Source organism: Papio anubis, chromosome 1 (genome assembly GCF_008728515.1).
Source record: "Papio anubis isolate 15944 chromosome 1, Panubis1.0, whole genome shotgun sequence".
Lineage (NCBI taxonomy): Eukaryota > Metazoa > Chordata > Mammalia > Primates > Cercopithecidae > Papio > Papio anubis.
Window position 1 is genome coordinate 66,837,778 of NC_044976.1, and position 72,089 is coordinate 66,909,866.

Genomic DNA, 72,089 nt, shown 5'->3' on the forward strand with positions numbered 1-72,089 from the left:
AGGCTTTAGCTTCTCCTTTATTCCATGATAGTATTCCCTCGTGTCCAGGCAGACACACTGGCCCAGGTACATTCTGAGAAAGTACGTATATAGGTTGCCTCCTGGGTCCAGAGGTTAAAACTCACATGGGAGGAGGAGCTGAGCTAGGCCCTACTTAGGGGAGGAGGAGGGGCATGGAGTGCTGCTTTACCTTCTGTGGTATGTGACGTGTCCTTCTTTAAAGTCAAATTTGTGCAGGAGGGCTTGCCCATCAAACAGGTGGTAAAATGGCTCAGATCCAACTTCAAAGAGTCCTGGCCCACATCGAAGGAGACTGCCGGTGAGCCACAGGGGGATCCTGCCTGTGATGAGGGGAGAAAGAACGTTGCTTCTTATCCCTGCCTTGGGCTGGGCTTGTCCTTGGTAAGGCAGAGTGTATCAGCAGCCTGATTGGGCAGCTTCTTCCTCATAGAGCTGGCAGTGATTTTCATTCCCAGCCCTCGCGCTGGACAGCACTGAGAAAATGTCTGCTGACTTGACTCTCCTTCACTAGGAGACCACACTGTGGGAAATGTGGTGACGCCCCGGAGTGTGGATAAAGGGTTGGAAGGAGTGAGGGAGAAGCATCTTGAGAGGACAGGGACTCTCCACCTAGATCTCCCCAAACACCAATCCATTTGCCTTTTGCCATCTCATTTTGAAGAAGATTTTCAAGTTTCTTGATATATTTTAGTAGAGTGAGGAGTAGAAGGATGGATTAAGAACGGGAATAAATATATTTTAAAAAGATGTGTCTATAGAAAAAAACTTTTTAAATGAATAAACAGGAATCCTGGCTCTTTAAAATCTAGAGCTATATCCCTCTGTGAGTGTGAGCTACTGCCTGGATGAAAGTCAATCTGCTGTAGCAGGAAGTCCACAGGGTTGGATGTCAGGGACCTGACTTCTGGTTTAGGATCAGCTCACATGTCATCTCTGGACCTCAGTGTCCTCATCTGCAAAATGTGGGGTACCCAAGAGAGTCCTTAAGGCCTCTCAGCTTTCACAGTTAGGTTTGTCCCTAAAAACCCAGGTAGATTTATCCTTTGAGAAAGGGAGTGCTTGACAGTGTTTCCTTGATTCTTACCAGTGAATTTTTTCAAGCAAATGGATTATTTCCTATAGCTAATAATGATACTGATAGTAATAATTACTGTCTATTGATCACTTTGTGTTGGATATCGCATGAATCATTCTATTTACATTACTCCACTTAATTTTCACAAAATCCTCGTGAGGTAAATTTTGGGCTTTTGTAGATAAGGGAATTGAGGCTCAGAATGTTGAAGTAACTTAGAGGATTCACAGACAGTGAAATGATAGAGTTAGGTTTGCATCTACATCTGCCTCCCAGCAGAACCAACATTCCTCTAATAAAATGGGCATGAAACCCACCACCCTTTCACATTCCCAGGTGCTTGTCCCTGGACCTTCATTTATTCAGACACCTATGGAACAGATATTTATAGGACATTTACTATGTGCCAGGCACTGAACTAGGCACTGACAGTTTGAAGATGACAAAGGTGTAATCCTGATCCTTACGGAATTCCAATTAGGTAGCGTTTTTCTACCTTAGAGAAATAAAGTAAAGGCAAATGAAAGAAAATGGGTTCTTGCTATAAAAAGCTCAAACCACCTGATCTCTCTCCCTGTGACCCGCAGGGGGAGTCTGCATTGAGAGATGCCAAGGAATAGGAAGCCAGAGAAGAGAGACTTTGACATAAAAGAGGATGGTTTAAAGATGGGCGAGACCAACCTGTTACATGAGCCGTGAGCGGCGAGGACAGTTCCTCCACAGTTTCAAACAGTTTCTTGTAACCACCAGCAGGATGCTCGACCCTGAAATAGTGGAAGAATAAGGAAGAAGCCCATGTTGACGCTCCAAGTCTGCAGAGATAGAGGCAGAGCTGCAGGAGACAAGGCACTCTAGGACTGGCTCAAAGCCTGTTCTCTCCTACCAGTCTAGTTTCAGCCCGTCGGTTGAGGGGACGGAGGGGCGGGAGCCGGGGAAGGGGACGGGGAAGGGAACGGGGGAGGGAGGAGCACATGAGGCTGGGGATGGGGAAGACTACTCAGGTATGGAAGGGGGTCCCAGATCACTGCTCTGATGTCAAGAGAAATGACCTCTGTGGTCACAGTGAACTTAATCCTGTCCTCTGCAGTTTTTCTTTACTTCGGAATACAAATCAATCAATCCTACTGCCATCACTTCACTTCCTAAAATTTGTTACTAAACAGGGTCCTTCCCACAGTATTCTCCCACCCTATCAACATGCTCAGCTCACTGCATCATTGATTTTCTTGCCTCAAGGAGAGACTCATTTATCTCCTTCCTAGGGGTTGGGAGATGACAGCTTTTTGGGTCGGGTACCTCATCTTTCATTATCCACTCATATTATACCATAATTTCCCCCCATGATCTCATTTTTCTACCAATCCCCAAGACCTACAGTACTTTTTCATCATAGTCAGACCAGGAGATTCAGGTTCTTTATTTTTGTTTATTTTCTACCTCCTCCGTTCAGTTTCATTTTATAACTTAAAAAAGTGGAATCTCTGACCAGACTCAATTATAATAATTACCTTTTACTCAGCAATTACTATGTCCTGCATACCATAAAAAGAACTTTGCATGGTATTAGCTCTTTTAAATCTCACAGTAACATAATGGAGTAAAAGCTGTTGTGACATCTTTCTATATACGGGAAAAGCTAGACTTAAAAAGTTAGGTAATTTGTCCAAAGTCACATGCTAGGAAATGACTGGGCAAGAAGTGGAGCCCGAGTCTGTCTGAAATCCCCATACTCAAGACTGCTTCCAAACCCTGGGCTAAGTCACACAAATCCCCCATAATTTGGACCTGAATTCTAGAGAGTTGCTTTAATACATAAGCAGGAAAAAATGTCCCCACCAAATTTTAAGGGTCTTTCCTAAACAGGTCGTGAATCAATGCCTTCTCTTCAGGAGCTCTTGAAATAGCGCATTTATCATGAATCCACTAAGGTGTTTTTAAAAAGTCTCCCAGAAATACTTACTGGATAGACATTTTCTTCCAGTTCAGGATCCAGAGTTCTGGCACCAACTGCAGAATGAAGAAGCAAGTTCCCAGCCAGGGGCCTTTTTATGCCTTCTAAATCCCCTAAAAGGAGCTATGGCTTTGGGAGCCCTTTCCCACCCCTTCAGCTGAGGGAGGGGGAACAGAAGTTGCTTTCAGCTCTCAGATCCTCCTGATGCTTGAGCTTTATTTGGGCTTGCTGTTCCCATAACAGTTATTTGGCTGTTTTCCAGAGACCTCAATCCTTCCCAAGGAGAATGAGAACAGATTAGAAAGAAAGGACCCAGGTGGGAGTGGCCAGCATCAGGCCTGAGCTGATCCCAGTCACCCCACTGGACCTTGGCACCATTCTCTGGGGCCCACCTCCCTGTAATGCCTCTGTGCCTTCATTCTCACCCTCATTCATTCACTCACCTATGTTTAAAAATATCTATAAACATACTATCTATGAACCAGACAGAGATGGGTATTGTCCCTGTCCCTGTCTTCACAGATCTTATAACTCTGTAAGAGTTACAGGAAACAAACTATTCAACAACTTTTGATTAGTGCTGAGATTGGAGAAGTATAGAATGTTATGGAAGCACATTGTGCACCTCTAACCCTCTCTGGCCACCTTATTGATAGCATTCAGTACCAATATTCTTCCAACCAGGTTGAGGACTTCTGATTTGCTGAGAATGAAATTCTGCATATCTTTGCTTGTCACTAATGCCTGTCTGTTCTCTGCCTGACCTTATTGTCCATTGGTATATATTTGGCACTCAGAGAGTATACAGCACTAATTCATTCATATCTCCACATTCTTTCATTAAGTCTCAGTTGTTTGCCAGCACAGACATGGTGCTGCCCAAAGAAGTCCTTGGAAAACAGGCAAGATATATACTACGCCAGCTGACAATCTTATTATTTTTTTGAGAAACTCATTAACAATTTTAAATTCAGTTAGTAGTTATGGCTACTTACCGTAGGGGTCTTCTTCAACAAAACTGTATAACAATTAATCCAAGTGCTTCCCAAGATATACAACAATACTTCATTTCCTTACAGTGAGGGCATAGGCATGTGATGGGCTCCACCCATTAGGGACAGTGGTAGAAGTCCTAGTGGTAGCACCTGGGGATCAGCTTCCATAATATCTCTGCCCACCCAGGGCAATTGTAGTGTCTCCATTCCACTGTGGAGCCTGGAAAATTGTTACTGGCTGGGTAGCCTCCAAGCTCCATCCTTTAGCCATCCCAGAGATTCTGTTACCTCCCTAATATTTAAAATATTTGCATTCTGCTTTATTAGAGTTAGTTCCATTATTTGCAGCTAAGAACCCTATGCCTATAAAATGATGGTAGTATAAAATACTACCATCATTTTTTTGGGGGGTATAATCACTTTTGTTGAATCTTGGAGAGCTAGAAGGGGAGATTAATATCTATCTTTCCACGTTAAAAGACCTATTTCCAAAATACTTCAAATAAGAAACTTCTCCTCAAAGTATAAGGATAATCCAAATCTTCTTAAACAGCAATAAAAAAATAAATTTTTATTTATAATTAAAGCAAATACTTCTGTATCATAAACACAATATTAAACTTCAATAAATATATCGCTAATTTGGAGTGTGCATTTATTTGCACAATACCATATATACATTTTTTTGCTATGAGAATGCTTTATTAGGCAAAACCACATACTATGAAAGTGCTTTAAAAGGCAACAGGAGGAGATGTGAAGACACAAAGAACAAGGGCATAGTGACACATGGATATTAGAACACACCATGGTAACAATCCACACTGCTTCCACCCTTTACCCAGAAAAGGAAGGATCTAGGCCACCTCCTCCTCATCACTGTAGGATGCTGTGGTACCACCCAGGAAGAATATTGATACTAGCATTAGGAAGCTCCAGGAAAAAAATGAAGTATCTAAGCTGAGACACGATAAATATATAAAAGTTAGCCAGTCAAAGGGCAGGTAGAAGAGTTCAGGCACAGCTTGCAGAATTTACAAAAGTCTAGAGGCTAACGTAAGGTGAGAAAATAGCTAGAGATGAAACTGGACTAGAGATAATCATAGGCCAGATTGTGTAGAACATCATAAACCACGTACAGAAATCCAGACCCTTGTCATGAGAAGAGGGGAATCACTGAAATATTTTATTCAGAGGAGTGACGTGATCTGATTTGCATTTTAGTAAGACCACTTAGACTGCATTGTGGATAATATGCTGGAATGGGAGATTTGGGCAAGACACTTTAAAGGGAGGCACAGATCAAACAAGTGGAGATAGCTGTTATAAGCAGGTGCACTGAGGGATGGATAGGAATAGTCAAACTCAAGAGATACTTCAGAGGAGGCCTAATCTAACTCTGGCACTGGTAAATGTGTTGGGGAAATAAAAGGCATAAAAAAGGATTACCAGTAGGTTTCCAGTTTCTGGTACAATTCATTGAGATAATACACACTGTGTGTGTGTGTGTGTGTGTGTGTGTTTGTGTGTGTGTGTGTGGGGGTGTGTGTGATGTTTCAGGGATACAGAGAAAATGAATTATCATTGTGATTTGAACTTATTTATTGAAGGAGAAAATCCTCGGGGCCTGTAATCATTTGAGAGCCTAATAGGGAGGCTGAATGAGTTAGCATCTGAAGGATAAGCTCAATGTTGACACAGAAAAAAGATGGAGTTGGCGTTCCTAGGGAAAGATGCAGAGTGAAAGAAGGCAGAGGAATGAGCATGTTAGAAAGACTCTCCTGCAGCATTTTTGTTGTATTTTATTTTCTCAGCAGAGTCTCTTCTCTTCGAGAAGAGCTACAGGCCATGTTGTCATACCTGTACATTGTCAGTTCATTGGAGAGAAATTCCACTAATATCCAGATCCAGCAGCTTTTTAAAATTTTCACCTCTCCCCTCCCATTACAAGAGGCTGAAAGTGAAGGCTCTGTCGGAAAGAAAGCATCTATTAGTTGAGCGATAGAGCATTAACAAACTGCATTTAACATCACTTCCTGGGAGATGAGAATCCTGTCTTACTGGTGTCCATGACTGCACCAAGTGCCTTTCTTAGATATCTCTGTGCTGCCTTTGGTATTCTGGGGCTGTAAACACATTGTTTAACGACAGCAAACAGTTTTAGCACTTTTTGCATTGTTTTGCATCTGTGGTATCCTTTATGCTTCAACGTATAGATCCTAGAAGTCAGCTTCTTGAAGCATATTTCTTTCAAAAGTGCAAATCATGGCAATTCATTCTAGGAAGGCTCACAAACTCATAGGCCTTATGAATCATCAAATTAGTATGCTTGGAGAAATTCAGGATGAAAACTAATTTCTGTTTATTAAATTCCATTGAACCCTGAGTTCCTCAGGTATTAGGCAGGGAAAATATGCAAAAGCATTCTTTAGCCAGAAGTATTCCATACAAATATTAAGTAATGCTTATTAATGTCAATTCTCAGGAAGTTTGGGAGTGTCTAATCTTCTGGCTTATACTTCCTACCTCAGAAGTAACCCATTATTTTTTCCTATTCTGCCATTGGTGTGAAGTTAAAGATCAGATGTCCACATCCTTTCAAAGCATGATTTTGACCTCTTTGCTCCTATAGCCTCAAATGTAGACCTCTTTTCTAGGTCTTACTTTATCTTTCAGTGGTTTCAGTGTGATTCACTGGATCCCCAATGTATTGTTACTTTTCCTTTCATCCTCTCCTTTTATTCCTTCCCCACCTTAATTTTTTGCCTTTTGGTAAAATCAGATCTTTATGTCCAATTTCTGTGTCTGCCTAAGAAACTGTTTTTGATATACTTTGGTACATTTTGATATACTTTGGTACATTTACCAAAATAATATTCCATGAATTAAAATAGCAAAACACCTTTCTACAGAGGTTTCTAAATAGAAATGGATTCCACATTTCTTTGAAGAAACTGGTTTTGAGGGTATTATAAAAGCTGCTTTTTCATCCTGATATTAGGCAGATCAGCTGGGGCCTGCAGGTCATGGTGAGGAGTTTGGATTGAGTTCTGAGAGCTATGGGAAGATATTCAGGGATTTAAACAGGGGAATGACTGAGGGATCTGATTTATGTTTTGGAAAAAAATCCCTCCCACTGATATTTGCAGAATGGATTATAAGTGTCGAGAGAGGAAGTAGGGAACTGGCAGTTCATTTCAGGTGAGATGATGATGGTGCTTGGATTAGAGTAGAGCAATGTATATGGAAAAAAGATGGAAAGATTTGAGATACGTTTTGTAGGTAGAAATTACAGGACACATGGGATTGGTTGATATATCTGGGATATAAGAAAATGAGTTAAAGGTCATCATGTATCTATTGCTAATATTGTAGCATAAAAGCCAGACAGCAAACCTCAGTGTCACACAAGAGTAGGTTTCTGGGGTGGTTGGCGAGGTATATCTGCAATGTGTCTTGATTTACTTTCATAACTGGAGTTTACCTTGCTGTCTAGATACTAGCTGAGATAAGTGAGGTTATTTGGCTCTGCTATACCTCTCCTCTCCAGCAGGCCAGCCTGGGCTTATTCTCCTAGCAATGACAGATGAAAGAGCAAGTGAAAACAGGAGAAGCCGTTTAAGGCCTAGGCTCAGAACTAATCTACTGTCACTTCCACCACTTTCTACCAGCCAAAACAAGTCATGCGGCCAGCTTAGACTTTGAGGTGGGTGAAAATAGCTTCTACCTTGGTAGTCTTTAGTGAGAAGAACTACAGTGTCACACTGCAGAGGTCATGAAAATAGGGAAGGATGTAGAATTGAAAGCATTTGTTTCAGCTTAGCACATGGGAGACCCAAATTCGATTTCTAGGTTTTAGAATGAGCAATTGAATGACTGTCACACTACTCTCCAGGACTAGGGGAGAAATGGCAGAGCGGAAATGGGTATATTACGAATTCTCAGTCAAACACGAGATGCGAGAAGCCTGTAAGACATTCATCTTTTCCAAGACACTTACTTGTCCCTCTTGCTCCTTCCCTGATAGCAGCCCTCATCCTCCCTTCCTTGAAGGAATTTTCTCAGTAGAGGTAGGATTTGACCCAAAGTAGTCTGAGCCTATATTTTGTAAGTATTTCTTCCATCCACATATAGAAATTCTAGCAAATATAATTTTCTTGGTTTCATTACCTGCTCAATGATACTTTAGTACTCCTTATAGACAGATGATCCTGGAGGCTTCCCAGCTGTCTTGCTGGGAAGTTAGCTGGGAAGGGCTGAAATCTCTCTTCAACCCTTTCCCAACCATACTGCCAGAGGCATTCTTTTAAAGGAAAATCTGACCATCTTCCTTCCTTGAGGTTTTTAAGAGCTCTACAGAACTTACTTGATAAAGCACAGCTATAAGATCCTGCCCATCTTGTCCCCTGCTGGCTTCTTAGTGCCATCATCTGCCATTTTCCCCTTTCCTTTGTGCTCCAGAAGGACCAAGCTGGCCACTGTCTCTCATGGAGTGCATATTGTTTCAGGCCTCCCTTCACTCTGTCTAGCCCTTTGCTTGGGCCTCACTTCCTTCTCTTGTCTATCTGTCAAATTCCCAGTGTCTGTCACAACCCTGATAGAGTACAACCTTGGTGGGATGCCTCAGACAGGATGGTATCCTTTGTTCTTTTTCTGAAACTCATATATGCCTATTTTTGTATAGATCACATTATATTATTTCACTTGTTAGCATGTCTGTCTTGCTGTTCTTGCTTATTGTAGAGAAATAGAATTGTCATCCCTAGCACATTGATAGTTGGCTAAACTGTTCAATATCTGCCATGCTGGAAACTGGAGACAGCCACCTGTTCCCCCAGGGGAAAATGGACAGACTAACAAAGCTTTGCACTCACTTCTGCTTTACACCTATAAGTCACACGCAAGGCAACCTTCCTTGCTCCTCTTGTCTCCCCACCACTGCCAGAACTTAGTCTCTCCTGGCATGATTCAAAAATGTCATGGGGAAGAGGGACCTAGGGATAGCCCCGGCCACGTATCTTTCTATCTCCCCTCCTCTAGTGGATATCAGAGTGTCCTTTTGCTGGTGGGTTTCATCCCTCATTTAGAGAATCCTTCTTGCCTTCCACATGCCTGTGTGTATAATAAACATCAAAATTACTTGTGGTCTCTGGCTTGGGTGTGATATGTATTGACATTTGATATCTTGAAAATGTAGAGCATTACGCTCAGGGCATCAGTACTTAAAGAGCTTAAAACTTGTCGATGGTTGACTAAGTTAGTAGAGGCCACTAGAAGAGCTGCCTGAGTGAACTGAGCAGGCAAGAGTAAAAATTTTGTTTATAAGTGAGTGCTTAAGGATTTGTTTTTTTTTTTTTTTTTTTTTAGAGAATTTGAAATATTTTACTTAAAATCTTGATTGTACTCTGATTTTAGTTAATCAGCTCTTGATTCACACCCACCAAAAAAAAAAGCACAAAAGAGGATTCTGGGTCAGCCCTGTTGGATTAATGGTGGCTCAGCTATTGAAGGCCTGTGGTACCTCAGCTATTGAAGTTCTCAGGTCATGACAGTCTGTGCAAATGCAAAGAAGAATGGGCAGCTGAAATCTTCTAGAAAAAGAGACCCTTCTCCCTGACTCTTTGGACCAGAGAACTGGTTTATTTGATCAAAGAACCTCAAGTGTAGATTAAAACCACTTAACCTCTGACTGTAGGTATCAGACAAAGAGCTATTCTAATAGCATTAGGAATTCTGGTTATGCTGAGCCAGTTTATGGAATTTTTTGGAATTATTAGATTGCTTGGGTGGGGGGGCCTTCTCAGACAATAAAGAATAGGCTTCCTAATAGGAGATAGTTATTAATAAATTGACTGAATATCCACACTTATATTTATTTTTCTTTTTACCAGCATGTATTTATTATCTGTTTTTATGTTTGACTCCCTACCTAGAGAGTTTCTTGAGAGTAGTGTCCCTGTTAATTTGTCACTGTATTGTAGAACCCATTAGTTAAAAAGTAAATCCTAGTCATCCCATTCTTTCTAGATTCTCAGTTTCATCTCCTCGACTCAGAAAGTGTGTTGCCTGGCTTTATCTACGCTCACTTCTTGCATATCACAGCCTGGAAACTTTTTATAACACTAAGATGTTGCAATTGGATGGCTTTCACCTTGTTTAGTGATTATTGTTCTTTATTCGCTGATGTCTTGTATCTTAAACACTGTTGTTTTATTTTTAAATTATTTTAGGCAGAGGCCAACTATGGTCCCTAGGGCTCAATCTTAGTTGGAAGCTGAAGTTCATAAATTGATAAGTACTTGTTTTGAAATAATTTCAGAGAACTGTCTGACCTTCATATAGAACAGTGGGTTGGGTTGGGAAGCATTTATGTTGTGAATCTTTAGATATGAGAAAATGAGATGATAAAGTTTCATGACTAAAACCATTAGGTATGATATGGTGGTAGTAGAAGTTCAATAATATAGGAGGCAAGAAACCTAAGAAAGACTACTGTTAGACTCATAAACTATAAAAGTTTCCTGTCATATACTGTGTATATGGCAGTGAATTAGAAGACAAAGTCCTTTTTTAAAATCAAACTTCATCCTAGTGAGGCAACAGACAATATAACCAAAAAATACACAACATCTGACTTATGTTACATTATAGCCTTATGCTGCCCCTGTTATAGCACTTGTTACATTATTTTGTAACTGGCAATGTATTCATCTCTTTCTCCAACCAGTTTGTATACTTCTCTAGAGTCAGGACCAGGGTATCCTATCTAGTCTTTTATCCCCATTGTCTAGCACAGTACAGAGCATATAGTAGGTATCAGTGAATGAATAGGTAAATGGACAGTACAAATTTTTTTGTATCAAAATTGATGGTCAAGGAAGTTATTTTGGATAAATGGTCTTTTGGTTGCTTTTAGCTAATTGCCCTGACATCTCAGAGTTGAATGGCCAATGCATTCATTCTCAACCCCCACTGAGGGTGGTGTGTTGTAATATGTTAAGTCTCCGTATATGTTTTCTAAAGTTCTAATAATAATCTTCTAGTGACGACTTTGTTTTTCTAGTTCTTTTGCCTTCACATTTAAACAAGTGAACAGTTATTCACTTGTTTGAATCCACTAAATTCAAAGAAGACAGAAGCTAATTATGTGTCTACTTGTGTATTATTCAGTACTTACTTCACAATATGGTCAAGACAGCTACGTGGCAAAAAATGCTAAGGCAAAAAAGGACAGCAACTAATTGTGTACCATGTCCATGGCAGCAGGATCCTTGAACCTGTCCCTAGGATCTCAAATAATGTTTTGAAATGAATGAATAAATAGATGAATGGACAGTACCTCAGGTATCCTTCTCAAGGCTAATTCACCGTCAGTAAAATGAGTCTGAAAGGCTAGCTGGAAAAAGGAAGGGTAAGCCATTTTCCATAGAAATATCTACATCTGATAAAGACAATTCCCATTTCCCAACAGGTGTCCTCTAAAACTGCCTGTTCAGCAAAGTGGGTATTTTATAACCAAATGGATGGACTTGGGCTACTATATAGAGAATGGGCAAGCAGGCTATTTTTAAAACAATATCTGTGGAATAAAATGTTTTAGCTCAGGCCAAGCTATTCAAGTCATGTTCAATACCTTAAATTTCAATCAAGTTTATAAAAGAGAGTTCGATTTGAAAACCTCTGCCAGAATTAGTTGTATCTTGAAGGTCCTTGTATGCAAACAATAAAATAGGACAAGAACACACAGGAGAAGAGAAGGAGAAAAGTCACATATAAGAGAAAATGTGGTAAGGTTATGCATAAGTTATTAGGCTGTAATCTTATTTTATAATTAAACATTTGGTCAAACATTTGATAAGACATCAAATGTAATTATGAAAAGGTAAAATAGCAGACAATAATCCATTAAAGATGCCTAAATCAGACTTGTTAAATTAGTTATTTCCAGAATCTGCTTATCTTGCATATGAAGACTTCAAAAAGCTTGATGGTGGGCAGATTAGTAGATTCTAATAGTTTACCATGCAAGCTGTGATGATTAGTTTGCAGCTGCTGATATGTGCATTAAAGCTGTGAAGTATTTCATGAAACTGCTACAATGTCATTCTCTGACATCAATCTGTAAACGCAGAAATTCACACTCAATCAGATCTGCTAGCAATTTTTTTTTCTACTGTAAATCCTTCATAATCTTTCTTTAGCTAAGTTAATCATATCTGCACAGGCTGTGTGCAGTTAAGGTAATTACCCAAAGAATCTTGGCCTTAAAAAACACTTTGATAGCTAGTGTTCATACTTCTAAATGAACACTTTATTTCTTGTCTGAATAATCTAGTATTAAGTTCACATTTCATTTCTCTTTGTGAGGACAAGTTTTTGAATACCAAAATTATTATTTTTTGCATTTATTAATTAGAGATGTTTTGTTTAACTAGGAATTTTTTTTAACAACTGGATTTAGAAAGGTTCCAATTGCACTTAAATTACATTTCAACTGTTACATTAAAAAAATCTACCTTAGATTATTATGGCTGCAAAATTCATAATTAGCAGATTATAACAGATTTGAAAGAATCAGTAAAGTTAAAATTTGAAATGGGGTAGAAGAAGAAGCAGGGTGGCTCCTTTCTTCCTTCCCTGCCTCCCTCCCTCCCTTCCTTCCTTCTTTTCCTTCCTCCCTTCCTCCCTCCCTTCCTTCCTCCCTTCCTCCCTTCCTGTCTTCCTCTCTTCCTGTCTTCCTCTCTTCCTTTCTTTCTTCTGACAGAATTTTGCCCTTTTGCCCATGCTGGAGCACAGTGGTGATCATAACTCATGGCAGCTTCAAACTACTGGAATCCAGCAATCCCTCTGACTCACCCTCCCCAGTAACTAGGATTAAAGGCACATGCCATCATGTCTAGCTAATTTGTTTATTTTTATTTTGGTAGAGATGGGGATCTCTCCATGTTGTCCAGGCGGATCTGGAATTTCTGGCTTCAGATGATCCTCCCACTTCAGCATCCCAAAGTCCTGGGATTACAGTCATGAACCAACATGCCCAGCCTATTTTCTGAAGGGCATTAAGGGAATTTCTGCACTTTGAAATCAGTGAGCACTATTTCAACAATCGTTGGAGCATGGGACCATTTCAGGTCTGGAACAAGAAGTAAAGGAATGACAAGGAATTCCTTCTTCTTTCCACTTCCATATCCAAACTTGGATTAAAGAAAAATACTAGCTGGGCTTGTAGAAACACATTATTTATTGGTCTTTATCATATTAATCAATCAGTATAGTAAAACTGCAATCAATTCAATAAACGTTTCAGTCATATCCATGACTTGTTATATTTTGTTTGACTAAACTGACTCTAAGAATCCAAGATTCTTGTCTTTAAAGGAGTTTAGAGATAATCTCATCCAAACCTCCCATTTTACATATTGGGAAATTAAATTTCAAAAAGAATAGTAATCTAACCTATTAGTAAAAACCTGAGGGGTATCATTACTTTTACTTTCAATTCAGTCAAAATTGAAATGGCATTGTTATAGCATATAGCAACTAGATTTTAGGCATGTTAGAGCATATTTGTTTTTCTATTTATCAGTCTTATTCTTTTCTGCCACCAGAGAATGTTTATTTCCAACAGCCGATGTGTAGCCCATATGGATACTAGATAGCAATTATCCACATCACATTTAATTATTAGGAATGAGAACCCTAGGTCTTGCTTTCTGTTTGGGCTATACCCAACATGTTGAAACAGAATGCCCAGGCTGAGTTTCCAGGCAAAGTTTATTTCTCACCACAGAAACCAATTTTCATGAACCCAGCTTTTAGGACTCAGTTAAGTCCATCAGAATTAGACTGTATTTAAAGTCAGTCTAGTTAATAGGTATGGCAGGATTTACCAAATCTACATGATTATAAGACTCACCAGGGGCACTTGTTAGAGATACAGGTTCTCTCCTGAAGATTGTGACTCCTTAGGTGTGTTTTAATAGGTTATGCAAGGTTGAAAAACACTAGAATAGGATATGTGAGCTAACTGAAACAAGGCAGACAGAGTAGAGTGTATAGATGGATGTTTCAAAGAAGGAAAAGTTTAAAAGGCAAGCTCTAAACAGAAGCAGATCAGACATAAAGGTAGAGGATCTTAGACTTATTGGACAGCGAGGACTTCAAAGTTGAGGTTGTTGAGTGACGTTAGTGGCTCTGAGGACAGGCTCACTGCTCTCGACTTTCCTATTTGGTGCTTCCTCTAGAATTGTCTAATCAGTTGAGTTTAATATGTCAAACCCAAAGTCCCTGTGGATCTTAATATGCCCAGTGCCCGACACAATTGTCACTTGATACATATTGCTGAAATTAAAATAAAACAGATTCCATAAAGATGGTGAGGAAATCTTATGCAGAGGAATTCTTCCCATTACAAATGATTGAAAAGGTTTTCTTGTTGTTGTTGTTATTTTGTTTTTGCTTTCTGGCTGAGATGGTAAATGTACAAATATCTCTTTAACAATGATAGGAAAACTTCACTTCCTCAAGTACTTTAGCCTCTGAATCTTGTGGAAAAGATATGCCTTTTGGTGTGACAGGAGCTCTGTAAAGGTGTTCATGTTCTCAGATGATCCAGAGATTGCTATGAAATTATCATTACCATCACATAGTTTATCCTCTGAGGCCTTTTGTTTCCTGGTGCAAAGGTCTTAGTAAATTGTTTTACCTTCCTGTGCCTCAGTTTCTTCACTGTAATATAGCAAGAATAATTGTACCTACCTCAAAGAATTCTTGTAAAAAATAAATTATGAATATAAAGTGCTAAAAATAGTGTCTGGCAACAAGTTCTCAGTACATCGTTAGCTATTATTATTATTATTGTTGGTTAAGCATGAGAGTATCTAAGATACTAAGGGGAAGAAAGAAAAAATCATTGGACAATGGGGAAGATTGACAACAATGGTGACCCAAATTTATGTTTTCCCTGTTTCCATGCTTTCTGCAATGTGTCTGGGCAACTCCTCTTATCAAGAGATAAATCTATTTTTCCAACTCTTAAATCTGAGCTGGCCATGTGACTTCCTTAGGCCAGTAAAATGCAGTGGAAGGGACGGTGCACCAGTTCCGGGCCTAATCTTCTGCAGGCCTTGAACAATTCCACTCTGTCTTTTGAGACTTTACCTCTATCTTGAGAATAAGCCCGGGGTAACCTGCTAGAGAATAACAGACCACATGAGGCAGAAATGAGACATTTCAGCTGAGACCATTCTACAGCAGCCAAGACCAGAAAACTTGCCCTTCAGACTCCAGATGAAATTGATCACCTACAGAATTGTGAACTAAATAAGTGCTCATTATTTTTAAGTCTCTAAATTTTGGGGTGGCTGTTTAATGCAAAAATACTTACCTGATACAAGCTATAATTAAAAATAAGGGACAGGCATTAAGTAATAAATATTTGCTTATTTGCTGTGAGTCACCTCTTATTAGCAGTTAACTAATCCTATAGAACATATTATTATATAATAAAATTTGAAGTAGACCTTAAAGGTCTCTTGGTGGAAAATACTCCGTTTACAGGTAAAGAAACTGAGACCCAAAGAGGTTAAGTGATTTGTAAAAGATCATATAGATCATTGTAAACCTTGATTTACAGGGTGGTAGCAGAGTAATAAAAAAGGCAAACCATAGCAAATGAATGTCAATTTTGGAAACACAGTAAAGAAAAAGGCTCAGAAACTCCTCTCATGAGACAGAAGAGAATGACATGTGGAGAGCTTAAGAGAGCAGCTCTGCCTAAGTGGGGATTTTCCCATCTTTAACAGTGTTCATGTGCTTCTCAACTCTCTTCACCAAAATATGCTCCATGTTTAAGACCATAGCCAGAGGCTACTGGCCGGAGGGACCACATTTCTTTGAAGTTTCTTAAAAATTCATATAGCCTACCACATAAAATACTATGTTTATATGAGTACACACTTTTTCTTCTCTAAAATGTTATGATAAATTGATTCTGCAGAAAGATGGGTCCTATCTGTCCTGTGTGTTCACTTACTCCCTGGCATATGACCTTGAATGTTAATGGAAAAGCACATTAGATCAAGATGGTGGGGCAAAACAGTCACATGCTATGCACTGAGGACTCAGTAGTTAGGTCTCAGGTTTTCTCTGTGGTTCCTCATTGTGAGTCCTCCCTCGCTCATTCAATTCACAAACGTTTATTGAGTGTCTTCTATGTGCCGGACACTGTTTAGGCACTAGAGATACAGCAGGGAAAAAACCAAAAACTCTTGCTCGCAAAGAATGTTATTAGTTTCCAATTGCTGCTGTAACAAATTGCCACACATTTAAGTGGCTCAAAACAACACAAATTTATTATGTTATAGTTCTGGGGTTCAGAAGTCTAAAATAGTTTCAGACTTCCCTTTCTTTAGACCATCGAGACCTTTTCTTGGACCTCCCTTCCTTCCCTTGTCCATCTGGCAAATTCCCAGCATCTGTCACAACAAACTCCTTCTGAAGCCCCTGGGGGATAAGATGTTCCCTTGCTGGTTCCAGTTTCTAGAGGCTGCTTATAGTCCTTGGCTTGTGGCACCCTCCTCCCTCTGTTAAATCAGCAGCACAGCATCTTCTGTCCTCTCTGATTTCTGCTTCCATCTCTAGACCTTCTCTCTTTGACTGATCCTCCTGCCCTCTTCTTATAAGGACCCTTGTGATTATATTGAGTACATCCAGATAATCCAGGATAATTTCCTCATCTCAGAATTCTCACTTTAATCACTTCTGCGAAGTTTTATTTTATCACATAAGGTAACAGAATCACAGGTTTTGGACATTAGGATGTGGACTGATTTGGGGGCCCATTATTCTGCCTACCAAAGGAGGTTATATTTTAGTAAAGCTCATTTTTCTTTTCTTTTTTTTTTTTTTTTTTGTTGAGATGGAGTCTCTCTGTCACCCAGGCTGGAGTGCAGAGGCGTGTTCTCGGCTCACCGCAACCTCCCCCTCCCAGATTCAAGTGTTTCTTCTGCCTCAGCCTCCCCAGTAGCTGAGACTACAGGCACATGCCACCCCACTGGGCTAATTTTTGTATTTTTAGTAGAGATGAGGTTTTGTCATGGTGGCCAGGTTGGTCTTGAACTCCTGACCTCAGGTGATCCACCTGCCTTGGCCTCCCGAAGTGCTGGGAATACAGGTGTGAGCCGCCGCACCTGGCCATAAAGCTCATCTGTACAGAATAAAGTTGAAGTTCTTGAATATGACTCAAATGAATTTCTGTGATGTTTTTTCTTCCTAGCCCTATCTCTAGTAATTCTCTACTACAAATACATAGTTCAGCATCCTGACCTTCTTCTATTATCCTCCCCAACTCAGAACACCTCTATTTCTCACCCTTGTGATTTCCAGCTGTCTGCAAGGCCATACACCCACATTCCTCTTCCCTACATCTCTACACCCTTTGTCTGGCAAAATATTCAGCTAGGGCATCACCTTGTCTAAGAAATGGGGCCTCTCCCATTTACTCTCAAAAGACTCTGTGCCTGCCTCTACCACCAACTTCATCACACTATATAGATCCGTTTAGGTGTTGCCTGTCTTGCTCCATTAGTTAAAAAGCTATTCGAGGGCAGGGAAGGTGTCATTCATTTTTCTAGCCCCATCACTTAGCAAAGTACCTGCACAGAGTTAAGGGTTTAAGAAATGTTAATTGAACATGTGAGTATCACTGAAACTGTTTATCAGTTAATTAGGAGAGGAAGAAGCAGGGGAAGAGAAGGGGAAATAGTTTTAATCTTGAGTTGGTAAGAAAGTTTAGTAAAGAGTGGATCTCTGCTGGTGTGGAGAAGGAACAGCAGACAAGGGAAAGATGAGATGAGATATACATGACTTTCAGGCAGTAAGGATAATGAGCCTGAGGCGCTGAAGCCTCAGGGCTGCATTTCTCAGCAGGGTTGCTTTTGATGTGTGCCTGCTTTGATCCCTGCTGTGTAACTATGGCCCAGGATGTTCTGGAATGAAGAAAATCTTATTGTGTCCTGTTCTCAGGACCCATGGTGTGTGAGAGAAGAAACACTAGGGGAAAGGAGTGGTTTTCTGGTGGCAAAATAAAATCATTTCCCAAAGGTAAATAGCCTTTCCAACGTGGTGGAGCACTGAAGCAGAAGAGAACATGCAGAGAGAGGACATAATGTAAGGTAGAGAGAGACAGAATGCAACATAAAAGCTGAGATAAGATCAAACAGATAAATGCAGAAGGGCTGCAACCCACGGGAGAGGGAAGCAAACTTGTTCATGGGAGCAACAGGACACTGGGCCATAGGTGGAGAGAATTTTTCTGCCTCATGGACAAAATATGAGAACACAGGAAGTGACACTTCAAATGCCCCTACACCAAGGAACAGGGCAACACAGGTGGCTAGATCATGGCTGGCAGAGAAACACAGAAACACACTGCTACCCCTTCTTGTATGGGAGGCCAAGGGGGAACTTCCTTGTATTGTGTAGTTTAGTTTTAGAAGCATAAATTCTGTCACTAATTACGTTCGAGTTAAATCAACCTTATTAAATGTAACTGGGATATGAATTCAGTTATTCTCAAAAACTCCTTTTAGAAATAGTTTCCATTTTAGAAATGTTAAATGTGTACACTAGTCAGGTCCTGTTGACCATCGCAGACTAACCTAGTGTAAGTGTATTGCTATGTTAATCTGCCCAGGTTGTCAGAAAGAGAGAGGAGAATGTCATGAACTCTCAAAGGAAGGCAACATGTGGAACATGCTTTGGAGAATTATTGTTTGAAAGAAAATCAAACACTCCGATGCCACACATATTAAGCAGTTTAAAGAACAAACAACTGGGGTGGTCCTTGAGCAACTACTTGATGGGACTTGATTTGAAAAAGAAGCACTTTTTAGAATATGCTATATTTTATGGTTAATTACCTTAACCCTATATCCCCATATTCAAAGGGGTATATAAGTGGAAGTCAAAATCACTATAGTTCTCCTACAAAGGTATAAATTATATGTTTTAACTCATGGCAAGAACCAAGGCAAGACCCTTGTCTATTTTAATCAACATTAGTATAGTACCTGCCCATCATGAACACTCAAGAACAGTTGATAGGCTGGGTGTGATGGCTCATGTTTGTAATCCCATTGCTTTGAGAGGCTGAAGCGGTAGGATCACTTGAGGCCAGGAGTGGACAATATAGCAAGACCCCATCTCTATGAAAAATAAAACAATAATTAATCGGGTGTGGTGGTGTGCACCTGTGGTCCCAGTGACTACGGAGGCTGAGGCAGGAGGGTCACTTAAGCCTAGGTATTGGAGGCTCTAATGAGCTATAATTGTACCACTGCATTGCAGCCTAGGCAACAGTGTGAGACCCTGTCTCTCTTAAAAAAGAAAAAAAAATTGATAGAATGAACATAAGGGATGAGAAGCTGAGGCACTGAGTCTGTAAAATTTGTGCTTAAGAATGGGGATAATAACTAGGATAAAAGTCATGATTTCCCAAAGATATGTGAGCCACTGAGGCTTGATTTCCTGTAGTTTAATCCTAGGAGAAAGTTAATAATATTCATACTTGCATTTTTATTGCATGTCCATTGTATGCTAAATATTGAGCTGGATAACTTAGCTATATTGTTTCTAATCCTCAGAATAAGCCCCCATAGTGTTATCCTGGTTTTACAAATGGAGAAGTAGGTTATGAAAAGTTAAACAACTTTTCCGAAGTTACATAGGTAGTAACACTTACCACATAGGTAGTAAGTGGCAGCATGGTGACTCAAACCTAGATCTGACTGCTACATAATTACCTTTTATGCATACTACAGTATCACAAACAGCATCTCTATTTTTAAAAGCTTTATTCCTTGTCACAAAATTAGTACATATTCATTATTATAAATTTGGAAAATATAGAAATATTTAGGAAAAACAAATCAACCATGATACCGCCACTGTTTTGCAAAAATATGGTAATACAATTGATTCTCATTATTTGTAGAAGTTATGTTCTATAAAGTCACTGCAAATACTGAATTAGTGAATACTGAACTTTTGTTCCTAGCAGATACGTAAGATTAGGCTACTGTAAGCCCAACATTTTTATCAACCAGTCAATACATTACCTTATTTTATGTTTATTTCTATTATAAAGACACATTATTTTATATATATTGCTGCTTCATTAACATGAAACTCACAGCCAACAGCACTATAGCTCAGACCTGAATGAAGTTTATCTAACATACATGTTTTATCTGTAAGTAAGGCACATTGGCCTTGTCCTCAGGAATGCTAGACAGTACCTTAGAACCAGACTACGTGGCCATTTCAGACAGTGAAATCGGCAACAAAAAGCAGAAAAATGTGGCACTAAATACACCTCAAAAAGGACGCTTGTTTACAGTATAAGAGCCGAAACAAGATGGTAGAATATCACCTTGTTTGACTTTGATGAGAAATGTGTATGTTGGGTGACTCAAATATTGCACGACTCTGGGTAAGTCTTTGAATAGCCATGAAAGTGCTGCAAGTACTGATTTGGGGGTTACAAATACATTTTAGCAAGTAGGTGCATTTGTAAATATAGAATTATGAATAATGAGGATTGACTGTTTCCTTCTGAGGAGTCAAAAATCTGATTGATTTTATCAAAATCAAGAAACTATAGAAGAGGACTTTTCAGAAACATTTTCAAAGCTTTCTTATGTACAGACTTTGGTGCCACAGGCCTGACACAAACCCATCCTTCCATTTATTTCATTTAACATCATTTGAGTAACTTCTAAGTATATGTTAATGTAGGAACCAAGGGAAAATGTCTTTACCTCGTGAAGGTTCACTGAAAAATCACATGACAAAAGCCAGCTTGGAGAAAAGGCACATAAATCTATTAGCATGCACACGGGGAGAGTCATGGAGTGATGAAATTCAGAAGCTCATATACTATCTGGAGGATACAGAAAAAAATAGGGGTTCAGAGCATGGCCCAAAGTACATGATGGTGGTTAAATCAGGTTATACTGGCAAGACATGTTACGGGAGAGAGAAGAGAAGAGGAGACCTGGCTAGCAATGGTAGTCTTGTTATATAAATGAAACCTCACTGGTAGTAACCCTCAAAGAGAATAGATGGTAAATATTTCTTTCAGACCTTTAAAGCGTTCTGACTCTCAGTTAATCTTTCCTAGATCTGGACAAGGGAAGGCCTGCCTGCATCAGTGCAAATTCTCTACAGATGTAAATCTCCTCCGCAAAAGACAGCTTAGTAGAGCTACTTCTGTTTACGGGATTTCTAAACAGCTATCTCAAAATATGTCAAGGAAATATATTTTGGAGTGAAATAGTTTGATTTACTTCACTAGGTACTGTGATAGGTATTGGAGTTAACAAGAATGAACAAGAAGGTTCCTATTCTCCAGAAACTCATGGTTTGACGGAAGAAGCCAGGCATATAAACAAAATAGTTTAGCAAAATGTGGTAAGTTCAGTAATGGACATAGATTACAGGGTCTTTTGGGAGCACACCCAGGAAGAGATCCACTTAGTAGGGTGGGTGGTGCCTCAGCTGAGTACTAAGAAATTAGTCTGATTTAGTCAGGTGAAGGGTGGCAGAGGTTGGTGACTATTCCTGTGGATACTATGCAATAACATAGTAGATGTTAAAGTCTAATAAATTTGATTCAGAAGTCTTTGTAAACTACAGGTAAGATGATTAATTACCAATTATTCTAGCCTATATCTTCCAGATAGCACAGATTTTATTGTATCTCTTCTCACCTAACTTGGAATTGTTGCATCATCATAGTATGAGGAATACATGTAACATGCCTTAAGTGTTTTGTTAGATAGGTAAAGAATCTTGTCTTCTTGTAGCATATACCAAGGTCACCGTACTTATGTTAGTTTTCCACATAGATCGTAGGCTCACTTCAAGGCAGAGTGCTTTGTTAAAAAGTCTGCAAATAGAAGCCATTGTCTACTACATGACAAAGAGCTAGCAGTTGAATATGTCTAGCTCAACCTCTGCTTCCTGAGAGAATTATAGGTAGTTTATTCTAATCAATTTTGAGGAAAATTGTATACAGTTTCCTTTAATAGTATATTTTATGATTTCAAAGGAAGTCTATACAAAATCTAATCGCTCTATTAAACTTTCTTTTTTTTTCTATCTTGTTATACTTAGAAGCAAAGATTAGATGGGGAGAGATAATTATCTTTTGTTTTGTTTTGTTTTTGTTTTTGTTTTTTAAGGCAGTGTCTCACTCTGTTGCCCAGGCTGGAGTGCAGTGGTGCAATCATGGCTCACTGCAACCTCAACATCCCTGGGCTCAGTGATCCTCCCATTTCAGCCTCCTGAGTAGGTGGGACTTCAGGCCTACACCACTGGGCTAATTTTTGTATGTTTTGTAGAGATGGGGTTTCACCATGTTGCACAGGCTGGTCTTGAACTCCTGGGTTCAAGCAATCTGCTTGTCTTGGCCTCCCAAAGTGCTGGTACTACAGGCATTAGCCACCATGCCTGGCCTTATCGTCCATTTTTAATGTAAGAGTAGTCTCATATATTTTCATTTTCTAGGTGTTTATTTTTGTGTGTTTTTATTTTCAAAAAGTAATACTGTACATGACTGAAATTAAAATAATACTAAGGATATACACATTAAGAAATAAGACCCTTTTATAGCTCCAAAATTCAGCAACCACTATTTATCAATTTCTTATAACTATCTAACAGTTATATTCTATGCAGATATTAACATATACATCTATAGCTAAATTTTAAAGGAAGTCAGAATGAAAACAGGTGGATGAGTTTTCTAGGAAGACAGTTCCTTCATACTCTGTTTTCTCTAAAAAGGTAATGATATGTTCAGAACTTTAAAATTTTCTGGGCACAAAAGCAATAAATGGTCTAGAGATATTTCTGTTTTAATTTCAAGGAAAAGGGCACTATTATCAATTGAAGGCATACTGTGTGCACATTCTGTACTAGGCACTTTATACATGTCATTTAATTTCAACTCTCAAACATGTAGTGAAGAAAATATTATCCCCATATTATAAATAAAAAGCCAGCATCTCAGAACATTTAAGTAACATTTTAAAGGTTTCACACACCTGGTAGATAATAGAGCCCCAAGAATGCAGTTCTGTGTGATCCCAAAAATCCATGCTCATTCCATCTATATTCCAGATGCTGTACATTATGTTTGATATTTTGATTATAAATCTAGACAGTTGATATTAGCTTAGTGGTTAAAACATTTCTATCAGATATCTGTACCTGTAAATTTACCCTTTTAAAATTTGTGAATAACATCACTGTGTAATTGATATTATAAAGCTGTATTTAGTGGAGCCAAATCCCTTTAAAGAAGAGATTTTCACGAACTAAAAAGAGCTGCATCAGAGGAGGCCTGCAGATGGCACTGCTGCCTGAGAGTCACTTAAAAAAAAAGCATAAAGAATTACTTTAGAAATTATCCAATGCTGATTCCAAAAGTTAAATTTCAATCAATATTTGAGTAAGTTATAATTTGTGTAATTCCTTCCAGTTTATGGTTGATGTTGAAATTTAATTTTCAATTTAATGAACAAGTAGAGTAATGCTTAGTAGTATTTCTATCCAGTAAAAGGTAGAATATAAGCCTTTGTGGAAGGGACACATGAAGATCCATTAAGTTGGAGAAAAGAAAGAGATTCAGATTCTTTGCTTGGGCATAAGATGCTGCCTGACAAATCAGATTACTGAGGAAACAGAAGACAGATGGAGGCTGCTAAGATCTACAGATGAATGCAGGAATTTCCGAGTTATAAATTAGAAAGCTAATGAAAACACATGAATACAAAAGTCTGAGACATCAATTGTAATAAACAAAAATGGAAGGTCTTTTATCAGTGTCTTTTTAGTGTTATCGTGATTTTTTTTTTTTTTTTTTTGAGATGGAGTTTCACTCTTGTTGCCCAGGCTAGAGTGTAATAGTGCAATGTTGGCTCACGGCAACCTCCGCCTCCTGGGTTCAAGTGATTCTCCTGCCTCAGCCTCCTGAGTAGCTGGGATTACAGGCATGGGTCACCACACCCGGCTAATTTTGAATTTTTGGTAGAAACAGGGTTTCTCCGTGTTGGTCAGGCTGGTCTTGAACTCCCTACCTCAGGTGATCTGCCCACCTTGGCCTCCCAAAGTGTTGGGATTACAGGTGAGAGCCACCGCACCCGGCCTCATGAATTTTTAAGAAAAGTTATTGCAAATCCTTAACCCTAGCTAATCACATAAGCTTTAGAAGACAAAGAGATACTTTTTCTTGAGTAGTTAAGATATATAAAGTTCTGGAAATAGAATACTCCAAGATTTTCATACGGTCATATCTGGATGATAAGATTATGGGTGATTTAAACTTTCATTTTCAAATCATCTATAATATATATTTTTAAAATAAGATATAATCAATAAATATTAAATTTTAAGATAATCAAAACCATTGTTCTCATTCCTTCTGTCTCTGTCTGTCTTTTACATATTAACACAAACCGTTTTTTTTTTTTTTTCTTTAGTTTTAAGGCTATGGATCCCTTGTAGTGAATGTGGGGTATTCTGCACAGATCCGTTCAGGGTTGAGTCATTTATTCCTCCAGCTGTCGGGAATATTGGCTACATTCCTCTTTAGGAACTGTGCTTGGCTAAAGGGAACTACGTTACAAAGCTTACATCTCTTCCCCAGGATCAGCCCATATCCATTGCCTGGTTTATATGAAGGTAAAAGACCCAGCTCATTTATTAATTTGGGACAATTCCGAAAAGTCATCACAGCTCCCGGATCCTGCCATGGGATCAGCTGAGGCCTTTATTGCAATTGCACTGTGGTTAAATTTTTTCTTTTGCCCCATCCCACCTCCATCACTTTCTTACAAATGTCATTCCCAAGTAAACCTCATAAACACAAACATTTGTCTCAGTATTGTGGGGAACATGACCTAAGACAAAACCAGGAGTAGTCCTAAGAAGCTCACAGCCAAGTTAGCAAATCTACAATAACATATCACTCAGTTGTTTTCTGGTTTGCAGTTTTTGACAAGAAATCTACCTTCATTCTTACTTTTTGTTCCTCTGTGTATGTTTTGTCTCTGGCTACTTTTAAGATTTTTTTTTTTTAATCACTGGTTTTCAGCAACTTGATTATATGTTGCTTGGTGTGGTTTTATGGTTTTTTTTTTTTTTTTTTTTTTTTTTTGAGGTTACTTTAGCTTCTGTGAGTTTTTCATCACATCTAGAAAAAAATTAGTCATTATTTTTGGCCAATAATTTTGTGTTCTCCCTCTTTCTTCTCTCCTTCTCAGCCTCCAATTGCACGTTAATGTTTCGTATTTTTACACAGCTCACTGAACCTCCTTTCATTTTTTTTCAGTTTTGTTTTCTCTGTATATATTATTTTAGTTTCTATTGCTATTTTTGAATTCACTAACATCTCTTCTGCTGTATCTAATTTTCTCTTAATCTCATTCCATGTATTTTTTTCAATTTGGATATTGCATTTTTTCATTTCTTGAATTTTTTATTTGGATCTTTTTTATGTCTTCCATTTCTATTACTTTATTTCTGATTTCCTTTTTATCCTATATTTATAATAACTCCTTGGAAGTTTGCCTGTTAATTCCATTACCTCTACCGTTTCTGGGTATGTTTTGATTGATTCATTTTTCTCTTGACTCTCATCTTTTTTGTTTCTTTGCATGTCTGGTAATTTTTGATTGGATGATCAACATTGTGATTTTTACATTGCTGAATGCTGGATTTTGCTCTGTTTCTTGAGTGGGAAACCTTGTTTTGGCACACAGTGCTACTTGAAGACTAATTTGAACATTTTAAGGCTTGCTTTTAAATATTAGAGTAAATCCATAGCAAATTACTTTTATTCTAAAACTAATTTGGCCCTGCTACTAAAGCACAACCATGTTGACGATGCCACCCAATGTCCCCTGTATTACAAGCTTTCTCCATTTTGGCTGATGGGAATGTGAACTATTCTTAGCCCTGTGAGACCCAGGAACTATTTACTGCTTTCCAATCATTCTTTCCTTGGCTTTGTTACATTACCACTCAACTCATTTCCTTTACCCCATGCTAATTAATACTCAACAAAAACCTCTAAGGAGGACTACTCTACAGATCTCTGGAGCTTTTTCTCTGCAGCTCCCTGAGTCATTCTGAACTCAGTCATCTTTGGTTTCTCAATTGCAGTGAGACCACTGGGCTTTAGTTTGGTTCCTCTGCTGGCAGCTGCCTTCAGGCAATAATTTGGGGAAATCACAAAGCTCATCACCTGTTTTCCCTCTCTTGGGGATCATAGCCCTGCATTACCTGTAGTCCAATGTTTGAAAAGCGTTGTTTCATATATTTTATCTCATTTCCTAGTTGCTTATGGTAGAAAGGACAATTTGGAAGTCCACTAATATACATGAAGCTAGGCTTTGATAGAAAAATTGTGAGTTTTTATAATGAGCAAAAGTCAACAATACTTTCACTTGTCTTATAAATTGTTTCCTCAGTACACATTCTGAGAGGTTTTCAGAAGACATAAAAACAACTAACATATATATTTCTCCCAGTTCTGAGAAAACAAAAAAATCCTTTATAAAACTTAATTCGGAGTAAATACGTAAGTCTGAGTTGCTGTACTTACTGCATTTAGAACTGTTAAATTTATTTTGGTGAAACGATTTTTCTTTCAATTTAATATTAAAACTAGCTATCCTTCATTTCTTTCCCAGAAATACTTCAACAATAACACCACACACACACACACACACACGCATGTACACACACACACATTTTTTCTCTCTCTCCACTTTCAAAATAAAAGGGTGGTATATCTCTTGGTGGTAGAGATTACCAGGATATAAAATTCCATAACCATTTTTAATTTCACCAAAAATGAGGTAAAAAATATTACCACTGATAGGGTAGAAAATATATTGTGAAATATAAGAAAAGAAACTTGATAGCAAAAGAGTTTTAATCAGTAGAGATCTTAAAGTCAATACAAAGCAAGAGGAAAGGATATAAAAATTGAGCATGGGCTTGCTAAATTCAAGATTTAAATATATTGCCTTTCTTTCGCTACAATCACAACTCAGTTAGGTAGATACTTTAATTCACACTTTATAGATGAGAAGATTCAGAGTTTAAGTTTCCCAAGGACAGAAAGATAAGTCAGTGGGAAATTCTATGTACATTCCATTACTAAATGCCACGTAACTGTTTGGATAACGTGAGAAGAGTGGGTCATTATATGATACCAATTAGAAGATATTATGGATGGTAGAGGCAGTAATTTCTGGGATAAGAACTATAATTTACAGAATAACCAGACATCATTTGATCTGGTGAAACCTGTGCATTCCCACAATTAGACTTCACACTTTCTCTCTTTAAATGTGCAACACCTTCCCCATCCCCTCTTTACTTGTAGCAGTTGATTTTGATTCTTATATCCTGAGAAAGCAACTACCACCAAATCTACCAGTCAACTCATCTATATTTGAACTTAAAGATCTTTCTGTTAGAATGGAATCTATCCATGCTCCAGCTTAGGCGAAGCTCTTCTGAAGATATCCATTCCTTCCTTCCTCATCAAATTTTCCCTCTCGACTAGATTAAAAAATTTCAACGAGTAGGCATACTCAGAAACTTTGTCTCATAATGAAAAGATAGTTATTAACTTATTAACTAAGACTCATCAGTTGTTCATAATTTTGTTTTGGTTCATGTCTCTCCAAAGCAACAGAAAGGACCATATTTTTTGCTAATATCTCTTCTAGTGCTATAATCCTAGGTGATTCTAGTAAAAGCTAATATTTATAGAGTGCTTATTCCATGCGAGACACTGTGCTACCACTTTATATGCATTATCCTACTTAATCCTCACAATCCTAAAGAGAGGTACTATTATAATCTTCATTTTATAGATAACAAAACTGGGGCTTAGATAAGTTAAATAACTTGTCTGAGTTTACCAGCTAGTTAATAGCACAGTAGGATTCAAACCTGACTGGCAGAGTTGATGTTATTAAAGCATTGTACCATGTATTTTGTAATCTCTATTGCATGCACATTAATGCAAATGGAAGTTTCCTGCCTTTATGATTTATATATTTGTTAATAATACAAAAGCAAAATTATATTGTTACAAAACCCCAAATAATTTTAATCTCAATTTGCAACATAATCCACATTTTACATATCTGTAAACAATAAAAGTTTTAGTATACAAATGCCTTAGAAAGAATTCAATTTGGTCCAATAATTTTATAGCCAGGATAAAGTCATACTTATAATTTATAATTTTCTGTCCAGGTTTTTAATAAAAATCAGTAATGTTAAATGGAACACTATCATTTTATAGAGAAATAGTATGAAATTACATTGAGAAATAAGAATAGTCATTAAACATTAAGATTTCATTACAACCCAGGCATGATATATTTCTTTACACTTAAGGAATACACATGAAACAATCTTAGAGTAAAAAATAGAAGGTAACTTGCTTTTTTGTACCAAGTCAATCAGCAGAAACCTGAATAATCTTGTTTTAAGATGAGAGTCATTTATACTTGGCAGGCATTTTCTTCCAATGAAAAAATAAAATCAATGTGCCATTATCTTGACCCTTATAAAAATGTTTATGAAAAGCATTTAGGCCATTGATTCTCACAGTTGGCTGAATATTGGAATCACCTAGATTAAAAAAAATACTAATCCCTATACAACATCCCCGAAATTCAGATTTAATTAGTATAAGTTAGGCCCTGGGCTATAGACTGTTTTAAAACTCCTCAGGTGAGTCTAATGTGCTGTACCAGTTTGAAAACCACTAGCTTAAAGACCTGTTCCATCATCATAGAAGTCAGTCTTTAGCTGAATGATTCTATACACCCTGATTTCAGTGGGTAGTGTTGTTATTTCAAGCATCTGATAGGTGTATCTCCCATGATTAAAAAATAAATACCTTATGGAAGAGATTATATGTTTTATTTATCATTGTCTCTGCATATCTGGAACAATGAAAGGCACATAGCAGTTGCTAAATAAATATCTTTTGAATGAATATATGATTGCCTTATACATCTTTTATATCCCCATCTTCTAATAGATTACGAAAATGAGAATTCAAAATATATATATATTGAACAAATGAATGACTAAAGCAGTTGGGGATAATATTTAAGGCAAAGTCAAATCTGATAAAATATACACATATTATAAAAACACATACATATATATAAATAGATCAAAAGTAGAAAAAGAATATATAAGAGAGTGCAACATTTGGCAGCTGAGAATTATTTCATTGAGTTTTCAAATATTCTTCACATTCTTATACTTAGAAACAAAGAAGTAACCCCAAAGAACTAATTCATTAGCTAATATTTCAGAACTTGCACGTATGCAGATACATTTTCTTTTAAAAACAGAATTATAGTTTAATCCCTAACACAGCTTAGTTTTCAAAATTCAAGTAAATAAAATTTTAGCACACATCATGATAGCCTTATTGGATAGCTGTGTTAAAAACAAAAAGTATTTGGTATCACCTATTGCTATGTGCTCTCAATTGAGATCTAGTTAGTTTACTAGGAGTCTCACATTGATAAACAACTATTTTGGCACTTCCTTACATAATGTGTTTATTTAGAAATACCTTATTAATGACAGACTTCCTTTTGAGTAGCTACATTCTCAGATATGGCTTCATTTATCAAAGTTCCACAAGTATTACATAATTTTGAATTCAGTTAGTATCTTAGACTACGGAACTTTGGTTTTCTTAAAATCAGCATTGGTTGCTTGATTGTAGGTTTGTCACCAAAAAGTGCTGCTTCACTCTCCGTGGTTGGAAATCTTTTCTGATATATCAAGGGATATTCCTTCTGAAACTTAAAAATGAGGTGAGAAATTAGAAGGTATTTAACATTATTTCCCCAGCTGAAGCAGTGCTCTACATTTTATAAGAATTCAGTGTCTTTCTCAAAGAAGTATTATAGAGATTAGTATCCTTTCATTTTATCCTTGCCTTTCCCTCTCTCTTCTCATGTGAATACTATAAGATCTCTTAGATCTCATTAACATTAACATTATAGGATTCTTTCTCTTCTGATGTTAACTATCCCCCTAAATTCCAGATCTTCTTTCCCACTGGTAAAACCTATGAAGGGCATAGGCATCTAGTATTCATACTTCTTTGAGTGTCTCAGACTTAGAATTGGACGTGCCAAAATCATGTGGCTACTGGGCTTTCAGAGCTAAAAATTCTAAAACATAGTGGTAAGTCACTCAAAGATACCTATCCATACCTTATAATTGTTTTCCCAGGCTAATCCAAGCTATAATTATACAAAATACTAGTGAAAAAGGAGAGTATATATTATTATTGTTAGTATTATTTCAAAATTCAGGATAAAGAGCAAAATCAGGTAGGTACTCACATGTTTTAGGTTAATGCACATATACAAGACATCATAATATATAGTCCATATACCTCAAACTTAAAATCTAAAATATTAAAATAAGAAAGTAGATTCTAAATGTTATTAACAACCAGGAATAGCAGATAAAAAATATTTACATAATTGAGAACTTGCTCATTCTCTTACCTGTTTTAGTTTTTTCCTTTTCTCTTTTAGAGGTAAACTCCTGTTTTTAATAATATTTTCTAAAAGTTCTGCAATTGCAGCTTGAGAGGTAGAAACTTTTTGCTCATCAAACTCCTGAGCACTAATCTGCTTACAGTATGAGTAAGTTGGCAAAGGAGCAAATAGTCCATCTCCAGGATTTTCAATCTGTAGTGAACAAAATGATATAACTCTGTTAATTCTGGTCATGTTCTTATATGATAAAGTATTCTTTTGATGGGATCTAGCACCTATTAAGTTACCACCAATCAAACATTCAGCACGTTAAAAAAACTATGTATTATGCAGTAGAGGTGTGTAAGTCAGTAGGTTCTAAACCCAGCTCCATAATCTACTTCGTCTGTAGCATTCAACAATGTATTTAACTTTTCTTGGTCTGTTTTTTCATCATTAAAATGGAAATTACGTAAGAAAATGTATATAAAGGGCTCAGCACACAATAAGCGTTAAATAAAGAAAGACAGGTGTTATAATTATTACCATTAACTATGGATTTTATTCTTTTAACTATAAAATAACAATCTAAGTATTATTCTAATTCATCTTAAGACTTTAATGTTCCGACAGTGCAGATAGTAGATGATCAGCATATTTACTGAAATATTTTCAGTTTTCATGTATTTTTGTTTTGAGGCCTAGGGACATAGGCAGAGCTTCTAACATCTTCTGATAAGAGAAAGAAATTCTAGGAGATAGTTATAATTATAAGCCAGGGCAATATTAGAATGGTATGTATGGGAAAAACATAAACATGTGTTGGGCAGCCAAAGACAATACAGTAGATGTCTGTTATTTTGGCTGCTCAGTATTCCTTCTTTCCTTCTTTTAATAATTCCTTTCCATTTTAACCCCTCTACCTTCACCTTTTGTGAAGAATAAATTCTCCTTTAATCTGTGTAGAACCAATCAGAGTAAGGCCCTATCTCCATCCTACTCACTCTTACCTAAACGATGCATATTTAACCTCAACTAGGCTGAGTTTATATTCAGAGCTTTTAAAATTGGAGATGGAGGAATGACTCTTTTTCCTTCGAAATGCAAATGTAAGGCTCTAACTCATGAACTTCAACTAGCCACATTCCTCATCATGTGAAGGAGCCACTGTCAAACACAGGATCAACACAGAAATAAGAGATGGAGGGATGGAAAGAGTCATACAGCTATTTGAGTCCCAGATTCTGTCTACATTCCTGACTTTTAGAGGTTGTTTACGGGAGCTGAAAAAGTCTCCCTTTTTGATTAAGCTACTGTGAGATGAGTTTGCCACTTGCAACTGACTACTGCAGAGAATTTTAAGACTCACAATACTTACATGTCCCTTTTTTAAGTAGTCAAGATGTTTTTCCACTGCAGTCTGTAAGTAAGAGGGTACTTGAAGAATTTCCTGATGATGATCCATTAAGAAAGAAACTAATCTTCCAGCAAGAAGCTCATCAAGATCCACTTCTTCAGCACAGCATAACACACATCGAGAAAAGGTATGTATCATCTAGAAAAATATTAAAAGATGTGAATTTAAAAAGCTAAGGTTGCATACAAACTAGAATATCAGTAATTTCCAGGTAGCATTATGTGAAGTATTGGGATAAAGTGATAAGCAGCCCTCAGTTTAAAAATGAGGACAATGATTTATACAGTTAGAAATGTAAGAATTTGATTATACTTAAATCCTTTTTAAAGTTTTTCCATGGCTGAGCATGGTGGCTCATACCTGTAATCTAAGCACTTTGGGAGGCTGAAGTGAGAGGCTCACTTGAGATAAGGAGTTCGAAGCCAGCCTAGGCAACATAGTGAAACCCTGTATCTACAAAGAAATAAAAAACTAGCCAGGCATGATGGTATGTGCCTGTTTCTTGAGCCCAGGAATTCCAGGCTGCAGTGAGCTGTGATCACACCACTATACTCCAGCCTGGGTAACAGAGCATGATCCTGTGTAACCAGAAAAAAAAAAAAAAAGTATATCCTTAATGTAATTCCCAAGAATTATAAAGGCTTTGGTTTTTCTACAATTTTGTCACAATTTTATCAGTAAACACCATAGGTTCTATTAATACCACATATATATGTTGCTTAAGCTTAAAGATGGTCAGAGAACAATAACTAATTACATTAAATGAACCCCACAAAAAAACACAAAACAGGAGAATGTATAACATATAGAACACTTATATTCATAAGTGGTTGCAAAGTTGATGCCACTTAGCTTTTGAAATGCTGGAAAATAGTTTTTAAAAATGCTTATTCTGTCAGTCTTTAGACAGCAATTTAAAACACATTTTTCAATTCCATCTTATGGGATCTTCAAATCCTGGGATAAAATTAATTACTATCACTTATTACTCTCATTACTCTCACTTATATCTATGCAACCCTCTAACTGTAACACACACACACCTCATTCTAAAATACTTAGAAATCAGAATTCTGTTTTAAATATTTCATACATAGTAGAGGATTAGCATATTTACAGAATTGATAGATTTTCAGTTTTATTCCTACATCAGTCAGGGTTTCCTGTCTCCTTCCATGGCTTAGACCTCAGCCTTTTGCTCTTTCTCCACATTCTCAGCCTTGTAGAGATCATCTACTCTCATAGCTTCAAGTACTATCCCTATGTAAAAGACCAAAACAATTTGCCTTCTCCCCTGATCTCTCTTTACCTGGCTCATAATTCCAACATTCTGCTGGATAAATTTCACTTAGAGTTCCTATGACCTCAAATCCTAAAAGTGCAGAACCAAAATTATCGCCTTCCCAGTCATGTCTCTGAAAACGTCTTCCTGTATAAACTTCCTATGCTTTTTAATAGTGCTATAATTTCTCAAGAATAATTCCTCTTCTTTATATTAGGACTGTCATTGTTAAAGAACTATCTTTAATAACAAGTAGAAGAAAGCATAACTCTAGATTCCTTGCTATAAAAGCCTCTTGTCAATTGAAGTTGAATTTTGAGGAAGTGGTGACTTAAAAAAAAAGAGAGAGAGAGATTAAAGATACTATTTCAAGAGTTCATTTCCAATCAATTATCAATTCATATGTCAAGGACATATGAATGCCCTTGTCCTCATTCTCACAAGGAGCCTAAGGCTGTTTGGCAATAGTGCTTCCCAACTTCTTGTCCACAATGACCTACTTTCCTATCACTATATTCTTTGAAACACTGACTTACTGTATTAAGTTAATTAGTTCTCTACTTCCACAGTTACAGTCTCCTTAAGCTTTCAACAGTACCTACATTTCCTCTTCCTTATCCACCAAACAAAACTGGCACAAGGCAACATAACGTGTTCTGACTGGTCAATCACTATGAAGTGATTCAGGATGAATGAGCAGGCAAAGTCCTCAGTCAAGATTAACACCAGCATGTGAAAGTATAATGAGTGTGTACAAAAGATTAATACACTAAAATTCTGCTGTTAGGAAAGGGTAAAGAGCCTTTCCAACCTAAGAATCTAGCACTTTAAGACTAAGACATCATTTGAGTAGTACTTTTACATAGTTTGGTCTTCTTATTTTGGTTTATGAATCAGATTTATTCTTTCTGTAAGAAATCAACTTACCAGTGATCTCGTACCCATTGCATCATGAAGTTTGGGCATATCAACATTTTGACTCATTCGGGAAATCATACGCATTAAAAGTTGCAGCTTTCTACGATTTGGTGGGGGAAGTAACAAACAACATAACTGTAGAGCATCGATGGCAACCCTCTCTAAATGAGGTTGCAGCAAACCTAGAATACAAAAATACCCCCCCCAAAAATCATCAATGACACTAGTTGCTTTCATACTACCAGTATATACACCTATAGAAAGAAGGTAAAATAATATCTTAGTATTTCATTTCTTTTAACTATTTCTAGAAATTACATTCCTCTAAAGCATGGTAAGATTCTCATTTTCTTTACAACTTATTTCTAAGTATAAAAATTCTTCACTTATTACAAATAAAGTGACTCAGAATAAATGAAATTGCAAACAAGAAAATAAGTGCTTTAGGTAAATAGAATAAATCTTGGTTACATCATAGACAAAAGTCTTTTATAATAATTCCTCTTGGAGGAAAAAAAATTAAGCAACTTCAAGGAATAAAAGCCAGGTAAGCAAAACACAGAGTTAGTAAACACTAAAAGTTAATATTGCATGCATTGAGAGCAACAGCCTTACTTTGTGTGCCAGTCAACATAGAAGAAGCTGGAAGTAAAGAATTTTCTGAAAGTTCTATTGTACTTTTGCAGAGTCTTTTATTGATTGTGGCACTAGACTCTCCGAGTTCACCTTCCATAGCTGTTTGCACACTTGTGCTGCCTTGTCCAACATTTGGTTTCATGATAATTTCAGCCACTGGTGTATTGATATAACTATTCCTTCTTGTACTACTTCTTAAAAGCAAACTCTGAGACCTACAAAGCTCTTTTGACTTGCATTTCCCATTACACAACTCCTCTTGGTCTTGAACAGTCAAAGTAGAGGTTCTCTTAAAACCAGCACTGAATGGCTTTTGAGTATTTTCCTCTGAATGAAGATTCAACAGGAATTCCTGTTTAGGCTTAGACTCTAAAAACAGTTTATTATTTTTTCCTTCTATGTTCGGAAAAGATTGATGAAAGACACTGGATGCCTCTTTACTTGAATTCCCTGACACATCTACAATTCCTTCCAAAGAACAGCACCTTGGTTTGTTGTTAGAGGCTAGATCATGCATACTGCTTAACCCTATTAAATTATGACAACTTCCTCCCATTATGTCATTAGCACTCACTCTTCTGTTTCTTAAATTAACTAGCTGCGTTTTCTTAGCACATCTTTCTTGAAATCCTGGATTGCTTATCTGTAGTCTCTCAGTCGAATCTGATTCTTCTTTGTTTTTTTCTCTATGAAGCAGACTGAGAAGAAGGCACTCAGTTGATTTGAAGGAATTCAAATTGTTTAAGTGAAGGAATTTTGAAGACTGTGGATCATCTTGGATTTTATGAATCCCACTGGATCTATCTGAAACTGTGACGTAGCCACAAACAACTACCAGGAAATGAAACAAAAATTAAGATGCAACTGTATGACAGTGGACAAAAATAAAACAAAAACAATAGTAAAGTTAAAAAAATAAAGCATTACTACAGTGTATGTTGTTAGTATAGTATACATAGTAGTTGCTTAATTCAGAAGCCACTTAAATAGGACACATGCAACATTCGGTTACAAACGTGCAAGACAGATGAGTGGTTTTCCCACTTGTAATATAACTTTAAAAAATTATTTAAACAGCCTAATTAAATGGATTGAGCCAGAATACGTTTAAAAATATCTGTTCTCAGTCTGCCAGTACTAGAAACCTCATAAATATAAGACAATTGTGGTGTTATAAAATACATATATTTGATCTTTGTCCTTAGTACCTGGTATGGAGCTCCTAAAATCCTTGGAATTTCCTGAATGATAAAGGTCTTTGGTTATTCATAACAAGCCTATTTCAGCATATATGAGTTCATGCTAAGGTAACTGAGGGCTGGCCATGGTTGGAATTTTCATCACCAACTACAACCTTGTGGGAGGAGAAATGGGCTAGAGATTGAGTTCAATTGACAACAGTGACCAACGATTTGGTCAGTCATGCCTTGGTAATTAAACTTCAATTAAAACTCTAAAATATGCAGGCTGAGGGAGTTTCTAGCTTGGTCAAACACATGGATGTGCTGGGATCACGACATGACTAGAAAGGGTAGAGAAACTCTGTGCCACCCCTACCCTCATACCTTGTCCTGTGTAACTCTTCCATTTGGCTATTCTTGAGATCTAGCTTTTATAATAAACTAACAGTTATAGGTAAAGTGCTTTTCTGAGTTCTGTGAATCATTATAGTGAATTATTGAATCTGGTAGGGGGTTGAGGGAAGTCCCGAATTGGTAGTTGGCTGGGTGGAAGTATGAGTAACCTGGGGACCTTATGTCACTGAATTTTAAAATAATTTGTAGGCTGCCACCTTCATATTTACCTATGGTTTTAGATCTTCTAAATTATAAGAAATTTGAAAACTTTAACAAAATGAACTAAAATCAGTAAAATCCATACATACCCAAAATGTTCACAAATAATTCGTAATATTCAAAAGTAAGTAGAGGTTCAGGGAGATCTAGAAAATAATCTGCGATTGTTCTGAATACATCTCGTTCAAATCCAACATAAGTTGGATTATTCATATCATTGCTTCTTGGCCCTAAGAAGTAGAAGGCAAAAGAAAAAGGTAAAGTATATTTTAATTTAAATACAATTTTTAAATACAAAAAGTATAAAATCTGTGTTTCATGAAGGAGTTATGTTTAACAACAAATTCTGCCACCGTTCAAAAATTTAAAGGGCATATTTCATTCTTCCTCATTATCTTTCCACTAGAAGCAGTCACTTGCTAGTATTTTATTTTAACATTTGTATACCTGAAAAATCATACATAAAGTAAAATTTTAATATCATTTAAAAAGCATTAGGGAAGCTTAGTTTACTAAGATTTTACTGTAATTCATTTTGTAAAGGAAAGAATATTTGGATAATACAAATAATTCCTTCAAATTGTCTTTGTGTAAATTTACATTTTCATGAATACATTTTGTCTGACATGAAACATAGCCTTAATGAATTTAAATAATATCTTTACATTGTTGTTTCTTAAGCTTGACACAACTATTGAAATAATCATACTTACTCATTTGTTTTTTCCTCAAAAATAAGATCTGATCTCATTTTATAGATAAGAAAACTGAGGCTAAGAGTACCTTGCCCAAGATGAAAAAGACTTTGGTAGCAAAGTTTGAATTAGAAGTTAGAGCAGTGTAAAATAAGAGCAAGGACCAGGACTTTTAGCTCCAACAACACTTAAAGTGTGGTTCATGGATTATATCACAGAATCATCCAATGTGCCTATTAAAAATACAAACTCCTCTATGGAGACCAGAATCCATGAAAGTGGGGCCAGAAATTTACTGACCTAGAAATGTTTGCTTCTAGTTCACTAACTGAGTGGTTTCCAAACACTAACCTGAGAACCTTCACTATAATAATCTTCTGGGGGCATTTTTTTTTTTTTTTTTTTTAAAGATTCCTGACCTACTAAATCAACCACTTCAGAATCTCTGGAGAGTCTCTTTAGTGACTGTGGTGTGCATCCAGGTTTTACAGCCATTATACTATCTTTCAAGTTAAAATGTTTCTCTTCCCAAGTTCAAATACTATTTCTTACTTCCCTGTTTCCAAACTTTTGTATGGACATACAAATGTGAGAACACACTAAAAAGAATTAAAGAAAACAATTCCCACTCTTAACAATAGAGCAAAATAGATACTTTTTTAAGGACATAAGAAATAGTATGTGGAATAAAAGATTTGATAATCATTAGAAAGTTCTCTAAGAAAATACATGTTTACAGGAATTAAAAATATTAAAAATATAGAATTTATAGAGAATCTAGGTTTGAGCTGTAGCTCCTTTGCACTAAAAGAAGATACTCTAAGCTTTGGTTTTCTCTGTTGGAAAAATTGGGATGGTATACTGATTACTAATTCTTACATCTCACAGAATTACTCTAGGGGATCCAATAACAAGTAAAGTTAAGTCTTAACTGTGCCTCTGGCTAAATACATTGTTGCTAATTTGGAATCCAGTAAGTTATATAATTGGTATCATTTAGGTATTACATAGACTGGAAAGAGAAGGAAGACAGGCTCCCTAAAGACCAGATGTCAGAGAAATCCCTGTCAGTATGCCTATCTGAATTCCTAACCGTGAGCAAAGGAATGAAAGAGAAGAATACTTAACTATACTTGGAAAGTAGAAAGACAAATTCAAGTCTTAAGTTCATAATAAAGATTTTTATCTTAATTTGACAAATAAAATGTTTCTGTAAATGTATTTACTTTATTGCTATTTATTCAATGTCATTTTATCATATTGACACCCAGTGGACAACAAAGGAATATAAAGTTACCCTGAACATTAATAAATCCCTATTAGCATTTTAGAAAACGCTAATTTTATATGAACTAGAAAATTATATTTGTAACTAAAACATAATTTAGCTTTTGATGATTTAGCTTATACCTTTGTACATTTAAAAAATTAACTTTGAAAGCAATTAGGATTTTGTACTCATACTAGGGTTTTATGTTACAAAAATCAATTATCACTGATCATGATGAAAAAGCTTGATCAATTAAATGCTAAAAAAATTTCTGGATTAGTGACTGATAAGGTTTGGATCTGTCCTCACCCAAATCTTATGCCAAATTGGTAATCCCCAGTATTGCAGGTGGGGCCTGGTGGGAGGTGATTGAATCATGGGGGTATATTTCCCCTTTGGTGCTGTTCTTGTGATACTGAGTGAGTTATCACAAGATCTGGTTGCTTAAAAGTGTGTACCACCTCTGCACACAACCTTCCTCCTGTTCCAGCCATGTAAGACGTGCCTGCTTCTCCTCCGCCTTCTGCCATGACTGTAAGTTGTAAGTTTCCTAAGGCCTCCTCAGCCATATTTCCTATACAGCCTGTGGAACCATGAGCCAATTAAACCTCTATTCTTTATAAATTACCCTGTCTCAAGCATTTCTTTATAGTAGCACGAGAACAAACTAACAGAATAACAGATAAACTTTTTTTTCATAACATAAAGTCACATTAATATATCTAGTATTCTATGCTTCTACACTATAGAAATCCCATGGAGTTCAAGCCATTTGAACTCTGTGCCTTATTCATGCAATTAGTGTGGATTTCACTTAAAAAATCCTTTGAGATCCTCTAGGCTATGACTTTATAATTTATGTGAAATAAACCATAAATAATATGCTTGAATTAAAAAATCACCTTCTTTCTAAACAGAAAAAGTTAAGGGCTCCATAATGTAATAAATTCCACTAGACTTTGATTTATATATCAAGATAAATGATATACTTTAATTTTATCAGGACTTTAATAAATTATTTTAAAAATTTCCTTGGTTCTTGTTAAATACTATCAATATAAAACACACACACACACACACACATATTTAACTTACAATTTGCTAGGCACTTCATGGCAGATAATACCCAGTGAGGGAGGTCATCTACACAAAAAGAAAAATATTACTAAGTAAACCATACAATTTTTATGACAGTATATTTCAAAATATCACGCTTATGTGCAATTAAATGTATCTATACACATACACATACATGTTACATTTGTATATGTGTGTATTACCAGGATTAAAAAGTATTATATGTTTAATAAGACACAGGATCAAGTCAATATTTTAAAATAGAAAAAGTCTGAAAAAATTATAGAGATTCTGAGTTTGATCCATATTACATATAACAATTAAATACTGCCAAATTGAGGATTAATTATTTTGAGGGAGTGTTTAGATATAAATTCCACATTTATTTTTATCTACTATCACTACCTTTTCTTCATCCTTGTTTCTATTCTGCCTATTGCTATGCTATTTGAATATTAATGATTTGGGTGAGACTTATGATTGAAATGAACTGTATGTCGTTATTATGCTCCTTTTATAGTGAAGTTTGCTTAAAATCTTTCAAGTGCTACTGAATAAAATATGTTCCATAGAAATCTAGCACTTTTTTTACACAGGGTTACAAAGAATAGAAATCTTAAATGAGGGCATATACTGTTAACCATGTTATTTTAGATAATGGAAGAAGGGACTGGTCTACAGCCACATGCATAAGCCACATAGCAAACTCATCAGTTTTAACATTTACCTTTTGCTCCTACAATTAAAAACTCAAAGTTCTTGCCCATAAAAAGAAAATAAAAGTAATATATGTCAGTTAATTCCACAGCCAGAAACTTAGCACAAAAACATTAGCTACAATTTTGAGAGATTTATTGATACCTTTCTCATAATCTAAGTTTTCTAATACATCTATCTAGCTTGAATTATTTCCCTGATTTTTGTATCTAAATCTGAAATCAATCAACTATATAAATAAATAAAACAAAAAAGCCAGTCCCTCTAGAATCCTCATCTTTAAAGTCTGAGCTTATTTTGTTGTGTTATTACAGTTTTGTATATATGTTTGACTCCTGTTAATTTGTACATAACTACTCATGTAAGCCTCATGAGCGTATGGATCATTTCTATCTTATCATTAAACTTTAGCACAATGTCTGACATGTTGGAAGCCCTCAACAAAAATGTGCTTAATCAAAACTTTTCTTATACTTGTATACCTTTTGGATGTTTGTCTTTTTTTTAATACCATGCATAAATCTATCTTAGCAGATAAAATATTTCTTATAATAGCATGAATAATACTCACTTATAAATTACTCCACTGTTATTACTAAAGCACTTATGATAGCCCCTCTGATGCTCCATGAAAGTATTCTACTTTCAACATTTGGGTCTCTCTTTACACTACTTGTAACCTTGTTGGCAAGTTTTTAAAAGTTCCAATTATTTTATTAATACCAACCTGATTTGTTTTGTAGTATAACTACTCCATGTTTACTTGTATTAGCCATGTTGTACATTATATATTGGGGAATTACTTGTTTTGGATTTATGACTTCTTCTAGGGATGGCACACCTAAAATGGTTTGCAGGCTAAATAGAAGAAAGAATATTAACTTTTTGTCTTTGTAAATAGGATAGATTATACATATGAATGAATATGACTAGTAAACAAAGCCATCAGAATATTTTATTTTTCTTAACTTCTAAAGACTTATATTTAGTATCCCCTTTCAAATGTATTTATCTCAGTAATCTTAAAAGGATTACAATATATATCCCAAACTATGGCCACAATGTTGATTCAAAGAAAAGGTGAATCATACCAAAGCATTCAATTTCTACTCTATTAAGCTATAACAAGAGTATTTATTTAAAAACACATATACAGGTTGCATTCTAACCTTTGATAATTAATCTGTTCTGATTCATTTGCATATTTTGATGTAAATGTCAAAATAATAATCAGAACACTTCAGGAACTTCATTAAAGCTTAATTTTATCTTACTAGATCAGAATAACGTATTTCCAAACTTCTTCAACATCTTCCTGGCTTAGTTCTCTATTATCAGCTGCATTTTCTTGATCTTCATTGATTATTTCATGCTTTATTTTCTCGGCCTTTTCCTGAAAAAAGGATTATTTTGGTTTAATCTGGTATGCTCAAATTTTTAAATACTGAAAGCAACAATAATTCTATTACTATCAGTCCATTGTGGAGCTATAAAGTGTCTCCCAAAGAAATAATGTAACACGGTAATGGGGTTTTTAATTTTGCAGTTGTCCCTAGCACCCTCAAATCAATTTAAACCAAAACACACTTAAATTATATAACTATTGTTTTGAATTATGTCTCACTACCATTTTTGTTATTCTTTCTATGGGTCACAAACAATTTTATACATACATTTTCAGAATGTAATGTAGGTTAGGAGGTTTCAGTTCTGGATTTAAATATTAAAGAATCATTTACTTTTAATGATTCTATTATTGAGTACACCATAATCATATTTAAACTAGTAATTAGTAAAAGGATGTGTTACCTGAGATAAATGTAATCCATGCTTTTTAGGAGTTCTACGAGATAAGTTTCGTAATTTAAAAATACTATCTTTATCTTTGGAAAAGTTCTCTATGTTGTTTCTTCGCAACTCTGGATGCCTTCGTGGTGGAGTTTTAAGTGGTGAAGTTGCAGGAAATCTGGTTTAAAAATAATAAGCAATTAAATAAGGTGAGATTAGAAACAAACTTTTAGAGTCTATTTATTTTAAAATTCACATAAGAGCCTGATTTATTAATACTACCAAGTAATAAAGATTCTAGACAAATAAATTTTCCCATTAAATCTTAAAAAAAATAGGTTTCTTCTTTCTTTAGTATATTGTGCATATTTTAACTTTATTTCTGGATAATTCAGGGTTATTACTAGGGTCAATTCTGGTAGAGGGGTATTGCTTACACAAAAAATGGCTCTAGAGTGCTACATTTTCTAAATTTCTTTGATGAGTTATCCAGTTTGTATATTCCCCCTTTTGTTTGTGCTTGTCCTACATTGTGGAACTTAGTTTCTGTTGCTTCTTTTGATTGTAATATTTTGGCCTCCTTTTATTTTACTATAAAATATTTCAAAGATATAATAAAACAATACCCATGTATGTAACTGGCAACCAATGTAATTGTTGACATTTTGTGACTTCTCCTTTATTATTTTTTTTAACTTTTATTTTAAGTTCAGGGGTACATGTGCAGGTTTCTTACATAGGTAAACTTGTGTTGTGGAGGTTTGTTGTACAGATTATTTCATCACCCACGTATTAAGTCGAGTACCCATTAGTCATTTTTCCTGATCCTATCCCTCCTCATACCTTCCATCATCCAATAGGCCCCAGTGTCTATTGTTCCCCTCTATGTGTCCATGTGTTCTCATCAGTTAGCTCCTACTTGTGAGAGCATGTGGTATTTAGTTTTCTGTTCCTTAGTTAGTTTGCCTCCACCTCCATCTATGTTCCTGCAAAGTACATTATCTCATTCTTTTCTATGGCTGCATAGTATTCCATGGTGTATATGTACACATTTTCTTTATCCAGTATACCACTGATGGACATTCAGGTTGACTTTTTGTCTTTGCTATTGTGAATAGTTCTGCACTGAACATATGTGTACATGTGTCTTCATGACAGAATGATTTATATTCCTTTGGGTATATACCTAGTAATGGGATTGCTAGGTTAAATGGTAGTTCTGGTTTTAGGATTTTAATGAATCACTATACTGTTGTCCACAATTCATATGGAACCAAAAAAAGAGCCCAAATAGCCAAGGCTATCCTAAGGAAAAAGAGCAAAGCTGGAAGCATCATGCTCCCAGACTTCAAACCATACTATAGGGCTGCAGTAAGCAAAACAAAATAGTACTGGTATAAAAACCAACACATAGACTAATGAAACACAATAGAGAGCCCGGAAATAAGACCATGCACCTACAACCATCCGATCTTCAGCAAAGCTGACAAAAACAAGCAACGGGGGAAACAATTTCCTATTTAACAAATGGTGCTGGGATAACAGGTTAGTCACATGCAGAAGATTGAAATGGGACCCCTTCATTACACCACATACAAAAATTAACTCAAGATGGATTAAAGACTTAAGTGTAAAACCCAAAACTATAAAAAACCTGGAAGAAAACCTAGGCAATCTCATTCTAGACACTGGAATGGGCAAAGATTTCATGAAGATGCCGAAAGCAACTGCAACAAAAGCAAAAACTGACAGATGGGATGTAATTAAATGAAAGAGCTACACAGAAAAAGAAACTATCAATGGAGTCAACAAACAACCTATGGAATGGGAGAAAATTTTTGCAAACTATGAATCTGACAAAGCTCTAGTATCCAGCATTTACAAGGAACTTAAAAAAATTTACAAACAACTTCATTGAAAAGGGGGCAAAGGACAAGAACTGACACTTTTCAAAAGAAGACATATATGTGGCCAACAAGCATATGAAAAAAGTTCAATATTACTGATTATTGGAGAAATGCAAATCAAAACCATAATGAGATACCATCTCACACCAGTCAGAATGGTTACTATTAAAAAATAAAAAAAATAACAGGTGCTGGCAAGGTTGCAGACAAAATGGAATGTTTATACACTGTTGGTGGGAGTGTAAATAACTCCTTTTTCTAAAAAACTGAAATTCTTTGCTCACTCATATCCCCCTCTTCCTGAGAGTAAAATATAAACTTATAGTTTCATAAAAGAAGCCTACAGTTGTATTTCTTTTCCATGCTTTTATATTTTTAATAAATGTATATAAACAATATGTGGTTTGGTGTTTTTTCACTTTATTGTATCTTTTACATCTTTTTTTTTTTCTTCTCTGTCACCCAGGATGGAGTGCAGTAGTATGATCATGGCTGACTACAGTCTCAATCTCCTAGGCTCAGCCTCCCAAGCAGATGAGTCAACAGGCACCAGGCATGTGCCACCATGCCTACTTTTTTTTTTTTTTTTTTTGTAGAGACAGGGTCTCCCTATGTTGTCCAGACTGGTCTCGAATCCCTGGATTCAAGTGACACTCCTGCCTCAGCCTCCAAAAGTGCTGGGATTACAGGTGTGAGCCCACCCTGCCTGGCCTCATACATCAAATTTATTCAAAAAGTTTGTAGTGATCTCAAAAGTTTGAAGACCTCAGAAGTGTGACCTTGGTCTTCAAAATTCTCTTAGACTTTTATCAAATGTCTTTTAGAATCTGCTTATTAAGTTCCACAAAGAAACTATATTGAAGTTTTGAATGAAAATGCACTGAATTTCTATTTCATTTTGGGAGGAATTGACTTGTATATACATGATACTAAGTATTTTCATTCATGAACAGGGTATCTTTCTCCATTTATTCTATTTAATACAATTTAATACTTTTCTCCAATAAGGTCTTACACATTTTTGGTAAACTTTATTTTTACATACTTTATAGTTTTGTTACCATCATAAAAGACTAGGAGAGGCCAGGCGTGGTGGCTCATGCCTGTAATCCCAGCACTTTGGAAGGCCAAGTTGGGTGGATTGCTTGAGGTCAGGAGTTTGAGACCAGTCTGGGAAACACAGTGAAATCCCATGTTCACAAAAAATGCAAAACTTAGCTGGGCATGGTGGTATGTGCCTGTAGTCCCCGCTACTTGGGAGGCTGAAGTGGGAGGATCGTTTGAGCCCGGGAGGCAGAAAAGACTAGGGGCAGAGAGACTAGTTGAGGATTTATGCAGAAATCCAAGTAAAACAAAAACAAAACAAATAAAGATTAATCCAGGTAAGAATTATAGCCTAACAAAAAGAAGATTCATCTTGGAGAGAGATGTGCAAAGATCAGAGAACTACTTAGGCAGCACAATAGACTAAATCATATTTAAAGGAGAAGAAAGGGAAAGAATTAAGGCAACTAGAAGGAAGGCAATGCCATTTATTCAGATAGGAAACCTAAGAAGACAAAATTTAGGTTAGGGGGTGATAGTCATTTTTCTATATGGTATATTTGAAGTGCCTTTCCAGGAGGCAGTTGAAAAAAATGGGCCAAAGGCTCAGGAGAGATATTTCAGGAGAGGCCTGAAAGTCTTAAGAAAAGTAGGTGAAGACATGGCATGAGATTGCCTAGGGAGAAGATGAAGTAAAGACAAGGGCAGGAACTTGAAGATGGGCGAGTTAAAGGATGAGCAGCAGTAAAGGAGCCCACAAAGATAACTGAGCAGTAGTTAAGACAGGAAAGATTTGTAGAGTGCTATACAAAATGGATTATTCATGATTGTTATTGTAGTTTATTTGTACGACATAAACCATTTTTGGTACATAGGAAACAATAAATTCTTAGACATTTCATTTGAAAAGTACCTAATGTTGTAGAAAAAAAAAAAGCATGGACATTAGATTCCACAGGCCTACTTTAATGGCTATATAACAAAGAACCGTAAGTCATAAGAGAAAAAGCAATTATGCTGACCTGTGGGAGTCAGAAAAGCTCCACAGAAGAGGTTATGAAAGAGCTGAGATTAAAATAAATGTATAAGTTTACTAGCCTGACAAATGTGTACAGTGGAAAAACATTTCCGGCAGACAGAACAAGATTTGTTGAAGCATGGTCTCAGTTTCCCCATCTGTTAAAAGGGGTTAATACCTACCCTGCTTGGCTACTACAGCAATTAAGTAGGAACACATATGTAAATCATCAAACGGAGTTTCTGTTATATCTTAACTGCTTAATAAATATTCTCTTTAACCTGTGGTATACTTCTTCTGTTATCATTGTTATTTTTTGAGAGAGTCTTGCTCTGTTGCCCAAGCTGCAGTGCAGTGGTGCAATCTCAACTCACTGCAACCTCTTACCTCCCAGGCTCAAGCACTTCTCGTGCCTCAGTCGCAGGTGTGCACCACCACACCCAACTCATTTTTTGTATTTTTAGTAGAGACGGGGTTTCACCATGTTAGCCAGGCTGGTCTCAACTCCTAGCCTCAAGTTGATCCGCACACCTCAGCCTCCCAAAGTGCTGGGATTACAGGCATAAGCCACCTCACCTGGCCCTGCTATTTGTTATGTAAGATTTGCTATTACTCTATTACATGTATTCTTAAATTAAATGTTTGAAGGGAAGGATCTGTGAACTTATAAATCTAGAAACTATGCAACTAAGGTCAGTAATATGTCCTTAAAACGTTATAAAGTGTTCAGAATATGCAGAAGTGATAATATCTCACTATTTCCCTTCCAATTCCCTACTTTATTATATATGCTAAAACTTAAAAACTTTAAATTTTGTAGCAATTAACTTTCACATTACAATTTTTCTAAATGATTTTAATTGAACTGAGAGCATTAATAGTTTTCCAAAGAAATATTACTTCTTTGAAGAAGCTGCTGTTATAGTAAAAATATAAGTAGAGATAAAACTACAGTAATTCAGTTTTACAGTTACATATCTGTTCATTACCTGAAGAGCTGGTTGTTATCATCAACATTTTCTGATCCCCACCTCCCTTTGATATCTTCAATTACATGATTCTTAAGAAATTTCCTCAACAGTTGGATAGTCTGTTGCCTTGTAACTTCAGGACCAAAATTGCTATTATTTCTTAATAGATCATAAAGCCAATCCACTGCTTCTCCTGCTGTGAAACAATTACCATATTTTTTAAAGTGCTGTCTGTGTTTTCTTAGAGGCATTCCTGCTCGAAAAGATGTGGTAACTTCATTCCACTGTAAAAAGAAGGAAAATATTTTTTAAAATTTGAAGAAAAATTAAATCTCATATTGATTTGAAGTACATTAGGTAAAGATAATTCTTTAATTCACATCTGATTACATCATAAAAATTCTTGAAGAATCATTCATCTTATTTGTGCCACATAAAATTTTATATCTGGCCAGGCGCGGTGGCTCACCAGAAGTTGGGAGTTCGAGACCAGCCTGACCAACATGGTGAAAACCCATCTCTACTAAAAATACAAAATTAGCCGGGAATGGTGGCGCATGCCTAAAGTTCCAGCTACTCGGGAGGCTGAGGCAGAAGAATCGCTTGAACCTGGGAGGTGGAGGTTGCAGTGAGCTGAGATCGCATCATTCCACTCCAGCCTAGGCAACAAGAGCAAAACTGTCTCAAAAAAAAAAAAAAAAAAAAAAGAAAGTACATCTTACACTGCTTTCTTTTTATTAATTCTAGTGCTGTAGTAATATTTTTATGTAATAGTTTTTTTATTAGAAGCACTTCATTGGCTTATCAGTTTGTTTAGGAAACCTAGAAATAAGGAAGAACTACAATCAATATAGAAAACATTCATCCTTGTTTTTTACCTCAATTAATATTAATATTGGTAGCACTGTGCTTCACATTCATTATTTCACTTTAATTATCACAATTCTATGAAAAGGTACTATTAATTTCTCATTTTTCACATAAGGAAAATAAAGCAGAGAGATTAATAAAATGACCAAGGTCACACAGCTAGGTGATGAAGGTAGGCATTCAAATCCAGGTGTGACTGACTCTAGAACCTGTACTCTCAACTACTGTGCTGGCCAAACAAAACTTATGGCAGGCAATAGTTTTACTGGTGAAGTATCTTTAACATGAAAAATGGCTTATGTATTTACTATAGTATCTCTTTTGTGAAGATTCCTGTAATGAAGATAGAACAGATGGGATACATTAAGTAAGTTGAAAGTCCATTGCATATTTAATGACCCTGTGACATGTACATTTTGCAAAGATATATTTTTTAAACTGTCCTCAAATCAGCCAGACCTCTACATTTATGACCGCTCTAACGGTGGAGCATGGAGGTGATGTTGGTATAGAATAAACACATCACTTTTTAATAGAAAAATCCTACGTTAGCGGTCAAATCTAATTTGCAACCCATTATGCCACTACTAGCTATGTTACTGCTTTTCTAACCTATGTGGCCCCCATACCACAAGACAGAATTTAAGGGCTGAAAACTTGATGATTATATTGTATTCTTTCCACTTTCCCACTTTATATATTTATTTATCCAAGAAACTGATATTGAGCTGCTCACTCTGTACTGGCCTGAGGATACAGTAATAAAAATGACAGAAAGGGTCTCTGCACTAAGGGAGATTACAGAATGGCCTTCCTGAGATGTAGTACAGGGTAGTGGTTTTAAGAACAGGCTCTGGAGTTAAGACTACTAGGGTTAGTTTCCCAGTTCTAGCTCTGCCACTGTTGTTTATGACATTTTGGGCCTATCTTCAGTCTCTATGCCTCAATCTCCTTAACCACAAAACAGGGACAAAAGGACCTAACGAATGGGCTTATTGGAATGATAACATGATGTAATATATGTGAAGTACTAGTAAGCATTCAGTGCATGTTTTCTTTTTCAGCGTGTTTATACTACTTTCATCTAATGGGTTTTTAAATTATGTGGCAGGACTACCTGATTGAGGTTCCTTCCTATCCTAAATTCTACCCTTTCATATTGATAAATATGGCAAATAACTTCCTAAGTAGCAGAATCCATGTGAGATTGCCATACCAGGAAGATCTGAATTCTACCTCTGCCATTTTCTGTTGATGTGACTTTAGAAGGCATGTAACGTCTGTGAGCCTCAGTGTGCACACTGGTAAAGTAGGGCTAATAATACATGCTCGCCTGAAGGGCATTCCTAAGAGGAAAATGCTTGTTATTCTGCAGATCACAACACACTTTCAAAAACAGCATCCTCCTGGGAAACCCCTTAAGGCGAGCATGTATTAGTAACCTTTACCAGTGTGGAAACAGGCTCGCAGAAGGTAGGGGACACCCCTAACGTCACATAACCAGTACCACAGTATCCCATAGAACCGAAGACCCAACGGCACGAAACGCGTTAGGAGTGCTATACATGCAAATTCAGGAGCCGCCAGCAGTGGTTACTGACGGGTGCTCAGAAATACCGTTTTGAAACAGGCAGCTGTTCTTCTAGTGCTATTCGGCCGGTACATCCTGCTTTAAATTCTATGGGTTCAATAAACAAAATTGTCACATTCGGGCTTGCCCACAACCTAACCCTACAAAGCTTTGGCGCTCATTCCCAATTGCTCCGTAATTGTGAGGCGGGTAGAAAATCAGACGGGGTGAGCGGCTAAATCGGAATATTCTAAGACGCCCCCAGGGCACAGGACTTGCTCCTCAAAGCCAGTCTGGTGCGGTCTACGCGCGGCGCTTCCTTTCGGACCTGAGACCCAGATCCTCAAAACAGAGGGAGCGGTGAGTCTGGCAAAGGTGGCATACCCGTTACTTCTCCTCGCCAGCGTTTTCACTGAACCTAGGGCTCCTGGGACTCATCCCTCCGACCGAGGTAAACCTGCGAACAGTGGTGACTGCCGTCAGCCCGCTGACCGGTCCCGTCTATCCGAGCTGTCTTACCAGCTTGGTGGCCCGATAAGGCCCGGGAGGCACACCCCGACTCTCCATAGGTCTGTCAGCGCCTGGTGGTGTCCATGGCGGCGAAGGCGACACTCAGGCCCAGCGGCCCGGGTAGTGGCGAGTCTCGGCACAACCGTTGGCCCCGCCGCCGATTTGAATAGCATAGAGGGCTGCGCGGATTGGCCGCGCAGCAGGTCACGTGATGCCGCAAGCCGGCCTCGGGACTGAGTCGGCTGGGGCCGAGGAGGCTCGGCAGCATTCCGGAGCTCCGGTAGCTGGCGCGGGCTGGGGTGGGCTGGGCTGGCCTGGGACCGCCTCGGTGAGACAGGCTCGGGTTTCCCTGGCGCTGCTTCTCCCTCTTCCGGTCTACGGCGAGGCGGAGTCATGTTTTCGTACTCAGAAGGGATGAGCTGTTTAGTTCCAAACGAAATTATTTGGAGTCCAGCCTTTGGTTTAAGGAAATTTGAAAAGACAAGAAAATACGGTTTTTCTGCCTGGCCCCACAGGATATTCAGCAGTTAGCTTAGAAAGCAAAGCAGCCTGATGGATATATGTCGCAGTTTTTCTCTCTCTCCTCTCTCTATCCTCTCTCTCAGCAGGCGCCATGATTCTCTGAAGTGCTAAAATGCAGGTTCACAGCCCCCTAATTGTGCAGTAAAATGGATCATTCAGAATCCTCCCGACTGGGTAATAAAGTGAATCATAGGTAGACTTTCTTAAGTACATACAATGTGGGGCTGGGGAAAGGTTGTGTACAACTTGCCAAATTGCTTCCCTTAAAATCTACCACTGTAGAAAGAATCCTGGTTATGTTTGGATCATGATTATACACTTAAAATTTCACTGGGATCTTAGAAAATAAATCTTCAATGGAAGTCAGTTTTCAAATGACAAAAACTACATTCCGAAAGTTGAAGAGACTTACTCAGTCTTAGGTCTCCTTGGCAAAGCACAGACTTCATGATTTTAATAAATACCCTGTCACCAGTCTGAAACTATTTGATGCTAAGAATCCCTTAGTACAGTGGGAGATTGCTTGAGTGATTTGAAGCTGTGGAAGAATTCACTTGGAAATTAAATAGCAGTTTAAGAGGATAGGATGCAGTAAAAAGAAGAGATAAAGGAAAATGTTCAGGGAGTGGTAGTATAGGTCTGTGGAGTTCTCCTTAATTTGGGTTATTTAGGCAGAAACACATCTATTTTCTACCAGAACCAGTAGGTAGAATTTTTCAAAACACACTTCGTAACCAGGAACAATCTACTCAATTTTCCACTTATGTTAAGGAAAAGTAAAATAATTGATGTTACAAAATAATGTTAACCGTTTCTTACCTGGCTTTATGATACATTGTCCCAGGATTTTCCTTTTTCTTTTCTTTTTCCTTTCAGAAGGAAACGGAGATGAGACTGTGGAAGCCAAAATTTATTTTTGCTCAGTTCCCCAAGTTGAAAATCATCTCACATACAGCCTTTGATATAAGTAGCCACAGCTTAATAGTACCTTAGTAATCCACTGTGGCTATGGATTCACTCTGCACCATCCACTTTCACATTTATAGTGTCTTTAGATGATAAAATATTCAAAAGTCAGGTTTTTGTTGGGTGGTCTGAGTTTCTTTAAGGTAATGTTGCATACCTCTGCTCTTAACAATTATTCATTGATTGCATAGTTTAAATCCTGGAAGTAATTTTATTTCCTCTCATTACCAATTCTGTGAGAGTCACTTTATCACCCTTTTTCTAATTCTACATCAGAATTTCTCAGAGTGGGTTACAAACTACATGTTTTAGGATTTCCTGCAATACCTGTTAAAATGCTGATTCCTGGGATTCCCCAAATCCTAATCAGGGGTATGTGTGTGTGTGTGTGTGTGTGTGTGTGTGTCATGGGAGGGAAAGTACAGGGTACATGTGTAGGGTTGGAGGAGCCTGGATCTCTGAAGGCTATGCAGGTGAGATGCTGTAATGCCCATGAACTGCCTAGCTGTGGACTCATATATGAAAGAAATATGAGCCTCTGTTAATTTACTCTTCTAGCTGAACCTAACCTAACCTACTCATTGTGATACAATGAGTATCACGAAAGAAAACGAGCTCTCTTCTTTTGTCTGCCACCATGTGAGATAAGCCTTTCACCTTCTGCCATGATTGTGAGGCATCTCCAGCCACACAGAACTTAATTCAGGTAGCTGGAGAGAGAATGGTGGATGGGAGGCAGGACTAGACGGCAGCTCCCACTTGGATGGAAAGAGCAGAGTGTGGAGGCTTGCATTATGAACTTTTGCTCCAGAATGACTGTAGGAATAAATCAGGAAAGCTGACAGAATTGATAGACCATCTGAAGGAAGCAGATTGCTCCTGCAGGACCCGGGAGACACCCCAAATACTGTGTTGGCTGGTATCTGTGACTGAGAGACCCAAAGACAGTTCATATCACACGATTCTGTTCAGACAACCCCCAGTACCAGCCCAGAGCCTGGTAGACTTGCTGGGTGGTTAGATCCAGAAGAGATAACAATCATTACATCTCGGCTCTCAGGAAGCCACATCCCTAGGAAAAGGGGGAAAGCACGACATCAAGGGAACACTCTGTGGGACAAAAGAATCTGAACCATGGCCTTGAGCCCTAGGCCTTCCCTATGACAGAGCCTACCCAAATGAGAATCAGAAAACCAACTCTGGTAATATGACAAAACAAGGTTCTTTAACACCCCTCAAAAATCACCCTAGCTCACCAGCAATGGATCCAAAACAAGAAGAAATCCCTGAATTACCTGAAAAAGAATTCAGAAGATTCATTATTAAGCTAATCAGGGAGGTCCAGAGAAAGGCGAAGCACAATTTAAGGAAATCCAAGAAATGATACAGGAAATGAGGGGAGAAATTTTCAATGAAATAGATAGCATAATTAAAAATAAAAACTTCAGGAAACAATGGACACACTTATAGAAATGCAAAATGCTCTGGAAAGTCTCAGCAATAGAATTGAACAAGCAGATGAAAGAACTTCAGAGCTCAAAGACAAGGTTTTTGAATTAACCCAATCCAACTAAGACAAAAAAAAAAAAAAAGAAAAAGTATGAACAAAGTCTCCAAGAAGTCTGGGATTACGTTAAATAACCAAATCTAAGAATAATTGGCATTCCTGAGGAAGAAGACAAATCTAAAAGTCTGGAAAACATATTTGGGAGAATAATCGAGGGAAACTTCCCTGTCCTTGCTAGAGACCTAGATATCCAAATACAAGAAACTCAAAGAACACCTGGGAAATTCATCACAAAAAGATCATCACCTAGTCACATTATCATCAGATTATCTAAAGTTAAGACGAAAGAAAGAATCTTAAGAGTTGTGAGACAAAAGACCAGGTAACCTATAAAGAAAAACCTATCAGATTAACAGCAGATTTCTCAGCAGAAACCCTATAAGCTAGAAGAGATTGGGGCCCTATCTTTGGCTTCCTCAAACAAAACAATTATCAGCCAAGAATTTTGTATCCAGTGAAACTAAGCTTCATAAATGAAGGAAAGATACAGTCTTTTTCAGACAATCAAATGCTGAGAGAATTTGTCACTACCAAGCCAGCACTTATAGTGCTGTTAAAAAAACCTCTAAACCTTGAAACAAATCCTGGAAACACATCAAAACAGAACCTGTTTAAAACATAAATCTCACAGGACCTATAAAACAAAAATGCAATTGAGAAAAAAAAAAAAAAAAAAGCTAAGGTATATATACAGGCAACGAATAGCATGATGAATGGAATGGAAACTCACATCTCAATACTAACGTCGAATATAAATGGCCTAAATGCTCCATTTAAAATATACAGAATTGCAAAATGGATAAAAATTCACCAAGCAAGTATCTGCTGCTTCAAGAGACTCACGCATAAGGACTTACATAAACTTAAGGTAAAGGGGTGGAAAAAGACATTCCTTGCAAATAGACACCAAAAGCAAACAGGAGTAGCTATTCTCACAACAGACAAAACAAACCTTAAAGCAACAGCAGTTAAAAAAGACAAAGAGGGACATTATATAATGATAAAAAGGCCTTGTCCAACATTAAAATATCACATTTCTAAATATATATGCACCTAACACTGGAGCTCCCACATTTATAAAACACTTACTGCTAGACCTAAGAAATGAGATATACAGCAACACAATAATAGTGGGGGACTTCAATACTCCACTGACAGCACTAGACAGGTTATCAAGACAGAAAGTCAACAAAGAAACAATGGATTTAAAGTATACCCTGGAACAAATGGACTTAACAAAAGGCATTCTACCCAACAACCACAGAATATACATTCTATTCATCAGCGTATGGAACTTTCTCCAAGAGAGACCATATGATAGGCTACAAAATGAACCTCAATAAATTTAAGAAAATTAAAATTATATACAGCACTCTCTCAGACCACAGTGGAGTCAAACAGGAAATAAACTCCAAAAGGAACCTTCAAAATCATGTAAATACATGGAAATTAAATAAACTGCATCCTTTATTGGGTCAACAATGAAATCAAGATGAAAATTTAAAAATTCTTTGAACTGAAAAATAATAGTGACACAACCTATCAAAACCTCTGAGATACAGAAAAGGCAGTGCTAAGAGGAAAGTTTATATTCCTAAACACCTATATTAAAAAGTCTGAAAGAGCACAAACAGATAATCTAAGGTCATATCTCAAGGAACTACAGAAACAAGAACAAACCAAACCCAAACCCAGCAGAGAAAGGAAATAAGCAAGATCAGATCAGAACTAAATGAAATTGAAACAAAAAAATAAACAAGATAAATGAAATAAAAGCTTATTCTTTGAAAAGATAAATAAAATTGATAGACCATTAGCAAGACTAACCAAGAAAAGAAGAGAGAAAATTCAAATAACCTCAAATAGAGGAGATGGATAAATTCCTGGAATGATACAATCCTCCTAGCTTAAATCAGGAAGAATTAGATACCCTTAACAGACCAGTGACAAGCAGTGAGATTGAAATGGTAATTTAAAAATTACCAACAAAAAAAATCCAGGACCAGATGGATTCACAGCAGAATTCTACCAGACATTCAAAGAAGAATTGGTAGCAATCCTATCAACAGTATTGCACAAGATAGAGGAAGAGGGAATCATCCCAAATTCTATGAAGCCAGTATCACCCTAATACTAAAACCAGGAAAGGATGTAACCAAAAAGAAAACTACAGACCAGTATCCCTGACGAACATAGAAGCAAAAATCCTTAACAAAATGCTAGCTAACGAATCCAATAGCATATCAAAAAGATGATTCACCTTGATCAAGTGGGTTTCATGCCAGGGATACAGGGATGTTTTAAACATACACAAGTCAATAAATGTGATACACCGCATAAATAGAATTAAAAACGAAAATCACAGGATCATCTCAATAGATGCAGAAAAAGCATTTGACAAAATCCAGCATGGCTTTATGATTAAACTCTCAGCAAAATTGGCATACAAGGGACATACCTCAATATAATAAAAGCCATCTCTGACAAACTCATAGCCAACATAATACTGAATGGGGAAAAGTTGAAAGCATTCCTCTGAGAACTGGAACAAGACTAGGATGCCCACTCTCACCACTTCTCTTCACCATAGTACTGGAAGTCCTAGCCAGAGCAATCTGACAAGAGAAAGAAATAAAGGGCATCCAAATTGGCAAAGAGGAAGTCAAACTGCCACTTTTTGCTGATGATATGATTTTTTACCTAGAAAATCCTAAAGACTCTTCCAGAAAGCTCCTAGAACTGAAAAAATAATTCAGCAAAGTCTCTGGATACAAAATTAATGTTCACAGATCAGTAGCTCTTCTATACACCAGCAGTGACCAAGCTGAGCATCAAATGAATAACTCAACCCCTTTTACAGTAGCTGCAAAAAATAAAAATGAACAACAACAACAAAAAACTTAGAAATATATCTCACCAAGGAGAATAAAGACCTCTACAAGGAAAACTACAAAACACAGCTGAAAGAAATCATGCATGACACAAACAAATGGAAACACATCCCATGCTCATGGACGGGTAGAATCAATATTGTAAAAATGACCATACTGCCAAAAGCAATCTACAAATTCAAGGTAATTCCCATAAAAATACCACCATTGTTCTTCACAGAACTAGAAAAAGGAATCCTAAAATTCATATGGAACCAAAGAACATTCCACATAGCCAAAGCAAGACTAAACAAAAAGAATAAATCTGAAGGCATCACATTACCTGATTTCAAACTGTACTGTAAAGCCATAGTCACCAAAACAACACGGTACTGGTATAAAAATGTCACAGAGACCAATGGAGCAGAATAGAGAACGCAGAAATAAGCCCAAATACAGCCAACTGATCTTTGACAAAGCAAACAAACACATGAAGTAGGGAAACAACACCCTATTCAACAAATGGTACTGGGACAATTGGCAAGCCGTATGTAGGAGAATGAAACTGGATCCTCATCTCTCACCTTATACAAAAATCAACTCAAGATGGATCAAGGACTTAAATCTAAGACCTGAAACTATAAACATTTTAAAAGATAACATTGGAAAACCTTTCTATACAGTAGCTTAGGCAAGGATTTCATGACAAAGAACCCAAAAGCAAATGCAATAAAAACAAAGATAAATAGCTGGCACTTAATTAAACTGAACAACTTTTGCACAGCAAAAGGAACAGTCAGCAGAGTAAATAGACAACCCACAGAGCAGGAGAAAATCTTCACAATTTATACATCTGACAAAGGACTAATACCCAGAATCTACAATGACTCAAACAAATTGGCAAGAAAAAAATAATCTCATCGAAAAATGGGCTAAGGACATGAATAGACAATTCTCAAAACAAGATATACAAATGGCCAACAAACATGAAAAAATGCTTGACATCACTAATGATCAGGAAAATGCAAATCAAAACCAAAATGTGATATTACTTTACTCCTGCAAGAATGATCATAGTAAAAAAATAAAAAAAAAATACATGTTGGTGTGGATGCAATGAATAGGGAACACTTCTACACTGCTGGTGGGAAGGTAAACTAGTACAATCACTATGGAAAACAGTGTGGAGATTCCCTAAATAACTAAAATTAAAACTACCATTTGATTTTGTAATCCCACTACTGGATATATACTCAGAGGAAAACAAGTAATTATATGAAAAAGATACTTGCACTCGCATGTTTATAGCAGCACAACTTGAAATTGCAAAAATGTGGAACCAACCTAAATGCCCGTCAGTCAACAAGTAGGTAAAGAAATTGTGGCATACATATATGATAGAATACTACTCAGCCATAAAAAGGAATGAATCAATGGCATTTGGAGCCACCTGGATGAAATTGGAGACTTATTCTAAGTGAAGTAACTCAAGAATGGAAAACCAAACATTGTATGTTCTCATTCATAAGTGGGAGCTAAGCTATGAGGATGCAAAGGCATAAAAATGACACAATGGACTTTGGAGACTCAGGGGAGAGGGTGGGAAGGGGGTGAGGGATAAAAGACTACAAATAGGATGCAGTGCACACTCTTCGGGTGATGAGTGCACCAAAATCTCACAAATCACCACTAAAGAATTTACTCGTGTACAAACACCACCTGTTCTCCAATAACCTATGGAAATAAAAAAATTTTTTAAAAAGGAAATGAATTGCATGTACCCTGTATTATATATAGTGAGACAAAATTTTTCCACCTAGACAGAAATTATCTATTCTAGTAGGCTTTCCTCATTCTGCCCATGGTGTTCATATATTACCACTAGAAAATAAGTTCCATGGCCAAGACTTTATTCAGTTTGATTACTGCTCTATCTCCAGCCCCTAAATAGCACATAGTAGGAATGTAATAAATATTTGGTGAATGGATGAATTTTTTCTTAACATAAAAAGGAAAGTTTATATATAGACAATATAATCTAATTTTCTTTCCTTTCTAGGTAACCTTTAAAAAAATTCCTGAAAGTCTTTAAAATTTATTTATCCTTGAAGTTAGCCATTGCACCATACTATGTCTAGTTATGAGTCTTATTTCATGAATTTCATCTAATATTTGGTCTGGTCTGAAAACTTCTATTTTTTTCTTTTAAATTGCTCCTGCCTCTTGTCCCCGCTGCTTCTGAAACTATTATTTATTATTTGATCTTCCAGATCTATCTTATTTTTCTGATGTCCTTCCTTCTATAATTTTCCTTTTGTTATGTTTTTCTTCAAATTCTGAGATAATTCTTCCAGCTGAGCTTCTATTTAATTTTCTTTTATGCCCAGTTTTTCATTCATCTCCAGGAAGACTTTTCTATTCTGTCATTATTATTTATTTCTGTATTGCCTCCTCTTGATTTAGGCTTGAGAATACGAATTATGTATAAGACTTTAATTATTTTTCCCTTTTGTCTTAAACTAACTCACAGTAAAATGCTCAGAATGACCCTCTTCGTTGAACTGTTGATTATTTTATTGTTTGCATTGCTTTTAATTTAAATTTATGTATTCTTATAGAGGATTTTTTTTAAAATTTAACATCAGTAACTGAGATAAGCCTCAGTGAAGATCAGTTATGTCCATGTAAGTATTTCCCAGATAATGACTTTTTATTTTTCAACCATCATTCCCCAAATCCTGCATCCTCAAGTATTCAGACAGCTGGTGTAGTTTAGGATTAGAAGTACAATGGACATGTATTGTCTTGTCTGGCAATCAGCTCTCATTTCCTTTGGGAAAAGTATACCTCCTCATTTGGAAAAATAGCCTCATTTGGGAAAATACTTCTCTAGCTTTTTTTTTTTTTTTTTTTTTTTTGAGACAGAGTCTTGCTCTGTCATTCAGGCTATAGTGCAGTGGTACGATCTTGGCTCACTACAACCTCCACTTCCCAGGTTCAAGTGATCTGCTGTCTCAGCCTCCTGAGTAGCTGGGACTACAGGTGTGTGGCACCATGCCTGGCTAATTTTTGTATTTTTAGTAGGGATGGGTTTCACCAGGTTGGCCAGGCTGGTCTCAAACTCCTGATCTCAAGTAATCCTTCCACCTATGTCCTCCCAAAGTGCTGGGATTAAAGGTGTGAGCCACTGCGTCTGGCCCTCTCTAGCTCTAAAATGTATTCTGAGAGAATTTTCTTTCTTGTCTCAGGGATCTAGGAGTGAACACTTGCTCCAACTGAGTCACAGTGTTCTGCTCAACCCAGTCCAATGAGGTTGTCACATGACCCAAGCTGAGTCAATAAGATTTTTAAAAACTGGATTAAGAGGGAAAAGCCTTCTCTTTCTGGTGACTAAGATGAGAGGCTATGAGCCAGGAGCCAATGTGGTTATAGTTACACCCGAATGGAGACTCTCTAGTCAGGTGAAATGCACTGATGACCAAAGAGAAGCAGAAAGGAGAGGTAGAAAGTGCTAATTTTAGTCTTTCTGTGGTTCGCTTAGAATCCTGAAATTTAATTAAATGAGACAATAACAGGTTTTTTTTTTTAAACAAGTCAGTTTAGATTTCTCTCATTTACCCTCCAAAGGTCTCCAGTAAAAGACATGTTTTCAAGAATGCTAACGACAATGACTTTTCTCAAGGGCCCGGATGCCACTGAGCTCCTAGGTAAGGTTCTATATCATTCCAGTATGTTACAACACTCTATATAGATGTCAGATCAACTATATAATTGTATTTGGGAGATTTTTCAGGATTGCTGATATAGTTTGGATATTTGCCCTTGCCCAAATCTCATGTTTAATTGTAATTCCTAATGCTGGAGGTGGGTCCTAGTGGGATGTGTTTGGATCATGGGAGCAGATTCCTCATGAATGGTTTAGGCTCATCCCCTCTCTGAGTTCACAGGAGATCTCATCATTTAAAAGTGTATGGAAGTGCCCACTCTCTCTCACTTGCTCCTGCACTGGCCAGATGACATGCTTGCTCCCCCGTTAGCCTTCCACCATGCTTGTAAACTTCCTGAGGCTTCATCAGAAGCCAAGAAGATACCCCGTGCCATGTTTCCTGTACCGCCTGCAAAATCGTGAGCCAATTTAAACTCTTTCCTTATAAATTACCCAGTCTCAGGTATTTCTTTATGGTAATGCAAGAATGGCCTAATACAATTGCTCACAATAAAGTGCTCTCTTCCTGAGAAATGCAGATGTTTGACAGCTAAGCGTTCTTGAGACCTTTGAGTGTTTGTGAGGAGTTTTACCTTCAGAGACCACTGATATCCCACCTAGTACCAAGGAGATGAAAGTCCCGAAGTTCTCCAAAGATTCTGTTAAAGCCTATGGTATGAAATGGACCATCCACATCTACTGAGAAAAACTGGTAGGACAGTGACAGGTACTTGTAGTCATGTTGCCATATCCCATATAATTCTGTGCTGTATTTGTATGTAATAGGTTGATTTACAGGAAAAAAAATAATTTGGGTGTAAACTAAAAAGTAGCTGAGACAGGTTTCAATCACTTTCAAAGTTTATTTTGCCAAAGTTGAGGACATGCCCAGGAGACAGGTGTGTACTTTCTCCATAGGTGATGTTGATGGTTTCAGGGGAAAAACAGGCTGGAGGAGAAAGAAGGAGAATGTGGTCACATTACTGAATTCATATGTTGCAAGAGAAAAGAAACAGGTATGGGAATAGTCAATTATGTATTCACCTCAGGCTCAGTATATTGGCACTTTACATAAGATAAGGTGAACATAGTAACTTTCTGTGAATATTTTTTCTTTCTTTTTTTGAGACAAAGTCTTGCTCTTGTTACCCAGGCTGTAGTACAATGGTGCAATCTCAGGTCACTGCAACCTACACCTCCTGGGTTCAAGTGATTCTCCTGCCTCAGCCTCCCGAGTGCTGGGATTACAGGTGCCTGACATCACGCCTGGCTCATTTTTGTGTTTTTAGTGGAGACGAGGTTTCACTGTATTGGCCAGGCTGGTCTCGAACTCCTGACTTCAGGTGATTCAACCGCCTCCACTTCCCAAAGTGTTGGGATTACAGACATGAGCCACCGCACCCGGCCTCCTGTGAAGACTTTTAACCTTTTATCTGTAAATATTTGCTTAGGAACAAAAGGAAAGACAGCTTCTTGCATGATTCAGCTTGCAGGTAATTTTTTTTCCTTTTGGCATAGTGAATTGGGCTCCCACGTTTTTTTAAATTTTCTTTCGAATTTCTCTCCCCTTTTCTTTTTAAAATCTTCAGAGAAAATGTTTTAGAAGAAAATGAGTCTGTGGTCTTGAGTTTTGTCTCATCTCTCATGGGTAGGATGGTTTATTTCTAGAAAGGTCTCATGTTATTAGAAAAGCTCATTATTAACAGGTTGTGCAGTTTCGCCTCCTACAAAGAAAAAAAATACGGGGAGGAAGAGAGAAATAAAACTACAGACGAACAAAAAAAGGGAGAGCAATCCTGGAAAACCTATAAAGGCCATATTATTCTAAAGTCCATACATCAGTAGGAAGGTATGAAATGGTATATTTTTTATATATATATATTATATATACACACACAATCTATATATACACATACATATATGTAAGTGTGTGTGTTTGTACATATACATATGTTGCTGTTATTTTCTTCTGAAGTTTAAGTTGTCTAGTTCCAGTTTTCTCAGTTTAACTTTTAGTGATTTCAAATCAGGAAAAATGAAAAAAGGAAAAGAAAGAAAGAAAAAATGTAAGACATTATTCTGGGAACTTGCAGCCAGGAAAATCTTTAGAATTCTGTCCAATTTATAGAAAATAATAAAAATTAAAAAACATTAGGCAAGGCCAGAACCTAATAACAGGTGTACTATAGTTTATTTTGAAACATGATTTTTCTTTTTCTAATTACCCAAATTTATTAGAGACAAAATCAAAGTAGGACCAATTTATTGTGAAATAAGTTTTAGTTTTATACTTGACCTGATTATTTGAATAAAGTACAGCAAGAATAAATTATTTGCCACATAGGCTCTTTTTAAATTGGCTTTGATGGAAGTTTGTTCCATAAGGAATCTCAGATTTTTCAAAGCATTGAGCCCAGCCACAGATTTATCTGTGCTTTCAAATACTTACATGAGTTGGGTAAATTGCTCTCCTCTCAAGGTGACAAGATAACTTGGGATTCCTGAGGCTGTCAGAAAGTGACATTCTTTGCTTACCACAGGTCAGGAACCCTGTAGAGGGACTGTGTAGACAAGGTATGAGGCCAGTTTTCTCAAAGGGCTTTTATTGACTTTATAAGTCACCTTTGATTATTTAAAGCAGTCTCTTTATATTTGAAAATACGCCATTCCAGTCAAAGCCTTGGTAAAATAACGAGTGTCTTCAAATGGGTCCTGTGCTAAAGAAAACAGATTCTTATTGCACTTACGCAAATAACTATATTGCCATAAATTAAGAATATTCACAAATAGTTTCCAAATTCTGGAGAAATCAGGTAGAGAGAAAGAAATATGCTCCAAATTTTTCTTACACGAGTATCCTTTACTCACTTGCTAAAAGCTGCAAACAGCTCAAAAGAAAACAAAAGTTTTCTTGACTCTGAAAAACAAAATGAAAAGGATCAGCAACACTTTAAGCAAAAAAAAAAAAAAATCATTAAAAGATTATTTCAGCGTTTTATTAGTTTAGTCCATACCAGGAATCCTTAGGAATATATTAGCTTTCTATGAGAGTCCTGGAAATTGTTTTGTCTGTTTTGTTTTTTCTACTTCAATGACCCAATTTTCAAAGTTATCAGAGAGTACAAGAGTCCTATAGTTGATTATAAACTGCCTTTTGAAGAGGATTAAAACAAGACAACAATTGTCTGTGGATGACAAAAGTCTTAGAACAGCCACAGTTAAAGATACAATTGGCAAGAAAATCTGGTCATCTCTGTGGTATACAGCAATTTAACATAACAATTGTAATTATTACTGATAATACATACTAAGATATATCAGAATGTAGAAATTTTATATGATTTTGTAATGCATACTAATAACATTTAGATGATTATAGCTTAAAGAAAGAAAGTTAAACATAATTTTATATTTGACAATGCTTCCTATATGATTTTAGTGTATCAAATAAGCTGAATATATCTCTTTTAGTCTTTGGGGGACCTAATATCTCAAAGGGTTAATTAGGTCAAAAAAACATAATTTAAAATTTGATTACGGAAAGTTTGTCAAATATCAAAGTTTAAAACACTTGATATTACAAAATAGAATTCCAGGTCACTATAAGTCATTTATTTACCAAAAATCATAACTCAAAAATTTTAAAAAGGCAAAAAGCTTTTACTCATTGATAGAGGAGACTTAATTTCCCAAACAATAAGCCCTAACAAAGACAGCATGAGGCCAATTAAATCTGTCTCTCAAATCTTATAAACATCTATAAAATTTAAATAATCTTGACCGTAAGATATAGTTTCCATTAAACATTTTTGTAACCATTTATAAGTTTTTAAGAAGGCAGGTTAATGCTCCAAGAAAACCTTGTTAATCTGACACAGAGGCCCTGATGCAGGTGTTGCATCAGTTTGCATTCAACATTAACATTTAATTTATAAAGAAACTGAATTAATTTTATCTCTCAAAATTGGCCCTTACAATTTCACTTGCCCACCTCTTCCACAATAGTCTCTAGGCCTAGAGGGGTGAAATACTTTTAGTTCTTGGCCCTGTGTCTCATGAACACAGTTTGTTTTGGTTACCATCTTCCCCCAAGTCTGAAGATGATGCTTTAACTACTGCCCTTGTTTAAGATTTAGCAGGACTGGATGTCCTTTTTAGACCCAAGAATCAAAGCCCTGTAACTTAATAGCATAAGGACTTTCAAAGAATTACAGAAATACTGCATGTTCTCCCTTGTAAGTGGCAGCTAAATGATGAGAACTCAGTGATGCAAAGAAGAGAATAACAGACACTGGGGCCTACTTGAGGGTGAAGGGTGGGAGGAGGGAGAGGATTATAAAAAATAACTATTGGGTACCAGGCTTAGTACCCGGGTGATGAAATAAACTGTACAACAAACCTCTGTGACACAAATTTATACCAAACTTGCACATGTACCCCTGAACCTAAAATAAAAGTTAAAAGAAAAAGAAACTACCACAGCCATGCCAAACTTCAGCAATCACAAATTTGATTGGTCAGCTGTCATCAATATCCAGGCAAGACACTCCACTGGCAAAAAGACTATGACTCACTGAAGGCTCAGATAATTGCTAGCATTTTTTTAGTAATAAAGTATTTTTAAATTAAGGTAAAAAATAAAAGTAATAAGAAAGTTACATGGATGTAATAAACTTAATTTTAAAAAGTTTTTAAAAACCTCAGTTTTCCTAAGCAAATCAAAACTTAATAATAATTAAATAGTAATAATTTTGATAAAATGTAAAATCTGTTTGTTAGTCCGGGTACCAAAAGGTGAAAAAACAAAAACAAAGAACCCCCTGCCCCCCGCAAAAAAAAAAAAACCTTCTGCAGTGTGATTACTTTCCCTTATGGGAAGTCCACTTAGATAACCTACAAATCAAAAACTAATGAAAATGGTATTTGAATTACTTAGACATAGGAAGAATGTATTCTGGGTCATAAGTGAAAATTTTTAGTTTAATAGAACAATTTAAAGCCAATGCACAGGATGTTATATTGGAAGACAACATTTGCTTTAGACCTTTAAGATAAAACATTTTTAGCATCAGGCTACAACAATAGTTAGAACCTGAGGTGAATGTTATAGGAGCTGATTAAAAAGTTGAAAGAGAGAGTTATTATCTCAGCCCTTCTCAAAAAGGAAAGAAAGCTCAAAACAGCAAGATGCAATAAAAGTTGAACTTCTGAGTTAAAAATAAATTAAAATTTCTTGTAATTATTTTTTGTTTTGTTGTTTGACATAGGGTCTCACTCTGTTGCCTGGGCTGTAGTGCAGTGATGTGATCATGGCTCACTGCAGCCTTGATCTCCTGGGCTCTAGAGATTCTTCCACCTCAGCCTTCAGAGTAGCTGGGACTGCAGGTGCATGCCACCATACTGGATAATTTTTTCTATTTCTTTTGTAGAGATTGGGTTTCACTATGTTGCCCAGTCTGGTCTTGAACCCCTGGACTCAAGTGATCTCCCATCTTGGCCTCCCACAGTGCTGGGATTACAGGTGTGAGCCACCACATCCAGCCTACAATAAAACTCTTGTAGTTTTATTAAGAGATAATACCTTAAGAAAATTTTGTAGTTCTAACCAATTATTTAGTGTATTAGTGTATTTTAAATATCAAAGCCCAATCTCTAGAAAGACCATTATAAATAATTTTCTTTTAATTATAGCCAACTTGATCACATAAAGTTTTTTTTTCATGAAGCCTCTTTTTATAAATTTTATTGACTTACACAATCCATTTATTACATGCTTGGGTTTTTCATTTTATCCTAAACATCCTAGTCATTTTATTTTAGGACAAAAGTTTACCATACAGGATTTTTTTTCATATGAAATTATTCCCCCTTCAGTTTTTCTTACCCAAGGTAGCTCTTTATAAGTTTCTTTATATGTCTCTTATTTACTGGTACTTTTTGCCCTGTTTTATAAATAACATTTACATAACTTTGAATAAGACAAAAATAATTTTCCTTTAAGAACACTTTTTTTGAGAAAAATATTTACTTATAATTTTTTAGATGGGAAATAGCCCAGATATTTAATTAATATCTATTACTTAATTTAATATAACTTTATATTCTACATTATTTGACGTGTTTACTTATAAGCATTTATTCCATTATATTTACCTAATAGTTAATTTTTAAAATAGTTTACCTACATTACTTATGAAAACTGTTATAGTCATTATTTAAATATGGGAATAATTAAGCTTAAGAGAATAATTGATAATGTACAGAGAGATAATGCAAACTCTATGAGAAACTGAGAATAGAGTAGAAGTGGAGAGACTGGGCTTTAAAGGAGCAGGAAATACTTCCTTTTTTGTATTAAGGAGACAGTGATAGGCCTTTTCTATTGTAATAGAAAGAGTGTGGGAATGGAAAATGGGTCAGAAAAACTGTCTTGTGTCTTAACTCCTACCTCTATTATATAATTTATTGAAGAAATTACTCTTTGGCACAAAGTTTCAATTATTCATTCATTTGACAAGTATATATTGAACTCCCCAAAGTAGAAGTTACTTTGGCAAGATATTTTTCTCTGGGAAATTAAAACCTACTTCGGAAATGGTCATGCAAACAAGCACTGAACTGCAGTTATTTAACTGTGATAATGGAGGTGTGTTCAAAGTGCTATGGGAACACAGAAAAAAGAAAGACCCATACCTTTTCAGGAGAGACTAGAAAGACTTCATGGAAATGTTTAATGACAACTAGAAGGAGAAGCAGAAATTTATATTTGGGCTGGTTAAGGATAGCTGTGATAATAAAAATTGCAATGCAATGATGATAAATGATGAGTCTAAGAAACCTCACTCACATATGGGACAACACAGAAAATTACTTTTCACTTTTCTCCCTTGGTTTATATGAATGCTTTCACATAATTGCACATTATTTTCTTAGAAGTAGAATTAATATTTTATTCTCATTCATAATCAGAAGGCAGCTGGATGTCCATAGTTCATACTTCCTGTAAATAAAACATTACAAGTTTTAAGCAGCTAATGGCTGGTTATGTTTTCAGAAAACATGATTAGGATTGGGTGCAGTGGCTCACACCACAAAGTATTATGACAAAATAATTCCAGCACTTTGGGAGGCCAAGGCAGGCAGATTGCTTGAGCCCAGGAGTTTGAGACTAGTCTGGGCAACATGGAGAAACCCCATTGCTCCAAAAAATACAAAAAATTAGCCAGGTGTGGTGGCACATGCCTGTAGTTCCAGTTACCTGGGAGGCTGAGGTGGGAGTATCACCTGAACCCAGGAGGTGGAGGCTGCAGTGAGCCATGGTTGCACCAGTGTACTTCAGCCTGGGTGAGAGTGAGACCCCGTATAAACAAAAAAGAAATAGAAAACATGACTAGCTTAATTTATTAGTAGTGACTTCAAGCTTTTTCTTATTAGAAAATTTACACACCTTTTGTCCTTTAAAAAAAAACTCAAAGGTTGGCATGCATTTAACTTCACACTCTGAAGCAACTTCCTGACAGTCCTCCATGTCTACTTCAGGCAGCACCATCTTGGAATACTTTGCAGAGAGGGAATGAAAGTCTCAATTATTTTGTAAAGCTTGCAACACATGGCTGAGAAATCAACTACTATAGGTTTATCTCCTGGATTGTCCAAGGCCTCCTGAAAAGCATACTTGTTCTCAATATGCTTCACCATTTTGGCTGTTGGGGTCTGACTAGAAACTGTAAGAATAGACAGAAATGAATCCAAAGCACCAGGCTGAGCTTTTTGCATATTAGATCTTTAGTGGACTGTCTTTGGAGTTCTCTGTAGTAGCACATCAATGTACTCACTTAAGCTTGACTACTTTTAACTCATACCCCATTTAGAAGTCTTCAGAGATAGGGCATTCAAACTGTTTTTAAAAGATGAATACCAATATCTTAGACTTTCCAAATGTAAATACTGCATTTTAGAGTTTATTCTCTGTGAAAAGACTATTTAAGCATCCTAACTATATATCCATATATCTACTTTTATATATCATATGTGTATATATTTGAAATTCAGGTTAAAATAATACTTAAGTGTGTATGAGGTATACTAGTTTATCAGAATTTTCAGTTTAATGAAAATACTATTGATTTCAACATAATTGCTGAAAATCCTCCTAAAATAAATCACTTCCTTTGATGTCCTGTTAATGCTTAATATGTGTATTAAAAGTTATGTGAAAATGTTTTTAATTAAGCACTTCTTAATTTTGTTTTGCCTGGGTTTTACTATACTTGAATATTATTATCTTTAGCTTCCCTTGAATTTCTTCTCTCTGAATAATTCTTATTTGTGTGTGTGTGTGTATTTACTGCATGATAATAAAAGTAATGCCATTTTGTAAATTATATTCCATGGTTAATACAGAGTTTTAGTTTTTTCCATTATAATCATTCACATGCAGTAGTTTCCTCTTATATCTTCCTTCATTCTGTCTGCTTTTTGCTTTTCTTTCTATATCTTTTGTCTTTTCTGCAGAGAGATGGAAGTAAGGGATGTAGCTGTCAGAAATTCTAGGCTTCATATCACATGTAATTTTATAGTCTTCTACTTTTCTTTGAACTCTAATGCCAACTTTTTATTCTCTTTTAACTTTGCTTAGTCAGAGCTTATCTGCAGGGAGATAAGCTATGAATTTCAGTTAATGAATTTCAGTTCTATACATGAAAAATGCTATTTTAGTATACAACCATCAAATGTGTGGATTTGCCCTTGTTTAATGTAATTTTGTATGTTTTTCAATAAAAGTGATTATTAAAAATCAGTTGGTCTTTAGCTATACAATTATACAAGTCTAAGACACAGATACATATATATGCATTATGTTTATGTTCATTTACAAAGCAGAAAATTATTTGGCTGACTGCTTTGTAACTATAGCGTATACATGGGAAACCTGATAAACTCAGGGTATGAAAATGACTGGTAGAAGGAGATTTGTAGAGGAGGAGGTAGTTTGTGAATTTTGTGTTGAGGAAAGACTGCTGTGAAATCTGAAAATGACCCTGTGTCTAGAAGAAAATTCATAGAACAAGGAACATTCTCTCCTGGTGTAGTGGACATTTATTGATTGATCACTCAGCGTCCATTTCCCTTATAATACCCAGATTTTTCTTAGGTCTTTCATCCCTCTTACATACTTCCTTTGAGTTTAGGGAGATAGTCACATTGCTGCCGTATCTAGGGTAGGCCTACATTACTTAAGATAATAAGAACATTTAGTTCCTCTGGATAGTCAGTGTTGGACTTAAGCCAAAAGTAGGTTGAAACTGTCATATTTAATGCAAGTCTTTCCAGTTCCCATAGAAAAGTTCTGGAGTCAGGAAGGCACACAGCTGAGGATGGCTGGCAACTATAAGACATCTGGCAGATATTCTAAGTACAGGGGAAAAAATAATCTAATCCTTACAAAGTTGGATATTAAATGTGAGAAAGTGTTCTAGAATCACAATAATACCTGGTTAGAAAGTCATCCTGCATTTTTCAACTGCAAGAATCATTAGTAACATGTGTTCATGAAACTTCATCTATGATGTGTAAGGACTTTCACGTAAAAGCAGCCTTCCCTTTGACTTTAATTCTTCCCCATTGTGCAGGCTGTTGAATTAAAAACTATTAGTTCCTTTATGTGGGTATTATATTAGAAATTCTGCAAAATTTTAAGAATTATTTCCAGGGTAAAATGAATTCCCAGTTCAAGCCACAAATGATTCATAAATGAATATTTAAAGTACAATCCATTCATAAGTTTAGAATTTACTGCATCTATGAAAGGTTTTGTAGTGTGCTAGAACGAGCACTGCTTTAGGAAGGAGTCAAAGAATATTGATTCTAATCCTGGCTCTGCCATTAATTAGCTATGAGACCTTGGCAAGTCCCTTCCCTGGTTCTTAATTTTGTCATTTGTAAAATGAAGGAGTTAAAGTAGATGTCTAAGATTCTTCCAGTTCCAGGAATTTGTAATAAATTAACCAAATTTCAGAACACATGCTTATTCAACAGTGACTTTAAAATACTAAGTTTTAGAAATATGTTTTGAAAATTATCCTAAAATTTATGATATTAGGATAATTAAACATCCTAAATGTTTAATTTAGGATCATTAAACATTATTCATAAAAGTAATTTTACCTTTGGGCATTTAATTTAATACATTAGTTAAGATCATTCTAATAATGGTACTAAGGTACAACTAACTAGGAGAAGTATTAGAGGTCATATTAAATGCATTTTTTAAACTAATCTAAATTTATTTTAAATATATTCATTTATTTTCAAATTGTTTTTATGATGCATTGATTTAAGAGAACTTTTGCTTTGTACACATACATACACACACACACATATACATGCACATGCCATGCACACAAACATATATAATGTTTCTTACATTCATTCAGCCTACTTTATACCAGGTACTACGCTAGGATCCAGGGACATGAAACTCGCAGTTATTGGCTGCAAGGAGCTTATGGTCTGTTGAATGAAATAATCATGTAAACTGACAGTTGCATGGTCAGTTAACCTATGAAATAACTGCATACACTAATAATCAGAGAAATTCTAATTAAATAATATATTCCAGTTTTTGCACATTACAAGATTTATAATATGTAAGGCAGAATGTGGCAAAAGGGACACTGTTTTGGAATGATTATAAATCCTACTCCTTCTTTGTCCCATTATCCTGTTTAATTTTTCTTCTTAGATACTATAAGCATCAACATATTATATTTACATTTTATATAATCTGTTTTCACTCACTGGAATGAAAAGCTCCATCAGAGAAAGGATTTAAGTAAAAAGAAAAAAAACTGGGTAAACACACGCTCATCTGGGGGAGGCAAAGATACATGAAGCAAATGTTTACTCCATGTAAAATTTGTGTTCGTCGTTTCTGTAAGATGCATTTTATTCTCTTGTTTGAATTTTTTATATTGGGCACAGATTTCTTTATTAATTAAATATGAAGGCAAATGAACAGATAGTATATATTTTTAAGCACCATGGCCCCTGTAATAAACTATGTGGAATGCTTAAGAACGTCATGAAACCTAACTTTGGAGGGAGTTATGTCAGGAGGAAACACCTGAGCTAATCTTGATGAATGAATTTAATTAGCCAGGTGGAGAAAGAAAGGAAGGAGGTCAATCTCACAAGAAGAAGCAACTTATACAAGAGTCATAGAGGCATGTAAGTGTAGAATACACAGAGAATTCCAGGTAATTTGCATAAGTAGAATATATAGTACAAGGAAAAGGAGAGTGATATGAAGCTGTAATGGTAAGTATGGATCAGATTCTGAGAATTTATTTGCTATTTTAAGAATTTCACTTTACACCACTTCAAATCTATTCCTGATAATTCTTGCTTCTGACTTTAAAGATCACTTTCCTGTAGGCAGGCAGTCACATTGTAATTGTAGCTCCCACATCTATTTTTGTTTTCTTATAGTTTATCCTGCATAAAACAGCCAGTTACGTTTTCACCATATAGTTCCCTCTTCAGTTGTATTTACCATAATGTATTATATCTACATACATTCAAAATGCATGAGAGAATGTTACAATTTTTGCTTTAAAAGATCAAACACACTTTAAACAACTACAGAAGACAAGAAGACTTTTATATTTACTGAGATGCTTAACATTCTGTTGTTCTTCATTCTCGATGCTACAGGCATCTTTTGGGTATTATTTTCCTTCTGTCTGAAGAAGTTCCTTTAATGATTCTTGTAGAACAGATCTGCTGGCAACACATTTTTTAGTTTATTATCCATCTGAGAATATTTTATCTTAATTCCTAAAAGACATTTTCTCTGAATATGGAATTCTGGGTTGAAAATTATTTTCTTTCAGCACTTTATAAATGTCGTTTCACTTCCTTCTGGCCTCAATGAAACAGCTGCAGTCATTAGAATAAATGTTTCCCTATAAGTAAGACATCATTTTTCTTTGGCTTTTTTCATGATACTTCTTTGTCTCTAGTTTTCAGCAGTTGGAATAGGATGGCTCTGGGCATTTTTTCATTGTTGTTGTTATTTTTCTGTTTGAGTTTGCTGAATTTTTTGAATCTGTAGCTTAATGCCTTTTCTTCACATTTTCAGCCCTTATTTCTTCAAAGTTTTAAACGTTAACATATTCTTTCTTGTCTCTGTGACTAAAATAACACAAATATTAGTTCTTTCATGATTACACCACAGGTTCCTGAGGTTCTGTTTAACTTTCTCAATCATTTTCCCCCTGCTTTTCAGATCATATACCATAGTTCCCCCTTATC

General features: G+C 36.4%; 2 protein-coding genes and 1 pseudogene across 6 annotated transcripts in view; all 3 read right to left on the minus strand.

The window, feature by feature from the left end:
- The window catches only part of RPE65 (retinoid isomerohydrolase RPE65), a 23,822-nt gene extending 17,875 nt beyond the window's left edge, over positions 1-5,947 (minus strand). The window contains exons 1-4 of the mRNA XM_017962427.1: positions 5,903-5,947; positions 3,057-3,103; positions 1,778-1,860; positions 191-341 (exon numbers count right to left, since the gene is read on the minus strand). Of these exons, the coding sequence (XP_017817916.1) occupies positions 191-341; positions 1,778-1,860; positions 3,057-3,067 (245 nt within the window). The 5' untranslated portion in view covers positions 3,068-3,103; positions 5,903-5,947. The remainder of the gene's footprint in view (positions 1-190; positions 342-1,777; positions 1,861-3,056; positions 3,104-5,902) is intronic.
- A 21,082-nt stretch (positions 5,948-27,029) lies between these two features.
- On the minus strand, positions 27,030-50,424 carry DEPDC1 (DEP domain containing 1). 5 transcript variants are annotated; one of them, XM_017962423.3, is made up of 13 exons: positions 50,153-50,271; positions 47,212-47,477; positions 42,275-42,431; positions 41,740-41,858; positions 41,193-41,323; positions 39,767-39,814; positions 36,796-36,936; positions 34,890-35,741; positions 34,284-34,456; positions 32,036-32,212; positions 30,685-30,870; positions 30,517-30,583; positions 29,872-29,967 (listed from the first exon to the last, which is right to left on the minus strand). In XM_017962423.3, exons 1-12 carry the CDS (start codon positions 50,198-50,200, stop codon positions 30,548-30,550), a joined length of 2,334 nt encoding a protein of 777 aa, XP_017817912.2. In that variant the 5' UTR covers positions 50,201-50,271; the 3' UTR covers positions 29,872-29,967; positions 30,517-30,547. The 5 variants fall into 5 exon arrangements, with proteins under 5 accessions (XP_003892092.2, XP_017817911.2, XP_003892093.2 ...); XM_003892043.5 differs by lacking the exon at positions 30,517-30,583 and having other exon boundaries at positions 27,030-29,967; positions 50,153-50,424; XM_017962422.3 differs by having other exon boundaries at positions 27,030-30,583.
- Positions 50,425-67,098: 16,674 nt separating this feature from the next.
- Positions 67,099-67,532, minus strand: LOC108580657 (annotated as a pseudogene).
- Between the last annotated feature and the right edge of the window lie 4,557 nt (positions 67,533-72,089).

Bases quoted from the DNA above. Each gene is read 5' to 3' on its own strand.
- DEPDC1 (XM_003892043.5), bottom strand. From the start codon at position 50,200: ATGGAGAGTCGGGGTGTGCCTCCCGGGCCTTATCGGGCCACCAAGCTG. The intron at 36,937-39,766 runs GTAAGTTAAATA...TCTACTTCTTAG, and splicing joins CATGAAGTGCCTAGCAAATT to GGCCAAGAAGCAATGATATG. The intron at 32,213-34,283 runs GTAAGTTGATTT...ATATTTTTCTAG, and splicing joins CAATGGGTACGAGATCACTG to ATGATACATACCTTTTCTCG.